Source organism: Heloderma suspectum, chromosome 12 (genome assembly GCF_057233095.1).
Source record: "Heloderma suspectum isolate Gila_16-S chromosome 12, 16-S_ref, whole genome shotgun sequence".
Classification (NCBI taxonomy): Eukaryota; Metazoa; Chordata; class Lepidosauria; order Squamata; family Helodermatidae; genus Heloderma; species Heloderma suspectum.
In genome coordinates, this window is record NC_139469.1 from 25,327,608 (window position 1) to 25,381,304 (window position 53,697).

At 49.3% G+C, this 53,697-nt stretch overlaps 1 protein-coding gene across 3 annotated transcripts; it reads right to left on the minus strand.

The window, feature by feature from the left end:
• Positions 1–2,584: 2,584 nt before the first annotated feature.
• Positions 2,585–51,397, minus strand: RHOT2 (ras homolog family member T2). 3 transcript variants are annotated; one of them, XM_084818830.1, is made up of 19 exons: positions 51,052–51,397; positions 41,736–41,794; positions 38,058–38,139; positions 34,472–34,515; positions 31,275–31,328; positions 30,780–30,832; positions 28,979–29,087; positions 28,494–28,595; positions 27,105–27,203; positions 24,468–24,576; positions 23,396–23,516; positions 22,811–22,895; positions 21,237–21,382; positions 21,028–21,128; positions 20,596–20,726; positions 17,908–17,988; positions 13,358–13,480; positions 11,696–11,898; positions 2,585–4,246 (listed from the first exon to the last, which is right to left on the minus strand). In XM_084818830.1, exons 1-19 carry the CDS (start codon positions 51,206–51,208, stop codon positions 4,129–4,131), a joined length of 1,977 nt encoding a protein of 658 aa, XP_084674956.1. In that variant the 5' UTR covers positions 51,209–51,397; the 3' UTR covers positions 2,585–4,128. The 3 variants fall into 3 exon arrangements, with proteins under 3 accessions (XP_084674956.1, XP_084674957.1, XP_084674958.1); XM_084818831.1 differs by having other exon boundaries at positions 41,736–41,789; positions 51,052–51,175; XM_084818832.1 differs by lacking the exon at positions 51,052–51,397 and adding an exon at positions 48,251–48,343.
• Between the last annotated feature and the right edge of the window lie 2,300 nt (positions 51,398–53,697).

The window sequence follows — 53,697 nt, forward strand, 5'->3', positions numbered from 1 at the left end:
ACTACAACCCCAAAATATGTGTAGAATGGCTTGCTGAGGGGCCAAAATCAAAAGGATGCACAACATGCATCACTGAGAGACAGTAAGGAGAGTCCCAGCACCCACTTGGCCCCTGAAAGCTCCTTCAACAGGCTTGGAGCAATCAGATATTGCCCTGTGGAGGCTGGCATGGAACTCCAACTGCGTTGTATTATTATTATCTGGCTGGCTGGCAAGCAATACAGGACATTCCAGTTTGCCTGTGCACTGGGGATCCGTAAGAAAATCCAAATTAGTAAAATAACCCCAAGCCTAGATCATATATAGGGAGTTCTGATGAAGGACAAGGAGACACCACAGACTCTGGGATTTTGTTTTAAAAATGGCTCTACAGCTACAAACCTGGCTGAGTTGTTCTCCCATAACGTACATGGTAAACCAGGGTTTGGCAGAAGGTAGATCTCCAGATGTTTTAGACTCCCAACTCCCAGAAGCCCTTGCCAACATGGTCAGTGGTCAGGAACTCTGGGAGTTGAAGCCAGACATCTGGATATCTTTCTGCCCACCCCTGCTGTAAACCACGTCTGCTCCGAGCCCATGCCAAAGGGATGCAAGTATCCATCATTCGATTCCCCCCCCCCCGACTTTTCCAGCTTTGTGCGAGACGCAGGAGCTTCAGTAAAGGTACAAGCAGCAAAAGAACGGAGGAGTCGAGGTTCCTCTTTGGGGGAAGCCAGAGATGATCTCAGGAACAGCCTACAAGCTTGGCCAACGCAACAGAGGCTGACATGACAATGAACGGAAGGCTGATGGTCCAGCTGCAAAAGGACTTAAAGCCCAGTGAAAGGGATAGTTCCAGTTTGACCAGGAGATGCAGGGCAGAACTACATGTTATAAAGAATGTGGGGCCATCGCTGAAAATATCAGCCCCACAGCAAGGTCCTTTCTCCCACTTGAAGCCCTAGTTTGACAGTCTCGGTCATCATGACACCATTATGATGTGCACTGCCCTGGCTTCACTGGGCCAGTGATGTGGAGCAGTGATGTGGAGCAGGGATGGGGAAGCCGCACGCTGCAGTGGCATCAGGCAGGGTGTAAGGTGAACTAGGCTTAGCAGGGGCATGTTGGGGGGAGCACTCAGCCTCTTCTTTGTAAGGCCTCCTTCTGCTGTCAACTGCTAATGGGCTCCACACGCACAGCTTTGTCAGTTGGCCACACCCAGCCTACTGGAAGAGCAAGTGCTGCGTCAGCCTTCCCCACCCAGGTGCCCTCCAGATGCTTTGGATGATGGCTCCCAGGATTTCTGGCCACGCTGGTTGGGGCTGCTAGGAGATGAAGTCCACAACATCTGGAGGGCACCAGGATGGCAAAGACGGCACTAAATACCCCACCCCTGACTGAACGGCTGCATCAGCGGTCCGGTACACTCAGATGAACCGCTGTGGTGTCGACCAGGTTTCCATTCAACGCCGCACAACCCCAACAGAAAGCGGAGGCACAGCAGGTCTCTTCCTGCACTGACACGATCCCACCTTCGGGAACTTAAAACACTGGGCTGGCAGCCAGCAAAGGGCTTGAAGAGATTTGTGCTGCCTGCTGAGTGATCCAACAGCACCACTCCAGGCTGACCACTAAAATTCTGCTGCTGGCTAGAAATCTGACCATGCTAGTAAAAGTTGGCAGGAAGCTCTGTTGAAGTGGGTACAAATGGACAGCAATTTGGTTTATCGTCGTCTTCCTCCACACCCAAGCCCCCTGCCTTTTCTACTGCCCCTTTGTTCCCAGATTTCAATTTCTGGCTATCAGGCTTCACTGCTCCTAACCAGTATCAGAAGGAAATGGCATGGGTGGGTTAGATGGGCCAAGGGGTAAGAGTTGGAACTGGGAGTTGGCTAGCCTGTCCGACAAGTTCATCAACACTGGTTTATGCTCTTCTGCAGCTGGTAGCTGGGAAGGCAGGGTTTAAAAGCTAGTTTTAAAGTGTCCCGCACAGAAGTGGCTAACACTAGCTAGCCCTCCTAAGCTGCAGTCCCCCCTCCTTTTATAGGAGGGGAGAAAGATGGGAAGGCAATACTGTAGAACAGGAAGCGACGTTGTTGCATATATTCTTGTGTGTCTGTGTCCCCTTCCCCCTTAAAGTGACAAGGAGAAGTTCCAGGTAGGGACCTAGGAACTCTAATACTGCTACGTCTGTTTCCTTGGTGTTGATAAAGGGGAGTTCATGAAGCTTACCCTCCATGTGACCAATGCAAGTGATCCCATGGGGAATTGTTAGAATTAACCCAACTCTGTACGGATACAGCTGTAGCTATTCCTGCAATCGCAGTGGCAGGGGGGAAGCCACGATCGTGAAAACGGTTGCTGCCCGTCTTCTGGTTCACATTACCAGCTCCCCATCTCTCTTGCGTGTTGGGGGAACCTGACTGCACAGCCGCTTTTATTCTGTGAAGCATTTGCTTCCTAAAACTTATGGAGATGCGAAGTTCGGAAGGAAACCCCCCAGGTGACAGATGCAGGGAAGGCTCCCAAGGGAAAAACACCCCTAACCTGTCACAAAAACTGCCAAGCGTGAAGTGTGCAGGAACAGCTAAGTACTACATCGGTGTTTAAAAGCTTCCTTTTTTTAATTTGATCTGAACTGCCTACTGAGGAGCACAGAAATGCATTCCTTTTATCATACACATATTTACACAACTATTTTAAAGCTGAAGGTAGGTTTAAAAAGTTCATAAGCAGGCCTCAAGACTGGTGCCCCAGCCTCACAAACAGCAGTTGCACAGAACCTTGCTGGCTCAGGGTTACCTCTTTTCTTCCTTTGCTGGCCTTTCACCTTCAGACAGGAGCCTGATGCACAGAAATTGTGCAGGTGACACTTTTCCTGATGTGCAGAGAGAAGTGGCAGGAAAAAAATTTCACCAGTTAAGCTTCCTTGTGTCAGGCTGAGGTTGAAAACACAAAAGCAGGGCCGGGGGCGGGGGGGAACTACTACTAGCCCCCAAATACTCTGGCAAATCCGAAGTCTGAGCAAGCTCTCTCTCCTCCTGCACAAATGCCGCCTCTTCATTACCTGCATAGGTTGAGAGACCCAAAGCAGGAAAAAGGGCCACTGTGAAGGAGAGCAGCCGACTGGACAGACTGGGCGGTTGCTTAGCGCCTGCCTCACGCTTCCTCCAACACCTTTAGGTCCCCCTCAGTAGGCTTCACCCGAGTCTTTTCAGGCCCTAGGGCAGAGGAGTTGGCCTGGCCTACTCAGGACAATGGGTAGACGGCTACAGCAATGAGGGCCCAGGATAACCACACAGAGGGGGACGTGGCACAAACATATGGCAGGGTAACGTAAGTGGCGGGAGACACAATGTGCCTGAGTGGAGAACACCAGAGATCAGCCATAATACTCCCATCTTTTAAGTACCACACCATCCTTCAAGGGGTCTTCGTCCTTTGCCAGCGACGGCCCAACAGAGGCCCTGCGCAGAGCTCCCTGCTAGGAACGGCGCACGAAAGAGTCCCAGAAGCCTTTGGGTTCTCCAACGATGGCTATACACATAAAACCACCACGGAACAGGATGCTGAAGAGGGAGACAGTCCTGCTGCTGCAGCACCGGGAATCAAATGGTGCTCTCAAGCTTTCCCGAGTTTCCTTGAGGCCGATCTTGAGTCTGGGCTTCCCCCTAAAAGGGAGGGCTTGAAAAAGAGATCTATTTTTGTTGCAAGGCTGCAACAGCTTCAGACTTTGAAGGCATCCAGATGGGGTAAGAAGGGGGCCTTGAGATATGTCTTAGCAGCACAGCGGGACTACAGGGAACCTGAAGCTATGGTTGTTGTGGAGGCGGGGGAAAGGGGGGGGGAGCACTCCCTGAGTGTGAAAAATATACTTTTGAAGGAATGGAATGAGAAAGTGAGTCTTGCCCATGCCAGCTGGATGACTCTGTGACTATTTCTGCTTATGCTGGTGCAATGGTTGTCTCTCCCCGTTGCAATCAGAGGGAGGATGAGAGGGATTCTGTTCTTCTGGGACCCGTTTTCTTCCTCTTGCCCATTTCTTCCTGGACGTGCAGCTTGCTTGGGGCAAATGAAGCGGTTTTTTTCTGGAGTTGGGTGGAAAAGTGGCAGAGGAAAAAAAAAAGAGTTCCATTTCCCCTTCCTCCTCTACTTGTTCTTCACCATCGCCTTGTAGAGGGTGATTCCCACGACAGCGGCGAATGTCGCCCCCAAGGCTACCCTGATCCAGAAGGACGCAGTGCCCAGGTCAATGTCATTCAGGTGCCTACAGGGTGAGAGTAGCAGCATTTCAGCCCGGAGGATAAAGCAAAGAGGGAAAGGGAGGTGGCAGGCTCATTGGGGTAGCCCGTGGGCAGGCAACGTGGTGCCCGTGGGCAGGCAACGTGGTGCCCGTGGGCAGGCAACGTGGTGCCCGTGGGCACCACTGTGTCCCCAGATGCCTTTCTTGCTGCCCACCAAGGTGTGCTACCCTCCCCACTGTTTAAGACAAATTTTCCTACCAGCAGCTGGGATTGTTGAGAAATAGGTTTCTCTTGGTGCTGAAAACCATGGGCTCAAAGGAGTTGATTAGTGTGCTGGAGCTCAGACCCCACCTCTGCCTTGTCCTCAGCCTTTGGGGCAGGTGACTTGTCCTTTGCCACGACTCCCATGGCAGCCATTTTGTGGCAGTGCCCAGGGACAGTTCCTCAAATTGTCCAACGTCCCCACAGCCCAAAAAGGTGGCCCACCCCCACTATCACACAAAGGATACTGGAAGGTCAGCCCCAGGAAGGTGTTGGGGAGGAGGCAGGGGCAATTGTAAGTCACCTTGGGGGCCTTATTTGGGCAGAAAGGTGATTCATAAGCACACGCATGTATGTATAAAGAAGTGGTCCCAGTACAAGTCAATGAGAGCGGCAGCTGCCTCAGGCTGAAGACCTTCAGGGGAGGGCAGAATGGGATGCAGACAAATGTGGCATCAGGAGTTACACTCCAGCAGGAGATGTCCGTGCGCAAGCCCCGAGAAAGGAACAGGAGCTGTGGTAAGAGCACTTGTGCCGGCCTAGCATGCTCTTGCGCAATCCCCATTCATCTGCACAGCGCATGTAGGGAAATGGACTGCGCTCTACACGAATGGCGGAGCCACGTGTGTGCAGCTGCCATGTGGATCTTGAAACTTCGCCAAAAAGGGTGTGATACATGTCTGTCTGTCCAGTGGAGGCTGGTGGCTCCGATGTCAGTGGGGCAGTGAATCCACTCTGGGTTTTGGTCAGAACCAGTCAGCACCCGAAAGGAGCTATCCAAGGTGCTTCTGCAGCGACAAAACCTGGGGTGGATTTGTCTCCCCAGTGACATTGAACCACCAGCCTCTATTGTTCTGTACCAAACAGGAATCCTGGACTTCGCGCCCAGATCCGTGCCCTACTGCGCAACACTGTACAGATACAGAAGTTGGCACTGTGGCCAGAGTTCAGACCTAGCACCCATGAATTTGCCTAATCCCCTTTTAAAGCCGTGTACAGCCAGTGGTCTTTACAGCATCCATCTTGGGGCAGCGACTTCCAAAAGGACGCCAAAGCTTTTCCCTCATCCAAGAGCCAATTCATATATGGGAAAGTCACACAGCCACAAGATGTATCCACGATAGCCACTGCTTGACGTGGCTTCAAAGTGGGAAAAGACAAATTCCTGGAGGATGACTGGTCTGTCACGTGGGCATTAACAAAGATAGCCAAATCCAACGTCTACATTCAGAGGCCAAATACCTCGAAATACCAGACATAGGAGTAGGGAGCTAGCAACAGCAGAGGAGGCTGCTGCTTCCATGACCTGCTTGTGCGTTTCCTGGAGACACGGCCGGCCACTGCTAGAAACAGGATGCTGGACTAGGTGAGCTTTTAATCTGATCCAGCAAGGCTCTTCTTCTGTTCAGTATCCTGGGAATCTGCTCTCATAGAAAGAATACGTCCCTCTAGTTCCTATGTTCAGGCAGTGAGTGCTGTTACTTATGTAGCCAAAACAGCACTGCCCCACACACAACGGAGGCATCAATGGGCTTTGGGAAACCCTGGGATTTACAGAAGCACAAATCTCTTTCTGTCTGTCCATCTCTAAGAGGGGAAACACTTGAAACAATCCAGTGAGTTTTCCGAGCGCACTCAGTGACTGAGGAATGCTGATGGGCTGTGGTCAGGGGGAATGGAATAATGGGGTGGGGGTGGAACAGAGTTTTGTTGCATATCCTACTTGTTTTTTCCTATCCTTACGCTTGTGAGGACAGACTAGGAAGCACGTGGCCAATGGCTGCTGAGACTGGTTGAAGGAAGGAGGAGGAACACAGGAAGTTGCCTTATTAGAAGTCAAAACACCCGTCCGTTTAGCCCAGTCCTGTCTACCCTGCCTTTCAGCATCCTTCCAAGGTCCTCAGGCAAAGCGAGGTCATTCCCTGCCATGCTGCCTGCAACCCTCACGGATGTGCTGTGCTGCTGGGACACAGCCCCCTTCCTCTGCAACATATGAAATAGCCTTACAGCCAGTTAAACCACTGGTCCATCTCATCTTGCCCAGTATTATCTACTCTTTATTTATTATTTTATTTATTACATTTATAGCCCGCCATTTTTCCCCTTTAAGAAACTCAAGGCAGCGTACATAATCCTCCTCCTCTCCATTTTATCCTCACAACAACAACCCTGTGAGGTGGGCTGGGCTAAGAGTCTGTGACTGGCCCAAAGTCACCCAGTGAACTTCCATGGCCGAGCAGGAACTAGAACCTGGATCTCCCAGCTCCTAGTCCAACACTCTCGCCACTACAGCACGCTGGCTAGGATTGCCAACAGAGAGCCAGGGTCTCAGGCGGAGATCTTTCCAAGACTTCCCACCTCAAATCCTCTTAGAAGTAGAGAGGCCAGGGACTGAACCTGAGACCACCTGCACGCAAAGGAGATGAGCTACAGTCAGGGCCAGAAATATTGGAACAAGGATAACTGTTCTGGCAGTTGGCCTCTGTACACCACCACATTGAAGCTGAAAGGAAACACACCCAGATGGGAGCGAAGTCAGGACTTCCAGCTGTAATTCAAGGGGTTTGACAAAAGTGGGGCACTAACCATTCAGGAAGGCCAGCCGGTGGCATACACCCCCCCCCATCGTTGGTGGCTCATAAGTAATGGAACGAATGGCTGACAAGCAGCTGCATGGCCAGGTGTGGCCTGTTTCCTGGGTACCCCATGACCAATCAAGCAGATAAAAGGCCTGGAGGTGCTTCTGAGTGTTACATTTGCATTTGGTAGCTGATCACTGGAACTCCCAACATGAGGTCCAAAGAGGTGTCCATGCGAGTGAAGGAGGCCATCATTAGGCTGAGGAAACAACATAAACCCATCAGAGATATAGCAAAAACATTGGGAGTGGCCAACACAACAGTTTGGAACATCCTGAAAAAGAAGGAATTAACTGGCAAGCTCAGGAACAGCAAAAGGCCTGGAAGACAACTAAAGTGGATGACCGCAGAATTCTGCTCACGGTGAAGAGGAACCCTTTCACAACATCTAGCCAGGTCAAGAGCGCTCTTGAGGAGGTAGGCATGTCATTGTAAGCATCTACAGTCAAGAGACGGCTTTATGAATGTAAATACAGAGGCTTCACAAGGTGCAAACCACTGGTAACGCTCAAGAACAGAAAGGCCAGATTAGCCTTTGCCAGCAAAGCCTGCCCAGTTCTGGAATAAGATTCTTTGGACTGATGAAACCAAGATTGACTTGTACCAGAATGATGGGAAGAGAAAAGGAAAGGAACAGCTCATGATCCAAAGCATACCACATCATCTGTCAAACATGGTGGAGGCAGTGTTATGGCATGGGCATGTATGGCTGCCAATGGAACCGGGTCACTGGTGTTTATTGATGACTTGCCTGCTGATAAAAGGAACAGGATGAATTCTGAAGTGTACAGGGCTGTACTTTCTGCTCAGATTCAGACGAATGCTGCCAAACTGATAGGACGCCGCTTCATATTGCAGATGGCTAATGACCCAAAACATACAGCAAAAGCTACCCAAGAGTTTCTCAAGGCAAACAAGTAGAATGTTCTTCAATGGCCAAGTCAGTCACCTGATCTCAACCCAACAGAGCAAGCTTTTCACTTACTGAAGGCAAGACTGAAGGCAGAAAGACCCACAAACAAGCAGCAGCTGAAGGCAGCTGCAGTAAAGGCATGGCAAAGCATCTCGAGGGAGGAAACTCAGCATTTGGTCATGTCCATGGGTTCCAGACTTCAGGCTGTCATTGACTGCAAAGCATTTTCATCCAAGTATTAAAGGTGATCCTTAAGTTTGAAATAATGTTGGTTTGTTCCATTACTTATGAGCCACCAACGATGTGTGTGTGTGTGTACTTCCTGGTTCGTGCCCCACTTTTGCCAAACCCCTTGAATTTCAGCTGAAAGTCCTGACTTCGCTCCCATTTGGGTGTGTTTCCTTTCAACTTCAATGTGGTGGTGTACAGAGGCCAACTGCCCAAACAGTTATCCTTGTTCCAGTATTTCTGGCCCTGACTGTATATTGCCCAGTGACTGGGGCAGGGCTTTTATTGCCCTACATAGCCCTTCCCCTCAGCCTAGCAGAAGCAAGACAGGCAAATGCACAAGTTAAACTAAACTTGGGTAACTCATATAGATCACAAGATTTAAGCATCTCTCTCGTGTTTGTTTTAGCATGGCAAGAGACTAATGTACTCTTTTGCCCAGCCACTGTACTTGCATACGAGGTAGGCTGGGCTAGAAGCGTTACACTAACACTTTCACCCAGTACAGGTATAAATAGTGCAACAACGTCTAAATAATTTGTAGCAGAGATGAGCTCTAGTGGTACCTTTCTAGGTCATGCTGCTTTGGCACCTATTCTCATTAAGGAGACCAAAATAAGAGAGACTGAGAAAAAAGAACCAAACTTGGAAAAAAGCCATGATCCACCCTGGCCTCTGCCACCAATTAGATGAATCTTCTGAACCTTTCAATGGTAGGAAAGCAAGGCAAAGTAAGCTCTACTGAAATTAATTGAGGGTGCGCCTGGTGGAAAGCACCAAAAGTTAGGAAAAGCTCTGCTGATGTCAAAAACTTCCACAATATCATAAGACAGCCCAGTCGTACATAATTGTCCCATATCTCTGATGGTGTCTGTCCCTCTGCCTTCATCTCCTCAACTGCTCTGCCTGAACAGCTGAAGAGGATATCACTTGAAAGCTTACAGGTTGTGAAAGTAGTATGTTGAGATAACTGTATATTTCTACTCAGGAGAAAGTGCCCTCTCCTTGTGGTAACTGTATACGGAAATCTCACCACCGTTGTGACATCAGTAGCCATTTACATCAATCCTAATCTTCGCCTCACACCCATTTGCATGTGTAGCAACCAACACATCGTACACAGACTAAAGGATTGCCACATTTAACTGCAAATGAGGGCAGAATGGATACAAGCATACTGACCCGAGCGACAACTAGGTAATGTTTGAAGACACAAAGGACTGCTGGTGCAGGAACTGGGGGAGCAGTGAGACATTACCCCAAGGTTCATGGAAATGTAAAATGGCCAGGGGGATGGGCTATAAGTGAACAGGACTGAAAGGAAGCTGAGTCAAGGATGCATGTGAAGAATGGCCCTAAGAAAAGAGAAAGGGAAGGAGGAAGCAACGGCCTAGGAAAAGAATGGTATGGGAGGCACTCAGCTGCAGCGCCATCCTGATGGATAACTACATTTCCAGCATCTGGGAGACAAGTTGTCCAAGCTGTGATATGCATCTGCGATTGGACAAGCTGAATATTAAAGGAACCCAGATAAAATTAGATCCTCGAAAACAAAAGGAGGTTATCAGCCACACAAAGTGTCTCCCCCCTCCCCTTGCCTTCCCCTTCTACATATGTTTCTTTTATCACACGTGCCTCCCCCCCCCTTTTTTTTTTCTTTCACAGATGTATTAGGAAGATTTAAGAATTGCGGTATAAATAAATAAAGCTCTTCATGCAAGGCCTGAGACTGGCTCACTCTCCCCTGCCCCTTTTTGGATTTAGCTGGGTATAAATAATGGATTTCCCCTAATCCTTGGGGAGAAATTTTACATCAGCGTGAGCCAGTAAAACACAGTGTGTTTCCTTGCAAGCTCTTGGCTTGTTCGAGTAACCAAATAGGCCCAAGCCTCAGGCACTGTGTTGGTTCCACCGAACACAAGATACAGGGCAAACACAACGGCACTGTTAATTGCACCAAGTAATGTTCACAAGGTTGGGAGGGCAAGCTTTTGAGTTACACAGAACTCTTCAGGTGTATGTTTAAAAACAATGGTAGAAAAGTGGTCAGTAGGGCTTGGCCATTTCCCCCAGCCGTGTCCCACCACCAGCCCTTGGAGCCTTTGTAACGGAGCTGCAATATGGGGTTAATAATACTGACTTACCTTACAGGGTTACTGTAAGGATTACAACTAGATAATGCACATGAAAGTGCTATACAGATGCTAAAGATTATTGTCTGCGTGTTTTAAGGTAAACAGGTTCTCTCAAGCAGCAGTAGTGCAATACCTTTAAAAGGTCTTTCTTGAAAGCTTTCTCCCCACTCTGTGACATTTTGGTTGCAGCAGTGGGGAACCTCTGGCCCATGAGCCTAATTGGGCCCACGGAGACTTGGGTACCCTTCATGGGCCCTGCCCACTCCCCTCAGCCTGGAGGCTACTAGGGGCTTGGGGAGGAGATGAGGAAAGGCACAGACTGGAGATAACAAGGGGATTCCCCTGCACACCGCTCCCCCTCCCAATTAAATGAGCAAGCAGCAGGCAGGGGAATCCCTTTGTTATTGCCAATCAGCACCCCTGCTCTAAATAGCTAAAGCCCAACATGCCTTGCAGGCCACCTCCTTCTCAGTGAAGGCTGGTGGCTCCAATGTCAGTGGGGCAGTGAATCCACTCCAGGTTTCAGTCAGAACCAGTCAGAACTCTAAAGGAGCTATCCAAGGTGCAAGCCCCCACTCCTTCTGTAAGGTCTATTGTGATGCTCCATATCAGACAAAGGATCCTGTTCTTCCCACAGCTGAAGAGGAATTCACGACGGCTGGCCCTGCAACTGTGGGATTCCATTCCTCAGTGAAATCCACACTTGACAATTGCCCACATGCATTAGAGATTACCTTGGTTTATTCTGGGGTGGGAAGGACTGGGGACAGCCCTTTAATAGCTCAGAGTTAAACAGAAATGGAGTAATTTTGCCAGTTTTAGGACTGTGTATTTTATCTATCCAGTTGTGCAACAACCCTCAGCCTTCAAGGAAAGGGAGAATATAAATATAGCCTAGTATACCGACAGTATAGCACTCCAACCACGAAGTTCACTGGGTGAATTTGGCCCAGCCACTATCTCTCAGCCTGGCCTACTTCACAGCGTTGCTCTGAAGATACAATGGGAAAAGGGGGCTGGGGGAGAGAACCATGGCAGCTCCTTGAAGGGAAGCCTGGATCTAAAGTGTAAATAAATAAACACGGGCCTAGCTGGCATGCATTAAGCAGAGGGAGGTGGCTGCCTCAGACAGATTTGGGGTGACAAGTTTTCCGTCACTTCATTGCTTGACTATGAGGAAGGCACCATTTGGATTTTCCAGCTAAGGCACCAAAATGTTTTAGGCAGGCGTAGAAGCGGTACATCCACAGTTGCGTTGCTCACTGAGAGGAATATAAAAGAGGGGGAGGTACTAACGGGAAGGTGGCCGCCGTGGCCAGCTTGGTGTAGACGGTGGAACTGGGCGGGCCTTGTCCGCTGCAGGTGAAGCAAACTGGTGGCGGCAGGCGGTGCTTGTAGCAGAACTCGGCCGGCGAGAGGCCGTGCTGCGGCAACGTCTCTGGCAGATCTGCCTTGGAGGCCACGAAGAGGCAAGGGATCTGTCCATCCAGGTAGTGCTGCTGCAGAGGCAACCGTTAACAGTGGCTAATTACCTGAGAGAGGTGGGGGAGGGTAGGTGGGGGGAGGGTGCATGTGGGCAGGTTTTGGTGGGGATCCCCCAGGGGACCAACTGACTCCCAACCCTACCCCGCTCCTCTAATCCCATCTGAGCGGTGCTCCCTTCTCCTCCACCGAGCCTAGAGAGCTCAAGACAGAGACCCATGCTCTGTAACAGGAGTGCAGAATCTCCGGCCCGGGGGCCAAATCTGGCCAGCCCAGAATTCCCCAGAGGGCCATGCTCCTTCTCTCTGGCCTCACCCACTATCTTCCAACCACCAATCATTAGTCTGGCTTCCAGGCTTCTCTGCAGTTTTTTCCCCATTCTGAAATACCTCTCCTACGACTTCGTTACTGGCTGTAAGAGCTTTAAGCCAAAATATGCTTTGGAGGTGTGTGTATTGTTGGCCCCGCCGCATTTGCCTTTGATCCCTCTGCTTTTACCCTTGGCCCCACCCAGTACTGGAATGTGGCCCCCAAAACCTTCTCCAAAATGGAATTTGGCCCTTGGACTGAAAGAGATTCTGCACCCCTGCTCCATAAGAAGATCTGGGACAGCAGACAGGAAAAAGGTTCATACCTAGCTTCAAGTACAGGGATTAATTAAAAACTCCAAGGGTTTTAACTCAGCCAGTGAGCCCCCAAAGAAATGGATATTTTTAAAGCTTTTAAAAAACATTTTTTATTAAACGGTGACATTGAACAGTATGAAGAGGGAGGGGAAGGAGAGACATTATTCAGTCTCAAGATGCAGCGAGTTCCAGAGATGAATGCCATAAATTTGCTACCAATCGGTTTTTTTATGATCTTTGGAACTCACTGCCACATGAATTTTGTGAAGGCCACTAGCTTTTTTGTTTTGTTAAAAATTTACAACAAAAAATTAATTATAAAAAAGATATAGTGAGTTCCAGAGATAAGTGCTTTTTGTGATAAATGTGCTACCAATCGCTACCTTTGGTCATGCAATAAAAGCAACTGGTAGCAAATTTATGACCAAAAAAAATTCGCCTGTGGAACTCACTGCCACATGGCTGGAGCTTAGCCTTCTAGCACCAGTCTCATCTCACAGACCTGTCTCGAGCAGGAACCCTTCTTGGATGCTGCTGAAAATACTGGCCAACTTAGCCATTCATCCGGGTAGCTGTCAATGGGAGCAGCAGGGCTGCTCCAAGACATTTTGCTGCCTGAGGCGAAGGACCCCCCCTCCCATTCCACCTGCAAAAGCTGACTGGATGGGCAGTTGAATTTTTCTGGCACAGGGTAGCTGAGGAGGTGCAGGGCAGGCCACGTGGCACACACAACACTCACCGTCAACACGCTGTGGATGCAGCCCGGCATCTGCTGCCTGAGGGGGCTGCCTCACTTTGCCTACTAGTAGGGCCAGCCCTGGGGAGCAAGCAGGGAGACGGGGAAAGTTACCTTATAAACACTAGCACAGTAGTTGAAAGACTTGTGGTCCGTCACATCGTACAATAAGCAAGCAACATCACACGATGCATCGGACACCTTCACGAACTCCACACCCACATCGATCTCGTGCAGCTGGAAAGAAACGCAAGGAGGAGATTCAGAGTATTTAGAAGCCATTTTGAGGCAGCTTTTTGTTTTAAATACATCAAGTTGCTTTTTTCTATAAAAAGGAGAACATCCTTTGTTTGTCTTACTAACAGAAACAGACAGGCATCAGATAACTTGTACATGGAACTGCACGTTGGCATCTTCCAGCAGTTATTGCTTCTTCCAACATCCTCCTCAACCTCTGAGTCTCTCTCCCTGTACCAAAATATAGCTTGGAAGCTACCTGGAGCTTCTTCTTTTCGTGTGAGCGTCATTTGGTAAAATGTCATGTACAGTAATGATAACTATATGTGTGACAACTATTCAAAAATATATAATAGAATCCAAGAACTACTCTTTAAAATATATTTTATGTATTGTATTCATAACCTACTTCTACGTGGAACTCCCTGTGATCCATGTTTTGGCCCAGATCTGTACCAGCTTAGCTTCAGCAGTGTTGCAGCATTAGAAGCTCCCAGACTACTGACTGGGCCCCTACAAAATGCGGATCTGGGCACACCCAAGGGTATCAGATTTCTTCACTTTATTTCCGTCTAAGAGAAGACCATGTCACATCACTTCAGTTTTAAAAGTGGTTTAATATAAGCAGTGGGGGCCGGTGGATCCGATGTCACTGGGGTGGTGAATCGGTTTCAGTCAGAACTCTAAAGGAGCTATCCAAGGTGCTGGATAGCTCCTTTAGAGTTCTGACTGAAACCCAGAGCAGATTCACTGCCCCACTGACATCGGAGCCACCGTCCTCCACTACATATATGCTGTACGGGGAACTGCAGTTCAAGGAACACCAGCCTGAAGCCCCTTTTGGGCACGTTGCCTGCACAACAGTTCAGTTCCCAGCCAGTGACTGATTTGGTAAAATCTCTCTCTTTCTCTCTGATAAAAGGCCAGTTCACTGCTGGAAATACTGTACCTAGCAGAGCATGGGCCCACAAGACAAGCAACATATACACCTGTATGGTTTCATTCCCACTCTCTTTCCCCCTCAAAAAAGGGAGGAATCACGGCAGGAGCTGAGCACCCTGTGCTTACAGATGCAAGTAAGTCTGGCCGATACAAATGTCATATGGCTCTGCACAGTGGCAGATGCGGACCATGCAACACAGTATTTCTGACTGTGTGAACCAGCTCAAAGAGGGGACCAAATCTCAAGTTAACAAGTTCTTTTTTCTTCTTTTGCTGCAACGGCATGCTAGCAGAGGTGGGCAGAAGGTAGATCTCCAGACTTTTTTTGTTATTGATTTTTTTTTTCATTTTCCAATACAAGACAAACAGTAAACCAGGGATAGGCAACAAGGAGCCCCTGGACACCTTTCTTGGTGCCCACCAAGGTGCCACATCCCTCCCACTTTTAAAAACACATTTTCTTGCCAGCATCTGGGATTGTTGTGAAATAGGTTTCTCTTGGTGTGGAAAGCTTCAAAGGATTTCTTTAGTGTGTTGGTGCACAGATGCCACATCTGCCATTTACTCTTTTGGGCAGCTTACTTGTCTGTTGCCATGCCTCCCATGGCAGCCATTTTGTGGTGGTTCCCAGGACACTTTCTCAAATTGCCAAACGCGTCCACAGTCCAAAAAGGTTGCCTACTCCTGCAGTAAACCTGTCCCCCCGCCCTCATTTCCGCCCCTTTAAGGTTTCCCCCTCCTTTCTTCATATCTTCATGTATGTAAAGGTTTTGTGTATCTACGTAAAATCATTAAGCAAAACTTGGATGAATTCATATTTACACAGAAAAAATAAATTGAAAAAAACAATAAGGGCACAATCCTATAGGGATAGGTGGCTGCCTCTGAACTCGGAGGTGACCGCCTAACCAATGCAGGGCAGAAGAAGTGCAGAGGGGATTGTCCTCTTTGCGCTTCAGCCACCCTGCATTTGCGGCTAGACAGCTGATTTCGGCTGTTTAGCCACGGGAAGGCGGAATGGGGGAGGAGGCTGCCGGACAACACACAGGATGTGTCGTACCAGCATTTCCATCTTCCCCGCCCCAGAACCCCCCCCGGAACACCCCATTTTGGCTGCTCCACACTCCTCTTCCGAGGACTGTTCTGCGCTGCCTGCAAGGCGGCGCGGAAGGGAGGGAAGGTCGGATCTCCGGGAACTAACCTCGGAGTGCGGGCTTTGAGGTCAGTTCCCAGAAACCCACATATCCTATGGCCGTGTCAGGATCCCTTTAGCCCCCACTTTATTTCAACTCTGAAAACAAACACAGATGAGAGGCTTCAGTCTACAGCTTTTAATCCATTACTTCACAGGGTCAAACAGATGCAAATTCTCAGTGACTCTCAGTCTATAAAGGAATGCCTTCAGGGGATTCAAAAGGAAGTTATGAGAGTTGCCTGCCATTTGAAAAGGAAGGCAATCTCACTAGCCTAACTTAAGTGTGGGAGGTCCCTCTCTCTCGTGAGGCCTCTAAACAAAGCTTTTCACGCAAGACCAATCTGGTAGACTGTGTAAGTTCCGCCCCTGCCATCTCTCTCTTTGCCCTGCGCCTGCATCTGGTGTCTATTAGGTCAGATTCCCCAAACCCTGCCTCCTCCTGTTTGCTGCCTCTCATGGGGTGGGGGGGTGAAGAGGGACCCTCATCCTCAGCCAGCTGGATGTTTGTAACCTGAGAAGCTGGCCTAGTCATGTCTGGACTAGCCTGGGATAACACCTCCCTCATGTCTGGCAGTTCTGCTTCAAAATTTGAACTGCTATCCCACTCCCTGTGCTCAGAAACACCCTTGACACGCTGTCTAGCTGCTGACTAGCGGCCATAGGATTGCCCCCTCCATAAAGTAAATTAAAAGGGCTGTATCATGCACGTTTCTTCATTGGACTGCACTGGTTTTGTGGTGGATTATATTCAAACTACTGCACAATTGTGCTCATTTCACATGCCAGCAAGGTTATGCTCAAAATCCTACAAGCTAGGCTTCAGCACTATGTGAACCGAGAATTACCGGAAGTACAAGCCGAGTTTCGAAGAGGCGGAGGAACTAGAGATCAAATTGCCAACATTCGCTATGGAGAAAGCAAGAGAATTCGAGAAAAATGTCTATTTCCGCTTCATTGACTACGCTAAAGCCTTTGATTGTGTGGATCACAACAAACTCTGGCAAATTCTTAAAGAGATGGGAGTACCAGACCACCTTACCTGTCTCTTCAGAAACCTGTATGAGGGTCAAGAAGCAAGAGTAAGAACCGGACACGGAACAACCGATACGACAAGGCTGCATATTGTCTCCCTGCTTATTTAACTTATATGCAGAGTACATCATGAGAAACGTGGGGCTGGATGAATCACAGGTCAGAATTAAGATTGCCGGGAGAATTATCAACAACCTCAGATACGCAGACGATACCACCCTAATGGCAGAAAGCGAAGAGGATCTAAAGAGCCTCTTGTTGAGGGTGAAAGTGGAGAGTGCAAAAGCTGGTTTGAAACTCAACATTACAAAAACTAAGTTCATGGCATCTGGCCCCATCACTTCCTGGGATATAGAAGGGGAAGAAATGGAAGCAGTGACAGATTTTATTTTCTTGGGCTCCAAGCTCACCGCAGACGGTGACTGTAGCCATGAAATTAAAAGACGCTTGCTCCTTGGGAGGAAAGCTATGGCAAACCTAGACAGCATAGTAAGAAGCAGAGACATCACCTTGCCGACAAAGGTCCGTATAATCAAAGCTATGGTTTTCCCAGTAGTAATGTATGGCTGTGAGAGCTGGACAATAAGGAAGGCTGAGCGCCAAATAATTGATGCTTTCGAACTGTGGTGCTGGAGAAGACTCTTACGAGTCCCCTGGACTGCAAGGAGGTCAAATCAGTCCATCCTAAAGGAAATCAACCCTGACTGCTCATTGGAAGGACAGATACTGAAGCTGAAGCTCCAATATTTTGGCCACCTAATGCGAAGAAAAAACTCACTGGAAAAGACCTGATGCTGGGAAAGATTGAAGGCAAAAGGAGAAGGGGACGGCAGAGGATGAGATGGCTAGATAGCATCACCGATGCAACGAATATGAACCTGAGCACTCCAGGAGAGAACGGAGGACAGGAGGGCCTGGTGTGCTGTGGTCCATGGGGTCACGAAGAGTCGGACATGACTTAATGACTGAAAAACAACAAATATTCTTCTGCAGATAATTCAAGAACCCATACGAACTGGAATTTATTTTCTTTTTGTTGTTTGGTATAATATAGCTTTTCATGGGCAGCTAAAGTCAATAGGCCTGGAATCCAATTGTGTATAGTTGGGGGTTTATTTGCTTTCCAGTGATGCAGAATAAGAAGCTTGGCCATTCTTGTGGCCTTACTAAACCATCCAGCATGAGCGTCAATATTTAGATTTAGATTATTGTACATAAGCAATATAATGACATTTATTTAAAAACAAACAATACTTACTATTAAATGCTTTTCCTGCCCATTGACATGCACTGTGTTAACTGAATAGGAGGACTCCTTCCCCTTGGAATCGCTTTGAGCCTGGAAACAGAAAGGGAAGCAGGAATATTTATGGTTTGTATCTCAGGAGCCCCATCCACAGAAATACAGGTTAAGGAAAAGAGGGCATGTGCTGAACTCTAGACAAAGTGACAATGTGAGTCTTGAAACCCCAGAGCCAGGACATCCTTTAGTCCAGGGGTGGGTAACCTGTGGCTGTCCAGATGTTTTGGCCTATCACCATTCGCTATGTTGACCAAGACTGATGGGAGTTGGAGGTCAAAACATCTGGAAGGCTACGAACTGCACACCCCTGCTTTTGTCAGGAAAATGTGTATTTTTTTCAGGGTTATGGGCTTCTATAGGACACCACAGACGAGCTGTTGGCGTTCCAAGTCCCCAGCGGCTTTGCTGGTGGACAGAGGAGCAAGGGATGTATGTGAAATTTGTTTCAATGTGATGCGTGGACCAAAACAGAAAGCATTTGGCAGCATGCGTACCTTTGGAAAATGTGCATTTAAAAAATTGCTTTTGAAAAATGAGCACAAACACGCTTTAAACAATGGGAGAAGAATGCACAGATTTCAAACATGCGGACAATTGATGTGTACATCTGGGGAAAATACATATGAGAATACACACAAATTTCCACACGAGGAGGAAAACCCCCTGTAAAGCTCACAATCTGATACAGATATGAGACGGAACAAGCTTTGAGGTGGAATTTGGAGAACTCCAACGAACTCGAGATTTGGTTGCATGCATATCCCAAGCAATGGCAGCCTTCTGCTGTTACGCAGAGCTAACGTCATTTAGTGGCTGAGAGAGCTGGGAGCCAAGAAACCATAAGTTCAAATTCTGCCTGCATCATGAATTGATTAGGGGCACAATCCTATGCATGTTTAAACAGAAAAAAGGTCTTACAACTCCCAGCATGTCTGTCTCAGGTATGCTGGGAGTTGTAGGACTTTTTTTTCTGTCTGAACATGCATAGCGTTGCACCCTAGGTGGCCAGCCCTGTAAATAAGCCCACAAAAATGACCAGCACCTTAAGAGTGTCACACCTGTGTTGCCATTGCTAGCTGCAGAGAAAAAGAAGCCCCCACCTTTGCAGCCAGCATGGAACTGCAGGCTACGAGCTTTTTAGCAGGCTAATTTAAAAAAAAGGTTGCCTTCTATCAAGGGGACAGGGGGAAGAAGGGACAGAGTGATCCATCCCTCCTCCACCAGCTGACTTGGTTTCTATGCTGGTCGTGGGAAAGGGGGCTTTCCTTCTCCGTGGCTAGCATGGAAACCAAGCAGACTGGCTGAGGCGGGACAGAACAATCTGTCCCGCCTCCACCGGGGTGCCCAGCTGCTTGCATGGAATCCCTGGTTGTCTATGGCAGGGTTGCAGAACTTCTTTGGCCAGCGGGCCAAATTCCATTTCGGAGAAGCTTTTGGGGGTCACATTCCAGGGGTGGGCGGAGCCAAAGGCAAAAGGGGCAGGGTCAAACCAGCATATTTCAGCTTAAAGCTCTTCCTGCCAGGAACTCAGCCTCAGGATAGGCATTTCGACCTTTTAGAATGGGGGAAAAACTGCACAAGAGCCAGGAAACCACCACATGATCAGTGGTTGGGGGAAAGGGGGCAGGGCGTTCTGCAGAATCCCAGAGGGCTGGATTTGGCTCCAGGGCCTGAGGTTCCACACCCCTGGTCTATGGCTTCCAGCTGAGTAGTTAAAATACAAGACTGCCTTGGGCCAGCCACCCTCTCTCAGCCTCCGTCTGCCATCTGCAACATGGAGATGGTAACACTGGCCAACCTTACAGGCTTGTTGTAAGGATTACTGAAATAAGGTTAGGACCATGAAGTGCTTTGAATGCTTTAAAAGTGCTACCTAAATGATAAGTTGTTGTTGTTATTACTGGCCACAGAGAAGAAAGCACGTTAGGGTCTGGGGGGGGGGGGCGTACGCAGAGGAGACGTAGGCTGAAGAAGCAGATGTACAGGGCACGAGAAAGGAAGAGACAGTACTACGAAACAAGGAATCCTAGTCATAGTTTGACTGTGGATTCCTATTCCAGCTCAGCCTCAGCTCTCTGTTGGTAAAATGGGAATATCTAGGGCGGAACACAGCACCGCTCTGACCGTGCTTTGCATCTTAATCTGGCTCATCCTTTGCGAGGTAGGTTGGAGAATGAGTGTAATGCCAGAGGCTGGGAGAAGGTGACTTGCCCAAGGCCTCGTGGCAAGTCCGTGGCAGAAGTGCAGACCCAACACCTTGGGGTTGGACTCGACGGTCTTGCAGGCCCCTTCCAGCCCTACTATTCTACGAGTCTATGCTCTAAGGACTGCCTTCCCCAAGTTGGTGCCGTCCAGGTGCGCGGCACCGCAACGCCCATCGCACCCAGCCAGCACGGCCAACACATCTGGAGGGCCCCAGGCCGGGGGTGGTTGATCTATGACCTTGCGGAACCCACGCGAGTTAAAGCCAGCTCTGAAAGTAAAAATGAACACAGGGCTTTCGTCGAGTTTAACGCCTCTCACTCCAGAGATCCCGGCAATGGTTCTGCCCCCCTTTCAACTGTCGCCGCATGATGGGAGAGACTCAAAAACCATTTTCCTCCCTGGCTGATGGAGGCCGAAAAGAGAGCCCTGCACACTCACAGCCAGGTTCTTCCCAAGGAAGGCCTGCAGGAAGGCAGACTTGCCAGCGCCCCGGGATCCAATCACGTTACACAGGAAAACACTCCGATGTGTCTGGCCCTTCTCCAGGTCAATCCTTTTTTCCCGTGTAACTGGAGCAGAAAAAAAAAGGTGGGTGGGAGGGAGAAGCGAGGGGAAACGTTGCTTATGGTGAATGCCTTTCCTTCCTGCTGTGGGGGCCAGTGTTATCTCTGCAGAACAGGAGGCAGGCACCATTTGGTTGGTGCCCTTTGGTACCCAAAGCAGGGGACAGATCCATAATTTCCCAGACCCGTTCTGTGTTCAGCATGAAAGTGGACACTCGGCAGCTCTTCACAGCCAAGAGTGGCAGCAGCATGGGTGCCGGGACCAGCAAGGCTCAATTCTACGGGAACGGACCAAGGGACGACCCACCTGTGATGGCGTGAATCTGAGAGTCCTGCTCGGAGAAGATGGGATAACCCAGGTAGCCCAGGTGCTCCAGGCAGCGATGGATGTCCTGATAGGCCACCAGCCTAGAGAAAAGGCAAGCACAGAGAAGGCCACCCATTGCAGGGAGAGTCTGCAGAGCATGAACCGAACTGGTATTCAGAGAGGGAAGGCAGAGGGGGGCTTACGCTTACGTCCACTGGCAGAGGAATCCATGCAGGGAAAGCAGGCCTTTATCAGTGGTGCATACCGTGTTGTAGAGCTCGGGTCCCCAGGGCATGTTGGGGAACACGCTAAAGAAGCTCTGCAGCTCGGCGGGGGAGAGGGCTCCGTCATGGTCCTACAGACAGTGGGAGAAGAAACGGGCACCTGAGAGGTGGCGCTCCGGAGACAGAGCACCGCACAAAACCACCCCGTTGCTACCCAAAACCAGAGCTCCCCCCAGGGAGTGGTTTAACCTGAACGTCACAAGTTCACAGAAACACCTCCAACAAAGGGAGCGTGCGCCAGGCCCCGGCCATCGGATCAAGAGCTGCATGGAGGTCACTTCCTTCCCTCCCTTCTGAGGAGCACCTGCTTTAATTGTCGGCTGCTGTTCAGCCAGAGGAGCTGGGGAACGTGTGCGCGTGGGGAGGATAATTTGGCCTCAGGCATCAGCCGGAGGACTCTTGCGCTCCTCTGTCTCCTGCCAAGAAGAAGAAAGCTCCGGCTGTCAGCTGCTCTGTGACCGTGGCAGAAAGGGGAAGGACACGGGCTGCTGCTGTCGTGGGGACCAAGGGAGGTTGCACCCCTTCCCTTCCAGGAAGAACGCCATCAAGGGGAAGCCCAGACCAGCCGCTAGCCAAAGAACGCGCAGCAGCGGCCTGCTTCCCCTCCCACCAAGAAGGCTGAAGTGGGGTGGAGGGGGACAATGTGGCCCTAGTCTCTGGCCAGAAGACCAAGGGCTGACGGAATGTGGCCCCGTCTCGGCAAGGGAAGATCAGCCGGTCCTCTGGATGTGAATGCTGTTTAAAAACACCCACTTCTTTTGTCCTGGCCTTGTCAAACTGTCCATTGTCTGACTGCTCTGACCATTACGATGTCTTTCCCAATGCTCAACCGAAATCTGCCTTCCTGTAATGCAAGCCCGTTACTTCACGTCCTGCAGTCCTGGATGGAGAACAGGTTGCGGCCCTCTTCTGTGTGACAACCCTTTAGGTGCTTGAAAAGTGCTATCCTATCCTCTCTCAGTCTTCTCAAGGCTAAACGTGCCCAGTCCCTTCAACTGTTGCTCGTAGGACTTCAGTTTCTAGTCCCCTGATCATCTCTGCTGCCTTTCTCTGAACTCACTTGAATTGGAATCCTTCTTAAAAGTGTGGCATCCAGAATCGGACACAGTATCCAAGGCGAGGTCTGATCAGCACAAAGTAGAGTGGAACTGTTGCTTCCCGTGATTTAAGAACTGTCCTTCTATTGATGCAACAAGCACTAGGGGAGGGCCACTGCCTCCACATCCTGCTTGTGGGCTTCTTGGAGGCATCTCACTGGATATTACTGAGAACAGAACTAGATGGACCCCGGTCTGATTCAGCAGGGCAGTTCTTTTGCACTCAACTCTGGATCGGCCAACAAGTCAGTTCAGGTGTCACAAAGTCAGTTCAGGAATGTGCACAAAGGGAGTGACTTGGCACAAGGAACGGCTTATGGAGAGGAGAGCCGATGCAGCCACTGGGGGAGGCAGAGTTTCACGGGGCCAACACGTCAGCGCTCGTGCATCTATGCAGCTCACCTTGTCATGCTTCTCAAACATCTTCTGCAGGAACTGGCAGCCGAAGTGACTGAGCTCCGTGGAGCAGTCCAGGGGCACCCGGATCCTGAAAGGAAGGAGAGAGGCACAAGTCGAGGCAGATTCTCCGGAGAGGCTCCTGCAAACCGAACTACCTGAGCAGGTGAAAACAGTTGCTCTGGGCAAGACTTGGCTGGGATCTTCCCAAAATATGGGAAAATCAGGTGTATGAAAATGCTCCAGAACCTGGGAATGGCACTATGAGAAGACATTGTAGGCTAGCCTCCCCCAACAGATGTGCTGGACTACAATTCCCATTATCTCCAGCCAGCACAACCAGTAGGCTGATGTCTGGGGATGGTGGGGCTTGTAGTCCAACACACCTGGAGGCTGCCGGGTTGGGAAAGGGTGCTCTAAGCAGATTGTTCCTTAGTTCTTTTTCAGTTACCAACTCCCCCAAACCAAAGTGAATAGAGAGGAAAGGCTATGAGGAACAGTTCGCTAGGGTTCAAAAGCATGCCTTCCCACATCAACAGTCCCCACTCTCCCCGCTCCCTGCAAAATCCAAGAGCGCAATGATCTACACACGGTGGGCAGAGATAGTCATCTGTCAGCTCCAGCGCATCGTCATAGCCGAAGCGACGCAGGATGGTCCATGTGGTCTCATGGCGCCCTCTCTGGATGAAGAGTGTATTGAGGAAAAGGAACCCTGGAAGAAGAGAAAGGAGGGTCAGATCCAAGCGCATAGCCCAGTAATGGGCAGCTGCAGCAGAGCTGCCTGAAACGGACCATTCTTGGGCCTGCGTGCATAGAAGCCATGGGAAAAGAGTGTCTGTGCTGGCCTCCCAGCCCATGGTGAGTCAGTCATGTGCGTGTCACTCCTGTAGGATTCAGCTTTTGGGACGGATCAGGGACGGATCAGGAAGCGTCATTGTACCACTTCGCTGTGCGTGCTTAAAGCCAAACCATGCAGGCGATGGTGTATGCACATGTCTGACTTGCCATGAGCTACAGTAGGACAACACCACACCTAACTTTTCCAAGTACTTCTCCTATGGTTAGCATACACCCACTGGTTGCATTGGGAGGCCCTCACTCTGTAACAATGGGTTATAACCGGGGCATGGGCGCCATTTCTGCAGCTTGAGTACCAGCTAGGAGGCACTGTGCATGGAAGGTTCTGGATGGCTGCAGTGGCTTAATCCCAAACTCTATGAGCAAATACTTTATCCAAGGCCCCTTCTCTGCTTCTCATTTCTTCATCTTATTCCTAAGTGTAGCAGTAAAAGAGCTCCCTTTGCTTTCCCCTCTTCTGCTTTAGTTCTCCCAGAGCACCCACTAAATTGTTCCCCAGGTTATTAAACCAGAATCAAGCAAACATTGAGAGTGGCACCAGAAAAGAGCAATGTCTATTCAACTGAAAACCTGTTCTAGTGGGAAGACTTCAGAAGTTGCAGCATGCAGTCTGTTTCAAAGGAACACCACCTTGGCCCTTGGCGGCACGGCCTACGCTCCAAACTGGCTGAACAGCCATGGCTTCAAAGCACGGCCCTGGGCGACCTGCACAGCTTTGTTCTGCTGTCATCCCACTTCCTTGTCCACCAAAGAGGATTCCAAGATCATCCCCAAGGCTGGACACAGAGCTCTCAGCTGCAGTTACCATTGAGCGTCAGGCCGTTGTCTTGGACACCGTCGGTTGTGTTCTTCCAGACCACCATTTTCACATCTTCCAGTGCCTGGGGAGCCAAAGGATTTCCGAAGCAGGACTTCTACCTCCCGAGAGAAACGGGGCCCAATCAGAAAAAAGGTGACAGCTGACAAAATATCCAGGACTGGGGCTGAGCTAGCCTGAAATGGTTTAGATTGGGTTCTCAGCCAATCAGAAGGCTATCTGGGAGACAATGAGGTTCTTGGAGGTCCAGCAGAAGCAAAGAATGCTGGACAATTCTGGCTGTTAGCCAAGCCTCCAGACCTAATGGATCCAGCATCTTCACTGAAAGCAACACATTTCAGTAACCTTCAACTACATGTATATATTTGCTACATTTATATCCCACCTTTCCTCCAAGGAGGCTTACATGATCCTCCTCCTCTGCATTTTATCCTCACAACAACCCTGCAAGGGGAGTCAGTGACTAGCCCAAAGTCATCCTGTCAGCTTCAGGGCCTAGAACCCAGATCTCCTGAGCCCCAGTCCAACACTCTCACCACTACACCACACTGGAGGGTGCTTTTCTTCTTAAACTGTCAAATACATATTGTTCTGAACATGACCCTCCAACACAGAACAGGTGATTTTTTCCCCTCTTACCGGGGTGCTCATTTTGTTAAGTTTTTCAAGCCTTCAAAGGCCGCAAATCTTTCTGTCGTTAATTAATAGGGAAGAGCAAAAGTAAAATAGGTTTTGTTACAAGCCCATGCTGGCAGGGCAAATCTCCTTTGAGAATCAAGGAAGCAAGAGCAGATGAGAATCGAAAACACAGCCAAATCCATCCATGCCCAGAGAAACAGCCTGGGAGCGCAAGATTTGTTTAAGATTTTGGGAAACAGCTGGGCACACAGGCAACAACCTTGCATTTTCATTGGCAGGATATGACGAAAAGTGTCATTTCACCAATCGGAAGCAGCAGCATATTTAGTTAAAATAGGCAAAAGTGTATAAACGATCTGGAGAAATAAGAGGATGTGGTTAGTTGGCAATTAAGTAAAATGATTTTTAAAAGGTTTTGCTTTTGGAAAGAAAAATCATCCACAGGACAGCAGCGACAACACACAGAGGTCTGGAGAATATGAAGAAAAATGTGGGAAAGAGCTGGGTTTGTTGTGCTTGCAGAAGACTTGATAGCAAGCTTTCAAATACTCCAGGGATGGGCAACTTGTGGCCCTCCAGTTGTTTTGGCCTACAACTCCTATCAGTCCCGGTCAGCATAGCCAATGGTGAGGGATGATGGGAATTGTAGGCCAAAACATCTGGAGAGCCACAAGTTGCCCACCTCTGAAATCCTTGAAGCATTGCATTTAAGAGGACAAAGTTCAGCTGCTTTCTATATCCACTCTGAACAGGACTGTGTGTACCTGGTATTAACACAAATTAAGGAGCTCAGTTATGAGATCTCATCACGAAGATCATGCTTTCTTTGCATAAGTTATTCTAACTCTGCTGGTCGTGGGGAGGGAAAATAAGAAACATAGGGCACTAGAAACACAAACACACACAGAAATCTTATTCAGCTAGCTGCGAGATTTCAGCAGGCATTTCCCACACATTTTAAAAGCATATATTCACACCCATATGGACTAGAAACTTGCTTAGTTTAAGGAAAGGGAAAGAAAGCTGAGATTCTCAGGAAGTTGAATTGTGGCCCCAAACCACATCCTGCCATTTTTTTGTGCTACTATAGAACCACAGCGTAAGTCACAGCTCTGGCTGCAGAAAAGGTGGGGGAACAATTGATTAGAGCAGTAGCCATATGGGATTCGGTGTGAACAGTAGGAAGAACCTTCCAACTCATGATGGAGTCCAGAAATAGATCATCTTGAGGGTGCTGCGGAAATGTCTGCCCTCATGGAAGCCTCTGGCAGCTGGTTAGCACTTTGTGGATCAAACCAAAGTCCATACTGATGGACTTGAACCATGAGACAGTAGATGGAACCGGATGATTCCTTAACACATATTTCCAGCTGTGTATTCGGAAAGGAGTGCATCTCTGGAAAGGAGTGCATCTGCTTCTTTTTCTTTCCTGGGAAAGATACTTTAAATGAAGTGGCTCATGTCATACCACCTAGCACGTTTGTGGTTCAGGGGGAAATCTCCCAGCTTATGACACGAGCGGCCTCTCTATCTGCAGTATGGAGTAATAACACCAAGCTACGTTACCGGACTGCTGGGATAATACATATGAAGAGGTTTGAACACGTACATGCGAAGTGGAATTTGTCACTAGAGCTTATCTACTGATAAGTTGCCTGGAGTGTGGGAGAGGCGAGATAAAAACTGTATGAATTAAAATGATCATTAAGTGAGAGTTCTTGCTGATGAGAGAACTGATGATGCGCTGAGGTCCATGAGGTTGTTGTAACTGGGTCCCAACCACCTCATTCAAAAGCCTTCTTGCTTCTCAGTCTATAAGCAGGCACTGTGTGCGCATTTTCTAGCTTCACTCCAAGCATGAGGGCTAGGAGCTCACTTGTTTAAATGGGCCACCAGATTCAGAGACACAAAGATAGATCCTGAGGGTACAACACAGGTATCCAGCCTGTCTTCCCTCTACTGAAAGTGTGTCACACAGCAATGTACCTGGAAATAGTTCAGTTCATCGTCGCTTAGGATCTGGTTGTTATCCTGGTCAGACATATTGAAGATCCGAGTGAGCGCTCGTGCGCATGCTGGTCTTAGCTGGGGGGAGGCAGAGGCAGAATCAGGAAGGCATGATTTATATAAGCAGGCCATGTGAAGCAGCCTCCACCCCTTCGTTTCCCAGAATGCCCCATCACAGGCACAGAGAGGACACTAAAGCTGCTGCCCAGGCAATCTAGGACAGGGAATGTTAGGCCAGGAGGGCAAATCTGGCACTCCGGGGGTCCCCCAGATGCCCCCACCTCCTGCCGGGTGGGTTCCCAGCTTTTGTGCAGTGTTTTCTGCACTCTAATCAGTTGAAATGCCTCCCCTAAAGCTGAGTTACTGGCACTGGGAACTTTAAGAACAGAAGAAGAGCCCTGTTAGATCAGACCAAGGGTCCATCTAGTCCAGCATTCTGCTCACACAGCGGCCAACCAGCTGCCCACAGGAAACCCACAAGCAGGACATGAGTGCAACAGCATCCTCCCGCCCATGTTCCCCAGCTACTGGTGCACATAGGCAGACTGCCTCTGATCTTGGAGGAAGCCTATAGGCAACAGGACTACTAGCCGTTAATAGCCTTATCCACCATGACTAGTAGCTATTGATAGCCTTATCCTCTGTGTCTATAGCCATTTCTAACAGTGGCTGCTTTGTTAGAAATGCCCATACCCCAAGCCTTCCCCAGCCTGGTGTCACCTGGACGTGTTGGGCTACAACTCCCAGCATCCCCTGGCCAACCATGATAGCTGGGGGATGCTGGTAGTTGTAGTCTGAGACATCTGGAGGCCCGAGCTTGGGGAAGGCTGCCATACACACAACGTGAGAAAAGGCTCTGGGAAGGCAAGGAAAAAGCAGCTAGCGGCTCAAGCAAGAGCCTGAGCAGCAGCTACAGCAGCAAGACAAGGGGGCCGCTGCGACCTTTTCAGAAGCAACAGCAGCTTTGGATGGTAAAATGCCACGGCCTCAGAGATGCAGCAGTAATCATAGCTAGTGCTAGGCGGCATGGGAACTTTCCTGGGCATGAAGGAATGTCTTCCCATGAGATATAGAATCGTGCAGTAGAAAGGGACCTCAAAGGACATCTCATCTAACTCTGCTGACACAGAAAACCCAGCACTATGCCATCCCTGACAGGCGGCCCTCCCACCTCTGTTTCAATTTCTCTACCGAAGGAGTGTCCACCACCTTCTTAGGCAGTTTGCTCCACGGTTGAACAGCTTGCACCATCAGGAAGTCCTTCCCAAAGTGTGAAGAACCCTGGAAGATGGTTTCTTAGGGCTGACATTGTGGGTCTCGCCAGGGGCAGAGACCTTCTAGTCACAGTTCTAAGATATGGCATCCTACCTGTTTCTCCTCTGGGTCATACAGAGGGGCCGTTGGGTGCAGGACAGCCTTCTGGGCGTAGTAGAATAGCTCAGAGATGTTCTTCAGGTTCTTTGCAGAACACTGGTGCAGACAGAGGTGGGGTGGGGGAGAGAGAGAAGCTGACTCAGAGACCAGGCAAGGAACGTTTGGCCAATAAAGACAGCACATATTGCAAGGAAATGCTCCAAACTTCATTTTCAGGCAGCCCATGGAGAAAGGCCCGTGGACTAAAGGCTAGAAGTAATCCAAGAAGGGGAAACGTTCTATTTAGCTCCCATCCTGAGAGAGAATTCTGATTTAATGTCAGCAGAGAAGGACCATTGTCTATGCATTCCCTCTTAGTCACAGCTGGATATGGGTGATGGGAGTTGTAGTCCAACACATCTGCAGGGCACCAGGTTGGGGAAGGCTGCCGTGGATTACAGAAGCCTCCCCCACCCACCACCTCCCAAGTAGTTTCCTACCTCCACACAGGTCTCGATCTCTGAGAATTGATTCATGACGGGCAAAATGGCTTCCATGGAGCTTCCATCCTGCAAGTCAGACTTGTTTCCCACAAGGATAATGGGGATCCTGGAAAAGAAGGACGGCTCTGAAGGGGAAAACTGGCACACAGATGCTGGCTGGCAGGCTGCAATTATGGCCCGTGTGTGCCAACGCAACCCAAATTCTCCAACCAGAAAAGGGATGGGGTGGGATCCGAAAATTCAGAAGATCTGCACTTTAAAAATTTGCTGTCATTAAATTTGCTTTGTGTCACATCAACAGTAGATGGAGTGGTACAATTGTCCCTGGATTGAACTGGACAATCAAACTGCGGGGGAAGGTGGGGGAGTTTGCATGATTGACAGCTCCTCCATTTTAACAAAAGCTCTCTGCACGCAGAAAGCTAGCATGCAGGGACAACAGTCTGTCAGCCAAGCCTTCTCCCAGATATCCTAGTTTTGTCTGTGCAGTGAATTTTCACCCTATGAAATGCTTTAACTGGAGATGATAGGGACAGTATTAGGGATGAGGGGGAACTTTGTTCAGTTTGCATTTTAATTCCTCCTAGAAAAGAGGGAAGGGTTTTGAAGAGGAAAAGCAGCATTTTGATGCTGACTGGCAGGCTGACCCAATTTGTGCCTCCCAAACTAATATGCGTAACAGAAAGGCAGTTACTTGCACTTCTCCAGATTCTGCAATGCAGAATGTGTATATCAGAAGAAAGCACATAAAAAATGCATCTATTTGTGAAAATGACATCCAAAAATGCAATATATTCAGGAAAACTCCTTGCAAAAAATGCATACATCAGACAAAACTGTGTACCAAAATGCCTCTATTAGGAGAAAGGAGCATAAAAAGCATACACAAAAGAAAAAGTTTTGCTCTGACTTTTAAAAAAAATCTGCAAACTGATATGGAAATGGGGCAGAACGAACTTAAGATGGGAAACATGAGAAACCAAAATACACAGATTTGTCCATTCCTAGACTGAATCTGGGATATTATGTGTGCCAAGAAGGTGCTTTGCCACAGATAAATGTACTATGGACTCTACCTTTCCTTATCAATCAATTATACAGGCAGCGTCACAGAATAGGTTTCATTTCTTATTTTATTTATTCATTACATTTCTATATCGCCCAATAGCCAAAGCTCTCTGAGCGGTTTTGTATCCATGCAGGCAGCCCCAACCATTCTTAGGTCTGCACTTGCATGGACAAAGTTAGCACGTGGCCTGGGAAGAGGCCGTGGCTCACTGGTAAAGCAGATGCTCTGCATCCACAAGGTCCCAGGTTCAATCCCTGGCAACTCCAGTTAAAAGTAGAAGGGCTGGGGAAGACCTCTTTCTCAGGCCTTGGGGAACTGCTGAATGCCCCAGAAGCACTACAACTCCCATCATCCTCATCCAGCATGGGCCATGCTAGTGAGGGATGATAAAAGTTGGGAGTCCAACACATTGGGCGGGCGCCAGGTTGGGGAAGGCAGCAGTGAGGAATACTGGGCTCGACACACCCACTGGTCCGATGGGGCTGGGAAGTGTTACGTCCATGGGGAAGGATGCATTTGTCACTGCTAACCCTCTTCTGAAGTGCCTTGCCTAGGAACAGCTTCACCACCACGTCTGCCGCTTTTGTGGGAACAGGAGCTCAGCCTGCTTCCTGCATAGAATCCTACGCCCTTTAAACACAGAGGCAATGAATCCCCTGCCAACAGGGAGCAACGGGGACCAAGAGATGGGGAAAACACAGCGTCCCGTCCTGTTGGACGTTAGGATACCTGGAACACTTCTCGGCTCCACCGTTCACCATTGGAATCCATTTCGTGCGAATCTGAACAACGGAACAAAAGGAAAAGTGATTAAGCGGGCCAGAGAACCCTCCGCCAAACACAAAAACAGTGTGAGCAGCCCATGTGTGACAGGCTCCTGGAGCACTGGCAGCCTGAAAGGCACCCAAAGGCTACACTGTCCAACCCTGCCCCCTCCCCCAAGGTGCCAGCCTCCTCCGCCCCCCAAGCATGGATGATCCATGCAAGCCAGGCTACTGTGGGCGCTGGCAAACAGGAGCTGCACCTGAAACAGGGGCCTGAAGATCAACGGAAGAGAGCCAGTGCGGGTTTCTCAGCTGCAGTGTCTTCCCACCCCGCAGACCACTGTCCATGGGGGTCATTAGCAGGAGAGCACTGGCTGCAGCACAGTACGAGGCTCAACATGTCTGGGGGGGGGGAGGGAGGAAGAGGGGCAGAACACACGAAGGCCAAACCTGCCTTTACCTTGTCGATGGTGGCCTCCTCCGTGACATCGTACACCATGCACACCACGTTGGCCTGCAAGGGAGCAAAGGGGTACAAGGGCTCTCAGGGACACATGGAAAATGCCACTCCAGAGCTCCCCCTCCTGATCTTTGGGGGTGGGGGGCAGATAGAGAAGGGGGTGGGGAATCCTTGGGCAGTGGGCCTGGGTCCCTGTTTTGAACAGAGCAACGCTGCAGCCCGGCGCGCTGAGTAGTGCTGTCCGGCTGGGTTTAGCTGCCATGTTAAGTCCACAGTCCTCCAGGCGTAGCATCGCTGCAGGAGCATGGTGGGAAATTAAAACCAGCAGCAAGCCTCACCTGCTTGGTCCTGCACGTAGCCCTGCACAGAGCTCTCGGGGCCCTGGACCAACACTTCAATGGCTCCTGGTCCTGATGGCTCCATGCCACCTCCAGGATCAGAGGCAGTCTTCCTAGGTATGACAGCTGCTGGGGAACATGGGTTGGAGGGTGCTGTTGCACCCGTGTCCTGCTTGTGGGTCCCCTGTGGGCAGCCACCGTGTGAACAGAATGTGGGACTCGGCCTCTTGGCTGGATCCAGCAGGACTCTCCTTACATTCTTATGTTCCCAAACGGCATTCAAGGACAAACTAGTGTGCTCTCAGGGGAGGTGGAGAAGTGTGTCCTAAAAACCCAAGCCGCTGTCTCAGATACATTCACCGCTCCATGCTCCTTGGAAGGGAGAGGTCATACAGTCAGGGCCAGAAATATTGGAACAAGGATAACTGTTTTGGCAGTTGGCCTCTGTACACCACCACATTGAAGCTGAAAGGAAACACACCCAGATGGGAGCAAAGTCAGGACTTCCAGCTGTAATTCAAGGGGTTTGGCAAAAGGGGGGCACTAACCATTCAGGAAGTACAGCCGGTGGCATACACACACACCCTTCATTGGTGGCTCATAAGTAATGGAATGAATGGCTGACAAGCAGCTGCATGGCCCGGTGTGGCCTGTTTCCTGGGTACCCCATGACCAATCAAGCAGATAAAAGGCCTGGAGCTGGTTTTGAGTGTTACATTTGCATTTGGTAGCTGTTCACTGGAACTCCCAACATGAGGTCCAAAGAGGTGTCCATGCGAGTGAAGGAGGCCATCATTAGGCTGAGGAAACAACATAAACCCATCAGAGATAGCAAAAACAGTGGGAGTGGCCAATGTTTGGAACATCCTGAAAAGGAAGGAATTAACTGGCGAGCTCAGCAACAGCAAAAGGCCTGGAAGACCACAGAAGACAACTAAAGTGGATGACCGCAGAATTCTGCTCATGGTGAAGAGGAACCCTTTCACATCTAGCCAGGTCAAGAATGTTCTTGCAGAGGTAGGCATGTCATGGTCAACATCTACGGTCAGGAGACAGCTTTATGAATGTAAATACAGAGGCTTCACAACAAGGTGCAAACCACTGGTAACGCTCAAGAACAGAAAGGCCAGATTAGCCTTTGCCAGCAAAGCCTGCCCAGTTCTGGAATAAGATTCTTTGGACTGATGAAACCAAGATTAACTTGTACCAGAATGATGGGAAGAGAAAAGTATGGAGAAGGAAATGAACAGCGCATGATCCAAAGCGTACCACATCATCTGTCAAACATGGTGGAGGCAGTGTTATGGCATGGGCATGTATGGCTGCCAATGGAACCGGGTCACTGGTGTTTCTTGATGACCTGACTGCTGATAAAAGAAGCAGGATGAATTCTGAAGTGTATAGGGCTATACTTTCTGCTCAGATTCAGTCAAATACTGCCAAACTTGATAGGACGCCACTTCATATTGCAGATGGCTAATGACCCAAAACATACAGCAAAAGCTACCCAAGAGTTTCTCAAGGCAAACCAGTGGGATGTTCCTCAATGGCCAAGTCAGTCACCTGATCTCAACTCAATATAACATGATTTTCACTTACTGAAGACAAGACTGAAGGCAGAAAGACCCACAAACAAGCAGCAGCTGAAGGCAGCTGCACTAAAGGCCTGGCAAAGCATCTCGAGGGAGGAAACTCAGCATTTGGTCATGCCCATGGGTTCCAGACTTCAGACAGTCATTGACTGCAAAGGATTTTCATCCAGGTATTGAAGGCGATCCTTAAGTCTGAAATGATGTTGGTTTGTTCCATTACTTATGAGCCACCAACGAAGGGGGTGTGTGCATGCCACTGGCTGTCCTTCCTGAATGGTTAGTGCCCCACTTTTGTCAACCCCCTTGAATTACAGCTGAAAGTCCTGACTTTGCTCCCATCTGGGTGTGTTTCCTTTCAACTTCAATGTGGCGGTGCATAGAGGCCAACTGCCAAAACAGTTATCCTTGTTCCAATATTTCTGGCCCTGACTGTATGCAGCACTGATCCCTCACCACAACCATGTATCACTGAAAGGCCCATGACTTCCCCATGCAGGCACATTGTCCCAAGGGAGAGACGGAAGATGCAGCAGGGTGCCCTGGCGGTCCATGCCACAGTCAAGAGGCACTGGGGAATCCTGGAAACGTCACCCCCACCCAGGTAGCACAGCCCCCAACCTGGAGTCCAGACTGACTGAGCCAAGGGGGAGGGCAACACACTGGGAGGCAACATGGACTGGTCAACCCTGCAGCTATAAGGAGGCTGCACATCGCTCGGGGGCCGATGGGAGAAAATCTAGACTCCTGAAGTACAGAGTGAAGCATGCCTCTAGTTTCAGTCCAGAAAGAAACGTGTCCCAGGTGCCAAGACGTTTGTCAGGCACTGACCAAGATCACACCCAGGGCAGGAGAGGAAGGCCTGGCCCTTGGTTTGGCTGCTGGCAGCAGGCTCCCGGCCTCTGTGCAAAGGAAGCGCATGTTCAGGGCCCACTGGGCCTCTGTGGGTCCTTTCCCCCAGCCCGCATATAGAAGCGCAGTGTCTGCCCACCAGATAAACAGCCTCTCCCCCCCCGCCCCCGGCTCCCCCAGAGTCTGATTTACCCCACTGGATTAAATCACATACAGCTGCTTACCAGCAAGCAAAGGATTAAGCAAACCCTTAACAAAACTGATAATGTTAATCCCCAAGATGCCCTATCTGGGATTTCTGCAGAGTTAACAAAGAGAGTGGTCTGCTGCTCCAGCTAAGCTTTAAGAGCAAAATTCAGAAAAGGGGGGGGGGGAGCTTCTCTAAGTCCCCCACCCCCAGAATGCTTTCCGTGTTCACCTTGGCAATCTCCTCCTGGAGCTCCTCGTCCGTCTGCTCTGATTCTGAAAGGAAAAGAAAACCTTATGCATTTCGGTAGCCTGCTCCCAAACGCACCCTGTGAGAATGTTCAGGACGTAAGCTGGAATATTGCTTAGGAGGAAGGGCAGAGCACCCAAGGCTCACATGATCCAGCCCCAGGGCGGAGGAAACCTGGGTGCAAGTCTAGGCTCCATGGCAGAACTTTTGTGGTTGCTTGGAAGAAGGCTGCTCTTTGACGGCCTCAGCTCCCTGGTTAGAAATGGGAATGATGCTGAGGTTGCTCTGAAAACAAAGACATCTGCTCCCCTCCCCAAACCCATCTCCTTGTGGTTTAGAACAAGCAGCCAGGTTTTTCAAACTATACGAGGTAGATTTAAGGTTTCAGCAAGCGTTGCCCAAATGCAAGAGCAGTTTGCCAATGGAATAAGTTGCTTGGGTACTGAGAAACTGCAGAGATCTTCAAGGCAAGATTGGGTAAATTATCTGTCAGGGATGCTTAATGTGCAGGAACAGGGCCAAATTTCAACCTGAGGGCCAAATTTAATTTCAGAGAAACTCTTACAGGTGGGGGGAAGAGATGCATTCCAATAATGGGTGGGGCTGAAGGAAAAGGAGATGGGACCAAAGGCAAAAGGGGCCAAAAGAGGCAATGCCTTAGGAGAGGTATTTCAACCTTTTAGAATGGGGGGGAAACTGCACCAAAGCCAGGAAACCACAAAATTATTGGTGGTCGGGGAAGGGGATGGAGCTAGAGGAGGGCGCGTGGCCATCTGGGGAAGCCCAGAGGGCAGAATTGGGAGCCCAGGAAGGCCAGATTTGGCCCCCACACCTTATGTTTCCCACCCCTGGTATAGGATGTCCTCCTACTTCATGGCAAGGGTTATTAATTATGGTTATTATTAATAATAATTAATAATAATTATTATTGTTATTAATAATTATTATTGTTATTAATAATAATTAGTATTATTATTATTAATAATAATACATAATCATTTGAACTTCTAAAATACATTCAAATGTGCAACACGCTTCAGATGCATTACCTTAGGACAGCCACCCTATAAAGCAGGAAAATATATAGGATCATATAGAACCGCAGACATGAGGTTGCCTTGGGATTGGAGAGGCAAGGGCAGGGGTCCCCAACTTTTTTGGACCCATGGGCACATTTAGGCATTTGAGACACTGCTGTGGGCATCACCACAAAATGGCTCCAAAAGAGGATGTGGCTAGTCACATAATGGCTGCCGTGGGGGCCTGGCTAGCCAGAACTGAGCTAGAGGGGCAGGGGAGAGAAACAGTGAGGCTAGGAGGGAGGGGGAAATAGCAGGGCAATGGGGTAGGGGGAAAGAAAAAGGCTAGAAGTTAGGAGGGGGGAACAGCAAGCTATGGAGGAGGGGGGAATAGCGAGGCTATAGGCTGGGAGGGAGGAGGAAACAGCAATGCAGAAGGGAGAGGAAGAGCAAGGCTACAGGCTGGACAGGGAGAGAAAGACGACTGCCCTAACAGTTCCCACAATTTTTCTTCAAACAATTTTTGTGAAGGCAGCAGGGAGAGGAGAGCTTCGTGGGCGCCACTGGAGGTCCTGGGGGTGCTGTGGTCCCCACGGGTGCTGCACTGGGGACCCCTGGGTAAGGGGAAAGACAGTCTGGCCTCTGACCCAGGACAGAGGACTAAGGGTCATGGGGGTGGGGGGGTGGCTCCCTTCCCTGCCAGGAAGGTCATCATGGCAAGAGTGAGACCAGCCAGGCTCCTCTACCGGCAGCTGCAGGAGCTCATTTCCCTGCTCCCTGCTCGAAAGAACACTCTGCTGAGACTGCCAGGCGTCCTGGGACTGCAGAAGCAAAGGAAAAACAGTCCAGCCTCTGCCAGCAGCCAACAGAACAAGGACATCCAGGCAGCGGCAGCACTGCTATCCAAGCAAGAGCATGGGATTAAATGCACACACACAATTCTGCACCAACTTAACTTTCATTCAGGGCCCAGAAGAGCTGAATTCTGCTGGCAGAACATGTGTAAATTAAAGAAATGGGCATCTGCTGATTTTACATCCATTATCTTGCCTCTCCTTGTTTTGGGGAGGGTTAAGGAGTTGTAGTCTGAGGTAAGGAGTTTGACCCCTGGGAAACCTACTGAGTTCTGGCTGAGGTAAGGAGTTTGACCCTCTGGCTTGAGATCTGCCCGTAACTTTAAACCCTTTCTTTGCAGCCTGAAGGGCTAAAAACTTGTTCTGTTTTAAATCAAAACAGAGCTTCCCAGATTGCTGAATTCTGTGTCCCGTACCAACTTCTCTGCTTACAGTTTGGGAGGACAGAATCCACATCACCCTGCCCATAATGGAGGCTAGTATTATCATCCTTGTTTTGGGAGCAGGATGGATGGATGGTGAGGCAGAGAGACCGTGAGCAGTTTGCCTAAAATTGTCCATCATCATGGCTGCCTTGGAAATTAACTGGGGACCTCTCAGTTCCTATCTTGGGTTCTTGAGAGCCAGTGTGGTTCAGTGGGTAGTGCTGGACCTGGTTCCAGGAGACCTGGGTTCAAATCCCCACCCAGCCATAAAGTTTTGGGCCAGTCACCACCTCTCTGCCTAACGTACCTCACAGGGCTACTCTGAGGATAAAAATGGGGAAGCCTCAATGTACACCACCCTGAGCTCCTTGGAGGAAGGGCAGGATATAAAAGTGAAAAATAAATGAATGCAATGTAACTGTCCTAAGCTACAGCAACTCCCAAATGACCTTATGCTTCAACGGATCTCTTCCAACTCTATAAATCTATGACTGTTTCACAGGTGTCAAGAGTTTATCTATACATGGGTGGCGAACCACAGGGGGTCATATCTAGCCCTTCCGGGGTCCCTCTGGGATCCCCCCAAAAAGCCTCTTCCCCAACCTCCAACTGTTTCCCGGCTTTTGTGCTGCTTCCCCTCGCCCCAAGCTTGAAATGTCTCTCCTAAGGCTTAGATGCTGGCAGCAAAAGCTTTAACCTTCAGCATGCTGGGATTCTTTTGTATTTTTGGCCCTCCCCTTTTGCCATCAACCCCAGGCATCACTGGAAAACGGGCCCTGAGAGCTTCTCCGAAAATGAATTCAGCCCATGGGCTGAAAGAAGTTCCCCACCCTACAATTTGCAGATTAAGATGGCAGACCAAGTTAGCAGAATTCTGGGCCACCCCCTCTTCAGATTCCATGCGAGGCGTGTGAATTTTTTTAAAAAACGTGCTCCCATGTTAAAAGCTCCCTGCATGCGGTAAACTAGCACAACAGAGATGCCATGCTAAACCTCCTTCTCTCATGCACAAGTTTACTACATGCAAGGAATTGTTGCTGTTTTTTAATGTGTGGGAGCATTACAAATTGACACCCCCAGCATACGTACATACACCCTTGCAGCCCAAAGTGGTACAATTCAAAAGTCGACCACCTCGTGCCGAGTGATGTGTAGATGGGTTCGGCAAAAGCGAGCCCACGTACTGCCTGCAGGCTATGCTTGGAAACACATTGATAAAAATGCTGCTTAGGCAAAAGAAGAAAGCCAAGAGGCAACCTGGGCTGCCTACCTGAGTAGTCCACAATGTGGGTGGGAACTTTCTCGGGGGTGACATCTGCTGGGATTGTGATCTCTTCCGCACGAGGAGGCACCTGGGGGAACAAAGGGAGATGGTCATTTGCGCAACAAGGCAACAAGCGTGTGTGCGTGTGGAGGGGGAAGCGCACCCCAAATGGAGAAGGCATGGGAGAAGCGGCTACTTGCAGCAGAATGCAACCAAGAGGAGAAACCCAACCCATGCTATAGCAGACCAGTCCAGAGGGAACCCTGGAAGAGTTGCCATTGCCCAGAATGCACCAGCTTGACCACTGGTTGACTTTGCAAAGAGGAAGGGGGAACAGTAGGAGGTAATAACAACTGGGTTATCCTGCAGTTGTAAGGAGAATGCATTCCCATTGACGTATTGAAAGCATGTTTATCCTGTTCTTCAGCCAAAAAGGCTCCCACAGTGGCTTACATAAATCCAATGCAATAAAATAGTCCCTGCCGGCAGGCTTACGATCTGAATGACATTACACAAAAGGAAAAGCGAACGGGGTGGGAGGAGGAAAAAGAACCAACACACTAGGCACCAACTACGCAAATTACATAGAGGCTCTTCGGACGACGAGCTGAAATGTGAACAGATCAGGGAGAGGAAGAGCTGGTCTGTCAGCAGCACAGCCCTGCTTCCCCTCTGCTGCGGCCTGATGGAATGGCTGCTGCCTGGTAACGCTGATTGTGCTGGGTACTGGTAGGGAGTGTAAGCATGTCTCCAGTTCTAATCAAGGGATGCCCCGGCTACCTGAAGTTCAGAGTTAGAAACCCCCTCGGACGTGTGTACGGAAAGTTAATTTTACGCTTGCCCAGGGCAACAGCAAAAGCATGAAATACACACAGCCCTCCCCCTGCCCCAGTCCTAAGAAACGGCATCTGACTGCTCTCCTTCTGGCCAGCAGATCTCCTCTCAAGTACTTCTGCAGCCCCTTAAGTCTTGGTAAACCCTGACCTGACCCACTGACCCAGCAAGACCCAGGGTGGGGGGAGAGAAAACACTAAGCTGCTTGCCTGGACCTGAAGCAGGAAAGGCATTTAGAATTATCCTGGCACCTGATTAGGAGACCTCTTGTGCTGGCAGCACAAGGCTCAAAACGGGGGACAGGCAGCAACACCATCTGCTTGTCGCAGATCAGGGAGACTCCAGCTCTGGAACGAGGGGCAGGCGGGCAGGCAGAGGGGAGATACAGCCACGGGAGTGAATTAAGCATCTCGGGAAGGAGTGGGGTGTGTAGGCTGGCTGCTGAGGCTCAGAAAAAATGGCAGGAAGGCTGGACAGCCTCAAGGCGCCAACGCTAGAGGTGTTGCATAGATACAGGCACACACGCGTGTGCTCCACAGTAATCCGCCTGGCCACAGGCGCAGCACTGCAAAGGCCAGGGAGGCAGCAGCCGAAGCAGGCTGGAATGTAAGAGCAGCCTCGCTGGAATAGGCCCAAAGTCTGCCTGGCCAGCTTGATGCCCCCGGGAACCTCAGATGCAGGGCAATGGGAGGGGCTGGCCATCTTCTAATGGTCCCCAGCACTTCATGTTCAGAGATATGTCCTTCCTCTGCCCATGGACGTTTCACTGAATGGTCATGCTTAATAGCAACTGCCAGAGGCCTGTGCATGCCCAGCTGGAAGGGGGCTGCCTGGGCGGGACACCTTTGCCCAGCTGGAAGGGGGCTGCCTGGGCGGGACACCTTTGCCCAGCTGGAAGGGGGCTGCCTGGGCGGGACACCTTTGCCCAGCTGGAAGGGGGCTGCCTGGGCTGGACACCTTTGCCCAGGTGGAAGGGGGCTGCCTGGGCGGGACACCTTTGCCCAGGTGGAAGGGGGCTGCCTGGGCGGGACACCTTTGCCCAGCTGGAAGGGGGCTGCCTGGGCGGGACACCTTTGCCCAGCTGGAAGGGGGCTGCCTGGGCGGGACACCTTTGCCCAGGTGGAAGGGGGCTGCCTGGGCCGGACACCTTTGCCCAGGTGGAAGGGGGCTGCCTGGGCGGGACACCTTTGCCCAGCTGGAAGGGGGCTGCCTGGGCGGGACACCTTTGCCCAGCTGGAAGGGGGCTGCCTGGGCGGGACACCTTTGCCCAGCTGGAAGGGGGCTGCCTGGGCGGGACACCTTTGCCCAGCTGGAAGGGGGCTGCCTGGGCGGGACACCTTTGCCCAGCTGGAAGGGGGCTGCCTGGGCGGGACACCTTTGCCCAGCTGGAAGGGGGCTGCCTGGGCGGGACACCTTTGCCCAGCTGGAAGGGGGCTGCCTGGGCGGGACACCTTTGCCCAGCTGGAAGGGGGCTGCCTGGGCGGGACACCTTTGCCCAGGTGGAAGGGGGCTGCCTGGGCCGGACACCTTTGCCCAGGTGGAAGGGGGCTGCCTGGGCGGGACACCTTTGCCCAGCTGGAAGGGGGCTGCCTGGGCGGGACACCTTTGCCCAGCTGGAAGGGGGCTGCCTGGGCGGGACACCTTTGCCCAGCTGGAAGGGGGCTGCCTGGGCGGGACACCTTTGCCCAGCTGGAAGGGGGCTGCCTGGGCGGGACACCTTTGCCCAGCTGGAAGGGGGCTGCCTGGGCCGGACACCTTTGCCCAGCTGGAAGGGGGCTGCCTGGGCGGGACACCTTTGCCCAGCTGGAAGGGGGCTGCCTGGGCCGGACACCTTTGCCCAGGTGGCTGCTCTCTGTCCCCACCCCCACCCCACTGCCACTTTGAGAACTCTCAGCAATTGCTCAGTGGCCCTGAAGAGCCTGCCTGGACCCTGAGTGTTTGAATCTGCAGATTCCAGGACTAGAGGTAGGAGGAGGGCTGTGTGGAAGGTCAAGAACTTCATCAAAGAAGAAATCTGGAGGAGGAAACTGGAAGAGGAAAAGGAGGTACAGTTGTGGGGAGATACAGTCAGGAAGTCCTAGGAGAAAAGGGGGCTGGAGAAAACCTTACACAGGATCTTAAGAGCAGGATAGATTGGGAGCTGTTTGGCAGGCAGGGAGTGGTTTGGCAAAGCAGGTTTGTGGCCCATGGGCCATGGACATCAAGATAGCCCAGGTGCAGGTGGGGGAATTCAGACCCTGATTTGAAATTATCTGTCAAATCTTTCCCTGACTTGTAATCAACTCTGACCTGGTTTGCACATAATAACCCGGAGTATGGGTTGAGTATGGGTTGTTGATGGATTGTGGGTTGTCATTCAATCATGGTTTTTCATTATGTGCCAACCTTGCATTATGTTTTAACTATAGGTTGTTAATTACAAACAACCCAGGAAGAGAACCCATGGTTTGTTGTTGGGTTGTAAACTCTGGTTTGTTCATGGTTAGAAACCTACAGTTAAACCACAGTGCAAGGATCACATATAATGACAACCCATGATTCAACAAACAACAATCCATACTCAACCCGTACTCTGGATTGTCGTTATATACAAACCAGGTCTTTGACGATGCTCTGTTTTACCATTGTTTTTGTTGTGAGATTTTTAATGTATTTACTATTTTAGATTGTTTTTATATAGGTTTTTATATTATTTTGAATGTATTTTGGATGTAAACTGCTTAGAGATTTTGAGATATCAAGCAGTATAGAAGTCGAATAATCAATCAATCAATACATCTTTGGCTACAGATTGCTAGTGATTCTATGATTTTAACACGCCAACAGGAAAGAGAGCCACCTTCCACTCACCTCTTCAGGGAACTCCTCACCCACCAGGGCCATGATCAGGGATGTTTTCCCCACCTGGGCTACGAGAGAAGAAAAAAATGAAGATCATTACAGGGACTCTGTCAAGTTAAGAAAAGCCAGTGTAGTGCAGTAGCAAGTAACATGGCAGTTATGCAATTTTATCCTCACAACAGCCCTGCATGGTAGGGTAGGCTGAGAGAGAGAGAGAGAGAGAGAGAGAGGAGAGCCCTTGCCCAAGGCTATCCAATGAGCTTCATGGCTGTGTAGGGATTTGAACTCAGGACTCTTTGGCCTGAATTCAACCATCTCTCCACTCTACTGCACTGGACCTCTGCAAGTTCATACATATATCCACCTTCCCCGCCCTGGGGCATTCCATATGTGTTGGGACTGCAACTCCCATAATTCCCAGCCACACAGTCCCTGGTCTTGCTCCAGTTGCATTCAATAGCGAGGGGTCCCAGATGGAAAAACACATCCCCGCTCACTCCAAAAGATGAATCCAGCCACTGAACTGTGGACTGGATGCGCATTCTGTGCCACATTGAGTGGGGAAAGCAGGATTTGCAAATGAGAGAAATAAGGAAATGTGTTTGTTTATGGCGCAAGCTTGGGAGAGACTTGGTTCTCTCTTTCTTATAGGCCAGGAGTGTTGAACTTCTTTCATACTGAGGGCTGAATTCCATTTCAGAGAAGCTTGGGGGGGGGGCAGGATTCCAGTGGTGGGTGGGGCCAAAGGCAAAAGAGGAATGGCCAAAATACAAAAACACCAGCATAGTTCAGCTTGAAGTTGTTACTGCCAGTAAGCAAGCCTTAGGAGAAGCATTTCGACCTTTTAGAATTGGGGTGGGGGGAGAACTGCACAGAACCGGGAAACCACCAAGTTGGGGTGGGCAACTGGTGGCCTTCCAGATGTTTTGGCCTACAACTCCCAGCAGCCCTAGCTGGCATAGCCAACTGTAAGGAATTCTGGGAGTCGTATGCCAAAACTTCTGGAGGGCCACACATTGTTGACCTGTTCACCAAATGTTCGGTGGAAAGGGGATGGCGCCAGGGAAAAGGGATATGGGCATCTGGGGAACTTCAGTGGTCCTGATTTGGACTCCAGGCAGGCCGGATTTGGCCCCCGGGCTTGAGGTTCTACACCCGTTATAGGCAACATGTCATCAATTCATCAGCATTCTTTGCTATGTATGAAAACGCCTAATCTGCACCAGGCGCTGGGCACAGAAAAATAAAAGTTCCTGCCCATAGGCTCGCAATTGAAAAAAAGAAAGAAAAGACATGAGACAAAAGGAGCAGGGAGGTGGAGGGCAAAGAAAGCTTTGTGCTAGCTGAGAGGGAGAGGAAAAGGGGGAAAGAGATAGAGCACACCAACCACCTAGCAATAGGAACGGTTAGGTGTTCTTTTTTAAAATTACCAAAGGTTCAATCTTATGCATGTTTACACAGGAAAAAGTCCAACAATTCCGAGCGTTCCTCAGCCAGCCATGCTGGCTGGGGAATGCTGGGAGTTTTAGGATTTTTTCTCTCTAAACCCGCATAGGATTTTGCCCTAACACAGGCCTCATGGCCTGGGCAAGCACGCTAGCAGGCAATTTTCATGAACTCATTTACAAGGTCTGCATCGACCACATGCTGAAGATTAAAATGGATGAAAGACCTCAAGAACTCTGTTAGAAGAGCCAAGTGATAACACCAATGGGATATAAGTGAAGGTATACTTGGGGGAAAATATCATGCCTGCCCCCTCCATGTGATTGTCCCCAAATGAATCCACAGTCAATAAAAAGGCCATAGCTTAAAGCTTCCCGTTTGAGGTCTAAATCCAAAGCCCCCAATATGCCGCATCATACACACACATGCATCATTAGAGGAACTCTGATAATAATACACAGCACCTTGGGCCAAAATTGGGAATAGGAATTGCTCTCAGCAAAGAGGAGGCACTCAGCTGTGTTTGTTTTTTAGGAGAAAAAGTTATTAATACTTCATAGAATCATAAAATAGTAGGGCTGGAAGGGTCCTATAAGACCATCTAGTCCAACCCCCTGCTCAATGCAGGGATCCAAGTCAGAGCAGCCCGGACAGATGGCTGTCCAGCCTCATCTTGAATGCCTCCAGTGTGGGACAGCCCACCACCTCCCTGGGTAATGGGTTCCATTGTCATATCGCTCTAACAGTCAGGAAGTTTTTGAAAAGTTTGTCTGCAGCCCACATGGTAGGAAGATTGCAGTTTGTTTTAGCCTTTCGCTCCTACTCCTAGCAGCTCCTAATGCTGCTTTCTGAGATACGATTAACTTAAAGAAAGGAGGTGAGTGTGAGATCATCCAGCTCATCTATCTCAACTGGAGCTCCTGCTCCTTCTCCACACCTTACCTCAGTTGGATGGAATGATGCAAACTGGTTTTATTAAAAGAAAAGGGAAAGACACCTTTCGCTTGTGTTTGTGAGTAGCACAAGGTTGTTTAAAAGCAACCACTGATGTTGTAAAAAATGTTATGCACCCAGTGTCTAAAGAAGCATGAAAGCTCGGATCCTAATTTTAAACAACATGTTTTACCCCCACCCCAAATGAAACCTGGAATTCTGTTCTAGGTACCAAGTTCCATGTGTTGTGCAGTGCAACTGCAAACATACCTTTGTGGGAGAGACTCTCTCTCAGTTCTCTTTTTATTATCCCAAGTACAGAGTTCAGGCAGATGGAACAGCAACATCCCCAGAATTGGGAGGGGCAGCATGGGGTGGGGGACACACCAACTATCCCCACTAAATTTGGAGAAAGAGATCTGTCCGTTTGCTCCCCTTCTGATTACATAAATACTGGTGGGCGAGAGAGAATTTCCTGGAGGCAAACATGTCTCCACAATGGCTCTCTGGAGGAAACATTTGGAGACAACTGTGTGCAAGTAAGAAAGAAGCTGAGCATACATGGCAAAGTGGCTCTGTCCCAATGCCCAAGGGCCATTCTCTCCCCACACCCCCACAAATAAAATGTCAACTGCAAAAATACTAAGGGGGAATGGCAAGGAAGGATGGAAGAAAGCAAGGCCATGAACATGCAGGTGGCATATGCCGACAGTCACGCACATGCACGCACTATCTGAACCGTATGGACAGGGTGTGCAATTAGTGCTTCATGGAAAGATATTGTCACAATCTTCTCTGGACTTATCAGGTTTCCCAGAGCCAAGCATGCCTCTCTAATGGACTGTGCCAGCTTGTGAGAAAGGCAAGCTCAACCCTGTTTACAAGGGCAAGCCAGACCTCTTCAAAAGTTGGTGTCCACGTTTAGATCAAACATGAACCTAAGAGCAGCTGTGCTGGATCAGACCGAGGGTCCATCTAGTCCAGCACTCTGTTCACACAGCGGCCAACCAGATGCCCATGGGAAACCCACAAGCAGGACATGAGCACAACAGCACCCTCCCACCCATGTTCCCCAGCAACTGGTGTATGTAGGCATACTGTCTCTGATACTGGAAGTAGCACATAGCAATCAGGACTAGTAGCCACTGATATATTTCTCCTCCATGATGTTTCATAGGAAGGAACTGCTTTCTACCAGATCAGACTTACTGTCCAGCTAGATCAGTGCTGCTGCTGCTTCTGATGGGCAGTGGGACTCCAGGGTCCCTGGGAGTAAGGGCTTTCAGCTAAACTATGCTGGTATTTTTGGCCCCATCCCTTTTGCCTTCAGCCCCACCCACCTCTGAAATGGAGCGCCAGAGAGTTTCTCTGAAATTGCATCTGGCTCTTGGGCTGAAAGAGGTTCAACACCCCTGCCTTAGACCAAGCCACAGCATTGGCTCATCTAGCAAAATTCTGACTAGCAGCACCTCTCAAGGGTCAGTGTTCTGAGTATTTCTTTGTACCAAAAATGTCTTCGGCATTTATGCAAGTTCCATTTACACTGGAGGAACCGGAGTTTGAATCTGGGAACTTCAGTATGCAAACCATATGCTCTACAGCTGAGTTATGTCCCATCCCACCCCCATCCCCCACAGCATACAGTAATCAAGTGTGAAGGAATCAAATGATTACGCATATAAGTGTAATCTAGAGCCTGGAAGCAAAATTCTAGAAATGCTGTGCCTTTCCAGATAAGCAGCTGACAAGTGGCAAGTTTAACCAGTCCCCAAAGTAAGAGTTCCACATGGAAACACTTGTGTAATTTACTATGAGACCGGTTGGTGGTGGTGGCAGTCTGCAGCCTTCAGCCTAATTTCAAAAACCCTCTGCATGCGATCAGTTCAGACCTCTGGCAAAAGCCACCTCTCCTCTCCCTGGCAGCCCACTGGGTGGGAAGAAAGAGGGAGAGAGAGAAAAGGGGATGGCAGAGAGAGAAAAGGGTGTGACATAACCACTTTTGGCTCTGGCCCTCCCTACTGCTGGCTTTGGCCTGCCACAGGTTAGCCACGAGGGAATGTGACCCTCAAGAGAATAAAGGTGCCCAGCCCAGCCCTGATGGCTGAAAGCGAGGAGGAGCTGAGGAACCTTATGACGAAGGTGAAAGAAGAAAGTGCAAAAGCTGGGTTGCAGTTAAACCTCAAAAAAACCAAGATTATGGCAACCAGCTTGATTGATAACTGGCAAATAGAGAGAGAAACGTGGAGGCAGTGACAGACTTTGTCTTTCTAGGTGCAAAGATTACTGCAGACGCTGACTGCAGCCAGGAAATCAGAAGACGTTTACTTCTTGGGAGGAGAGCAATGACAAATCTTGATAAAAGACATCACACTGACAACAAAGGTCTGCATAGTTAAAGCAATGGTATTCCCCGTAGTAACCTATGGCTGCGAGAGCTGGACCATAAGGAAGGCTAAGCGAAGGAAGACAGATGCTTTTGAACTGTGGTGCTGGAGGAAAATTCTGAGAGTGCCTTGGACTGCAAGAAGATCAAACCAGTCCATGCTCCAGGAAATCAAGCCAGACTGCTCACTTGAGAGAATGATATTAAAGGCAAAACTGAAGTACTGTGGCCACATAATGAGAAGACAGGATGCCCTGGAGAAGATGCTGATGCTAGGGAAAATGGAAGGCAAAAGGAAGAGGGGCCGACCAAGGGCAAGATGGATGGATGATATTCTGGAGGTGACGGACTCGACCCTGGGGGAGCTGGGGGTGGCGACGGCTGACAGGAAGCTCTGCCGTGGGCTGGTCCATGAAGTCATGAAGAGTCGGAAGCGATTGAACGAATAAACAACAACAAGCCCTGCCATAAGAAGCTTACTCAGAGCTACCATTCTGGCAAAAGCCAAACCAAGAGACTTCAAGTCTTGTTTTGGATCCGAGATGGGTGTTTGCTCCAGAACTTGGACTCCCCTCACAGCTCATGCCATGAACAACTTTAGGGCACATAAAACTCAACGCGTGTGCAGACAAATCTACCTGATTTATCAGAGGCAACTTTTGAATCAAAAGATTCTGAATCCGTTAATCTAATTGATGAATCAGCTAAAAATTGCACTTATTAATTACATCCATGCCCTGCTTTTCTTACCTGGAGCTCAAGGTAGCATACATGGGGTCCCTAGACAGTCCTCCATCCAGGCTCTGACCAGAGCCAGACCTGCTTAGCTTCAGCAAGATGGCTGCCCCACAGATCTTCTGGCTATGCACTGTCAGCCAACTACCCCTTTCACTTTGCCCTTTCCTGTTTGTTTCATGTTTCCGCTCCATAAGGAGCTACCCAGCTTCCCTCCCTACTGCCACCAATGAGGCCACAGGGAAACCCTTCTGATTATACGGTCACTGTCCTTTGGCAAGATGCACCTAATTTTAGACATTTCTGCTCTGTGACAGGCACATCCTCTATAAGCTAGTGTGTGTGCCAGGATGTCAGTTACTCTCTGAGTGGAGGCTCTGCATATAGAAATCTTAAAAAAGGCCAACCTTACAAACTAAGAAAACCCGCCAGGACATTTAGCCCAACCCCGATGCCTTCAGATTGCCGGGGGGGGGGGGGGGGAGATCTCTGACGTTTGTGACAGAAACCTGATTAGAGTTTCCTTCATGACTCTGAAGAAAGAAGAGCCAATCTACACATGCAGCAAAATCACATGGTGTCTGCTGGACTGTAGCACTTCAAAGTGCAGATGAGCGATGGATAATAGCAATACTTGAACTTCTGGCATGCATTGTACAAATGCTAAAGCACTCCACATCATCTCAGAAATCCTTACAACAGCCCTGTAAGGTAGACCAGCATCAGTACTGTAGATAAGGAGCTGAGAGATTACTGAGTTGCTTAACAGGACATAAGGAGTTTGTGGCTAAGGTTTCACCAAGGGACATCCTGGGTCCTCTTATCCACTGTGCTCCTCCAGCTTATGTTTCATGTGTACCATGTACAAAGGCTCCCCTGCAAAAACCTTGCACACAGAATGCATGTCAGGGAGAAGGGTTCTAGGCTAGCTTTCCACATGCAGGATGATCCCCACCCCCACCCCCCAATGCAGGGCAGAAATCCACATGGCAGCATTCATTTTATTGTATTTCTAGTGTGCTCTCACAAGGCATTCCCAGCAGTCTCTCACTCAAGTAACTGATCAGGTCTGCATCTGCTTTGCTTCAGCAGTAAGGTAGAATCTGGTGCTCCATCCACTGGACTTGTACAGGGGTGCATGCATACATGTGATATCTGCAGCAAGACCATCCAGGGAAAGCTGTATCTCAGTCCACTATAGTCACTAGCCCAGAAAGATTTTTCTTAGCCCACAAGACCTGGAAGGGGAAAAGGGGAATCAACTCTGTTTCAATGTATTAACAAAACCTTGCCTGGAGTCAGTTTGTAGTTGTCACAAGCAACCAAGCAAGTGGATACTGACAAGTCTGCAATTTCATGCAGTTTTGCAGGGATATGCAGGTGGGCCCAAAGATTCCACCCTCTCAGGTGGCTGAACACATCTTCTAGTTAGGAAACTCTTTTTTCAACACTTAAACCAAGACCTGGAAAAATCTTAGGATGGTCAGACTTCTATAATCTAGAACTTAAAATATGAATATTCCTGTCTCAGGGTAACCAAACAACCACCTTGGAATTTAAACGCAATGGATCTAGTCCATACTAGATATAGAGCCAGTGTGGTGTAGTGGCAAGAGTGTTGGACTAGGGGCTGGGAGATCCGGGTTCTAGTCCCCACTCGGCCATGGAAGCTCACTGGGTGACTTTGGGCCAGTCACAGACTCTCAGCCCAACCCACCTCACAGGGTTGTTGTTGTGAGGATAAAATGGAGAGGAGGAGGATAATGTAAGCCGCCTTGGGTTTCTTGCAAGAGGAAAAAAGGCGGGGTATAAATGCAATAAAAATAAAATAAATAAATATGGGCATAGTGAATGCCACCTCTACTCCTCTCAAGCATCCTCGCCCGGCTTTTCAAAGGTTCTTCCACACCAACAACCTTTTGGGGATGACAAGTGTATTTATATCAGCCGTATGTTAGGCCAAAAGAAAGAATGAGAATATCACCACCACCATTACATCTGAGAGTCAAAACCTTGGAATCACTTAAACAAAGTTAAACCCACAAAAGAATAATACTCATATCACTAATGAAATAAATAGGTCAAAATCCAAACTGATCAGTTATTCATCTATCATCATCATCAATATCTACATAGTGCTTTTATGAGTTCAAAGTGCTTTGCTTGCATTATCTAGTTGTAATCCTTACATCACCCAAAGGCAAGTCAGAACTATTATTTCCCATATTCCAGATGAGTTCATGGCAGAAGCGAAATTCAAACTGGGAAGTTTGTGATTAAAACCTTAGCCTCTTGGGGCACAACCCTATGCATAATTTAGACAGAAACAAAGTCCCACTACTCCCAGCATGCCCTAGTCAGCTTGGCTGGCTAGGGAATGCTGGGAGCTGTAGGATGTTTTTCTGTCTAAACCTGCATAGGATTGCATCCTTAGCCGCTACAAAACATGATTGCTGAAATACCAAACATTCAAGTTGTTTCTTTCCCTGCTTCACTGTACCTTTCTGATCCCTCATGATTCTGGTTCTTCCACATTCCTCCCAGCTGTGACCTCCACCTTTGCCTCATTTTTCTTTTCTTCTAGACTTTCAGTAAATAGTAACACTTGTTCCCACTTTATCCCCTGTATCTTACATTGCTGACTTTTTTCAGTCTTTGGGAAAGGATTGCATTTGGGATTGCAGATTTCCATACTTTGTTGTATTTTATGTATTTAAAACTTTTGTATCCTGTTCTCCCAAAAATATATCCAATCATTTTTATTGCTATATTTTAAGCTGCTTTCCATGCATTCCTCCCCTAACAGTTTTGATTGCAAGCCGTTTTTAGCATACGTTGATGGACAAACATCCCAGGCATTTAATAAAGATTAAAATATTATCAAACAGTCTTGCAGCACCTTAAAGAGAGACAAGTTTATTGGGGCATCAAGAGCAAGAGACCATTATGTTAGATGTAGAAAGATGTATTGAATAATCTGTTACTGATGTCTTAATAACAAATCTGTAAGCCATCTTCAGCATTTTACCTGAATAGTAGATCTAGAAGTCCAGTGATGATGATAATGAGCATAATTCTCTCCCCTCCCTGCTCCAGGGGTAGGCAACCTAGTGCCCTCCAGCGGTTTTGGACTATAACTCCCACCAGCCTCAGCCATCATGGCTCAGGGTCTGGGATTATTAGACCTGTAGTCCTCAACACCTGAAGGGAATCAGGTCACCAACCTCTGCCCTAGCTCAGCCCTTTGGATTACCCCCCACCCCGAAAGGTATCCATGTTAAGTTTGTTGCAGCAAGAACACTGGAAGGAAACCTAGGATTATATTCTCCTCACACACCTATGAACTATGATTCCTCCATCTCCACTCTTCCCAAACACCCCCCAAAGACTCTTCAGCATCATCACAGCCCCAAAACCTCCTGCCTGGCCAGAATTTTGAGTGTGCCCATCCATAGCCTATAATTGTGCCCACTCAGGACCTCTGACCCCACCCTCCTCAGGACTCCTGGGCCCTCTAGCTCCACCCCTCGGGACCCCACCCACCCTAACTCCACCCCCTCAGGGCCCCACCCACCCCTAGCTCTAGCCCCTCAGGATGCCTGACCCCTCTAGCTCCACCCCTCAGGACCACTGTCCCACCCCCCTACCTCCACCCCCTCAGGACCCCAGCCCCCCCCCGCAGGACCCCTGGCCCCACCCCTCAGGACCTCTGCTCCCCGCCCGAGGGGCTCTTCCACGTCAGTAGCGCCCTCACCTCCCCGCCTTGGCTGCCGCCCCTCTGCCCCCCACTGTTTCAGTCCCCGGGAAGGGGGGCTTCCCCATTCTTACCCTCCCCCAGCAGGAGGATGCGCACATCCCGCCTCATCGCCGCCGCTTCCAAGGTCGCCGCCGCCGCCTCCCGACAGCTTCTCACTCTGTCGGCGCCACACAGCACAGAGACGGCTTCCCCTCCGAGTTCCGGTTCCGGTTTCCTTAAGCACGCCATAGAGCACCAAGAGCAGAGTGGTCTGAGCGGCCGCAGCGCCACCTGGCGGCAGGCGGATGAAGTGATTTTTCTGGTCTTGGCAAGCGAGCCGGAAAGAGCTCAAGGAAGGAGGGCTGTGGGTGCGTGGAAGGGTAGCGCCATCCAGAGGCCGTGCGGGATATATAGGCATGGTGGGCTCCCTTCCATCTCTCCCCACGCCTCCAGACAGCCTCTTGCCTAGGAAATCAAGTGTTGCTCAATGTGCTGTGAGTGGCAGCAGTATTCTATAATAAGTGCAAGCAGAGCCATTGGGAGATTGAGCAATCGTTTTTTGATATAGACAGCCATTCTTGCAGAAGTTGAAATACTTGGGCTGCTTTGGAAGATGTTGACGTGGAATGTGCTTACGAAGCAATGGAAAGACGAGGACAGGAGAACGGGTGACTTCTTCCCAGAAAGATTATGGATTGCAAAGGCCGCTGAAAATGAGGACATGCATCACCGAAAAAGAGGACACATATTTGCATACCATTTGCACAGGCTAATGTATACAGAGAAATACAACTTTTAAAATAATTGCTTAAATAGAAATATAATGGAAATACAATATATCTTGAGTGACCAAGTGACCTGTGTGCCTACTCAGTCTGTCATCCAGGTGCCAAGTGCTGATGGGCAACGCCAAGCCCTCCTCCCCTGACATTCCTAGGGTTCTCTTTCTGTAAATGATTTGGACTGGACAGCCATTCAAATAGAGGACAGTCCTCTATATAGGCTATGCAGGGTGGAATAGCATGTCTACCTATGTGCTTCATTATGAAATTTACATAAATTTTGAGCTATAGGACACCCCCACCCTCTGATCAATATAAAAAGGGCTTCAGGATAACTTTTAAAATTGGAGTTCACTCATTTCATCTCATTCCACATCTCTGTTATCTCCCCATTCCTCTCCATTCTCTCTCTTTTGTTTTGGCTCTGATGAAGATGAATGGATCCGTGATCCACTGGACTGGACTGGTAGAAATGGAATCTACTTATCATAGTGGAATACTCTAAGGGCGCAAATCCTGTGCACATTTAGACAGAAAAAAGGCCTACACATCCCAGCATGCTCAGCCAGCATGGCTGGCTGGGGCATGCTGGGAGTTGCAGGACGTTTTCTATCTAAACACGCACAAGGTTGCATCCTAAAATAGCCAGGAAACCTATGGCACAAGCTGCTCGGAGGGAGATGTAGTCCTCAGATTACTATTCAAATAGCTTTACTGCTTTGTCAATGACATTTCAATACCAGTCTTAAACCATATATATTGCTTTCTTGGTTGGTTTGTTGGTTGCTTTCTTGTGTCCTCTGATCATCTATAATATTTTCTAAATACTAACATTACCGAGTCCATTCTTCAAGTTATTATATTCTGTATGGAGGTATTATGTTTATGCACTGTGTATCAATACGTGAATTGGTTTGTTTCAATTAAAAACCTTGCGCCTGTTGTCTTTGACAGAGGTCAGACTTTACACTGTGACCCAATGAGTTGCACAGGCACCAAATTCAAACTCAAGATTAGACACTGAATTAACATCCTCCAACCCATCTGAAGAGAACCAGGTTGGAGATTCTGCCTGATTCTGACTGACAGTGGTTCTCCAAGGTCTTGCTACCAGACCATAAGGAAGCTACCAGAAAGGTCTTGCTTCCAGATCATATGCAAGCTGCGTTATACTGACTCAGCCCATTGGTCCATCTAGCATTGGTTGCCAGCAGTTCTGCAGGGTTTCCCTCCAAGCCTTTCCCAGCTCTACCTGGAGAGGCCGAAGTTTGAACGTGGAGCTTCTGCATGCAGAGCAGGTGCTCTGTTGTTGAACTACGGCTTTTTCTCAAAATTTTTTAGCTGCAGCTGCTGAGGACTGATCCCAGGACCTTCTGCATGCAAACTCCCACGTAGGTTGTCATGTGGAAGGGGTAGATGCCAGGGCTCCCACATATGTATGAAGCCAAGGAGTGCACCCACTTATCTTGACAATGTTCTAGAAACACAGTCTGGACTCTTTAAACGTGATGGTGGTACTCGTGTCACAGAGCCAAACCATATGCCAGTACCCACTGATGGTACCCACTCTTTATTCTTTTTTACATGTCTGTAATAAAAGCAGGACAGTCTTTTCTGCTAGCTTCACAGTCAGTGAACAGAAGGATCAGCTAGCAGAGGCTGCATGGTAGACTGGAGGATATCGTGCCAGATCAAAAAAGCAATGCTCCTCAACCAGAGGGCTTCACTTGGTTATATTAGTAAGTTTTGAACGTTCTCCTTTTGGGGAACCTTGGGTGGTATCCAATGTTAGTCCTATGTAGAGCAGACCCATTAAAATGAATAGGACTTAAGTTAGTCAAGTCTTTTCCCATTCATTTCAACAGGTCTACTCTACATAGGACTAACACTGGATACTAACCCTTGTCTGCATCAACTCCTCGGTCTGCTGAGGAACCCCCTGCATGTTTGCTGTGG

Coding starts and splice junctions, on each gene's coding strand:
- RHOT2 (XM_084818830.1), bottom strand. CDS start 51,208: ATGGCGTGCTTAAGGAAACCGGAACCGGAACTCGGAGGGGAAGCCGTC. Junction 34,516..38,057: donor CCACATTGTGGACTACTCAG/GTAGGCAGCCCA, acceptor TTTTCCTTTCAG/AATCAGAGCAGACGGACGAG. Junction 28,596..28,978: donor AGATCGAGACCTGTGTGGAG/GTAGGAAACTAC, acceptor TGTCTGCACCAG/TGTTCTGCAAAGAACCTGAA.